The sequence below is a fragment of the Rana temporaria genome, chromosome 1 (assembly GCF_905171775.1).
Source record: "Rana temporaria chromosome 1, aRanTem1.1, whole genome shotgun sequence".
Lineage (NCBI taxonomy): Eukaryota > Metazoa > Chordata > Amphibia > Anura > Ranidae > Rana > Rana temporaria.
The window spans coordinates 114,557,282-114,629,370 of NC_053489.1; positions in this window are offsets into that span (position 1 = coordinate 114,557,282).

Here is a 72,089-nt window from a genome sequence, read left to right on the forward strand (position 1 = left end):
TGGAGGAGTTTTCCCTCGCGGGGCATGCTGGGAAGGGGTATTTCTGTGGCGTAGGCCCTTGTTCGGGGTTCTTCGCGGGTTCCTGGTTCCAGGTGCGGCACCCACCTTTAGGGTGTGCGCACATCACGGGCCCCACCACTATGGCCTATCAGGCCGGGGTCGTGTGCTACGCGGAGTTTCATGACTCTGGGCTCTCATAGCCTGGAGCGACTGATGCTGTCAGGGGACCCCAGTGACTTACTGGGATCCCATCCTTATTGAGAAGATCCCAAGCTGGGTGCTGTTCGGTGAGGGATCAGTCTGAGGAGAACCCGGAGGCAGGTGATCCAATAGGACTTGAATAAACCATCGGGGATCTGGGCACCGGACACTGACAGGTTGCATTCAGGCTGTCAGTCGGTGACCCCAAATGACATACTGGGAGGATTCGCTCTATCGTTCAAACTTTCAAGTACAAGGCCTGTGGCAGAGGTCTCATCTTTAAACCCAAAAGTAAATTAGAGCAAAGTCTGTGGCAGAGACTTGTTCCTTCCCAGAAGTTCTAAGTGGCGCTCTGGCTGCCAGGTTCGTGAGGGGGACCTGTCCAGGGGCACTTTACCCAATTCGGCTGAAGTGGCGACAAGGAAAGAGTTGTTGTAAAAGCAGGAGCTTTTATTTATCCATAGCCTGATTCTGCGAAGTTAATTCTTCTTTCACCAACCTGTCCTGTCTACCTCAAGTTGACATGTTGGTTGTGTTGACCGGAGAAATAAAGCATTTGAAAACGTCAACCAACGGTCTGGACATTCTATTACTGCTCTCATCACTACCATCACCCCTAGACACAACATAGAGGTAACTTAAATACGCCGATCCCAAATCTAACCAGCGGCTCCTCTGGGGGTAGCGCTACATAAAGAAACATTTTCAGTTTCTTTTTATTGTTAAATAGGTTATATTTATGGATTTAAACATTAAAATCAGTAGGAGCTATTATGTGTCAGTGCCCATCCCCACCATTTACAGCTATATGTTAAGTGGGAGGAGGGACGGGTCTAGGTTCTTTACATGTGCGTATTGGAACATAAAAGATCCATTTACCAGTTTTTCAAATAGATTTTTTTCAGAAATTACATTGGGATGTTTTGTATTACCAGGTTAGATGTAATTAATGCTTGTCCACAGTTCTTAAAGCTCTTATAGCTAAATATTATCCTGAAGCTGGATCTGTGCGAATGCTATAATTACAGGAGAAACCTAATATAAGTGTGTCGGAATATGCAGTTGTAGGTATTTAAGTGGCCTTCTGCCCTGTCATTATTCTAAACATAAATGAATGACTATTGCCCCTTTCAGAGAGTATGCAATATAAATGGAAGTTGGTATTCTGTATTGCTTGCTCAGATGTAGTTGTACCAATTAATCAACAGAAGATAATTGGATACCATGAGTCATATTTAAAGATGACATGCATAGTTAAAATAGGCCCATTATGTTCTTATTAGGAGCAGAAATCTAATACAAATTAAGGATAATATAATCACATCAGTCATCATAATTATAAATCAAACATCCATAATACCAAACGTATTCATTATTAAAAGTGATTTCTCTAAGAGCAAAAGTAGAAATATGTATACATATTTTTAATAATAATTCATTAAAGAAGTTAAAGTTCTTTACTATAAGCCTACTACTAGTTTATTTAAGTCCCCAGAAATAGGGGGTATTTGTCCTTCCTTTTATGAAATGAAGTGATTACAGCTACAAGAATTTTAATCTGAACTAACTGCAGATATACACTCACCGACCAATTTATTAGGTATTCCTTGCTAGTACCAGGTTGGACCCCATGCCTTCAGAAATGCCTTAATTCTTTGTGGCATAGATTCAACAAAGTGTTTGAAACATCCCTCAGAGATTTTGGTTCATATTGGCATGATAGCATCATGCAGATGCTGTAGATTTGTCCACCACATCCTAAAGGTGCTCTATTGTATTGTATTGAGATCTGGTGACTGTGGAGGCAATTGGAGTACAGGGAACACAACAGCACAGATATTGAGGCTGATGTACTAAAGGAGTCGAGACTTAATACTCTCTTCAATTATCGAATCATGTGAACATATAGGCCCGGATTCACAGACAGCGGTGCACATTTATGCCGCCGTAGCATATCTCCTGTACGCTACGCCCACACAGCGCAGAGAGGCAAGCATGGAATTCGCAGAGCACTTGCTCCCAAAACTGTGCTGAGTTCCCTAGGCGTAAGCCGGCGTAGGTGGAAGTGGGCGTGAGCCATGCAAATGAGGCGTGACCCCATGCAAATGATGGGCCGAGCGCCAGACAGATACGTATAACGAACGGCGCATGCGCCGTCCCGTGGACGCATCCCAGTGCGCATGCTCACAAACAACTGCCTAAGATACGCCGGATCACTGCCTACGGCGTTAACATAATCTATGCCTAGTCATATTCACGTCCAACGTAAACTACGTAAAATACGCCGGCTTGTATTCCTTGGTGCAGCCCTTTGCATGTCTGCTGCCGGGTTACACCTCCTTTATGGGGCTTAACTTTACACTGGAAGTACAACTTACGCGCACCACTCGTAGCCTGCGTCGGCCGCACGTACGATCGTGAATCGGCGTATCTCCCTAATTTGCATATTTGAAGAGAAAATCAATGGGAGCGCCACATGCGTCCAGCGTAAATATGCGCCCACTCTACGCCAGCGTAGGCAAGTTACGTCGGTGGAATGAAGCCTGTTTTTAGGCGTATCTTGGTTTGTGGGTACGGCGCACAGATATGACGGCGCATATTTGCACTTACGTGGCGTATCTGGAGATACGTCAGCGCAAGTGCTTTGTGAATCAGGGCCGAAATATGTAAACAGGATATTGTTTTTCACATGACTGGATATATTTGAAGTAAATATTCACACAATTAATTGTGTGAGGATTCTCAACTACTTTAGTAAATTAGCCACATATTATAGAGCCCTTTATTCTAATTGAATGCTGCTGCTTCAAGCAAAAAAAATGACTTGTTTATGGCTCCACCCAGCATCCCAAAACAATAAATAAATCCCTGATTCATTTGTTTGTTTTTTGTTGGAAAAGTGACATGAAGTTACCATCATTGTGACAATTTAAGTTAACTGTCTTTCTGGCAACTAACATGTGATTCTGCTTGCCAAACCCTCTGATCATCAAATTACTTTTCTTCTTTACTTGGGCGCCAAGTTCAGCCCTCTGTATAATTTTGTGTATACAGTAATTTCATGCATGCATAGCCAAGTCCAGCATGCTTGTGGCTTGTCTATGCTGCCATGATAGTGTGGTTTGTGTTGCAGGGGCTAGTACCGTTCCTGGAAGATTGGTTGATATCAACCAAACAATGAGAAGTTCTCATTTAGACATCTTAGTGAAGTCACCCCAGGATTATGCGCATATGAAATAGAGAAAATGTATTTTTGCATTTCAATATACCGATTGGTCAGCTGCTTTTTGTTGAAAACCAAGCAGAGTTTTGTATAATATCGAAGGTCATTTATTTTAAATATTTTAATTTTTTTCATTAAAATTAGAATTTTAAAATGGCTTTAAAACCTTGCTAAAATGCTAAAATGAAAATAATAAATTAATTGTAAATCTTGATGTCAGTGCATGATTCAATAGTCAATAAGTACTACTACTGTTTTTTTTTTTTTGCTTTTTAATTCAGTAAAACGTGTTTGAACTGGTTCTTTAATTAATACTGTAAAAGCCTGGGAAGAATCTCTGAAAAAATAACATATTTGTTTAATCAATATAAGGCCATTTTTACTGGCTTTACAGTACTTTAACTATATTTAATCAAAGATTCTGTAGTCTATCTTTTTAAAACATTATAAATTATATAATGAAGAAAAAAAAGTTTTACGAATTTCTCAATCCTTTCAGAATCCTTCTAGCCTTGAAAAATTGCTTTAATCTGGCTCTGTCCAACCACTTTCTCACTTCATCTTCTAAATTGCATTCCAGTGAATCCAAATGTGATTGTAAATCTTTAGAGCTCTCAGCACAAAGAATGTACACTGTTGGATCCGAGTCCAGAAATAAACGTGTACGTTTTGTAGTACCTGTGCTTTTCGGCCAAGATCTAATGGGAAAAAAAAAAGTTATTGTACCTGCCAGAGGTATCTTGCTTAAATTGTTATTCTTCCTGCTATCTCTATAAATCATTTGGTGACAGGATATGCCCAGATTTTAGAGAAAATTTGCGATTTTCCTGTACACTTGAAAGAAAGCCAAGGTGCCAGTTTTCAGCTTATGATTTGTCCTCACAGACTTTCTGTAATGTCTGTTGGAAAATAGAAGGTGAAATGTCAGAGGGAAGGTCAGAGAAACACCCTGCCAAATCAGTAAAATATAACATTTCATATTCATATGGCATGGAGTCTACAACATTTCTGTTAAACCATACAACTCCAGACAATCTTTTTTTTTTCTTAGTTTGTATACTGTTGTAAGAGTTAGCACAGTAAAACCTTCTTAAAACAGAAGGTACTGACATTTCATATTATATCACATATCAAAAAATAAGAGGATTATTTTTCATTACAAGACTGTGGAAAGAGCAATGCAAATTATTCCATCAGCCAATTGCACACCCAGAATAGCTGGTGCATATTGTAAATATGCCCTAATATTATGGAGTAATTTATTCCAAATGGCATACAGTTGTTTCAGGCGTTTTGGGCATCAATGGTGCAGTGTGTTGAAATCAAAGCCCTCAAGGCTTGGAACCCGTTGGAAGGCTTTTTTATTCCTTTAGTTCCTTCTGATCATAACATATATAGTTACACTGTAATGCCGCGTACACATGATCGGACATTCCGACAACAAAAAGGGGGATTTTTTTCCAAAGGATGTTGGCTCAAACTTGTCTTGCATACACACGGTCGCACGAATGTTGTCGGAAATTCCGATAGCCAAGAATGTGGTCGCGTACAATCCATACGACGGCACTATAAAAGGAAAGTTCAATACCAAGTGTGCCACCCTTTGGTCTCCTTCTGCTAATCTTGTGTTACTAGAAGTTTGGTGAGAGACACTTTTCAGCCTCATGCTTTTCAGTCCGTTACTGCTGTTCAGAAATAATAAAGAAATCAGTTTGTCAGAACTCTGTGTGAATATCAGCAGCAAAACAACTTCATTATTCTAGCATTATAAAGAAGAGAATGTGCTGCTCTAAAAGATTAAAAAATTAGCAGCGTGACGAATGTTCTATATCCATTACCAACGCTAGTTTTACCAGAGTGAGCGATTCTGTCTTGAACTTGATTCAGAGCATGCATGGAATTTTCTACACACGTTCAGAATTTAAGAATTTAACAGATTTAGTTGTCTGAAAATTTGAAATCCAGCTCTCAAATTTTTGTTGTCGGAAATTCCGACAGCAAATGTCCGATGGAGCCTACTTCACGGTCGGAATTTCCGACAACAAGCTCCCATCTAATATTTGTTGTCGGAAATTCCGAGCAAGTGTACGCGGCATACGAGTTGGAAATTTCTTCCAGATCTTATTGTTGTCTGAATACATGTTGATGGTATTTTACTAAACCTCCTGCATGGTCACTGAACATAAAATGAGGGGAAAAACAGGGACACATCAATAAAATCACATTTTTAGGAGATTGGGAAAGAGTTTGAAGGTCTGTTACTTTTGGACATAAAATGAGGGGGAAACAGGGACATTACAATAAAAGCAAATTTTTAATAGAATGGGAAAGAGTTTGAGGATCTGTTACTTTTGCATTGCTGCCTGAATTTCTGTTGGGAATATGTAACTGCACTGCTCTCTTTGGGACAGAAACCAAGGGGTACATATATATTCATCAGGGACACAGAGAGCAACAAAAGCACTTCTAGCAGTGCCGGAAAGAGTTTGAATTTCTGCCTGATTTTTATTTCTATTTGAAGATCTGTTGGGGATATTTTCCACATTTTCCCTTTGTGGTCACTGGAAGGGAAAGAGAGGTGAACAACTCTCTAATAGGGACACAGCAAAAAGTAAATTATAATTAGAAAGCAAAAGAGTTACAACCTCTTTTCATTGTACTACCTGAGTTGATCACTGGGACAAAATGGAAGGAGAAAATCTGCCAACAAGGGCATAAACAGCAAGAAAAAAATAAAAATAAACATTTCTCTTAGGAAGAGGAAGCTAGCTCTTTAGTTTTTACAGCTCCTCGTGTCCCCTCATTGTTGCTAAAACTAAGGGGAAATCTCCAAAAATATTTTTTGGACTTTAAAAAGTAAATAGCTATAACTGAGATTATAAAACAATCGGAATGGTCATCAACATTTACAATTATAATTGTTCAAAACTATATGAGTTATAATCATGTAAAATTGTAAAAAAATTGCCCAAAAAATATTAGTAAATAATAATAAATAGCTGCCAGCACTCCAATACCCTCCCTGTTTTAAATGTGCACTCCCGTACCCTCCCTGTTTCAAATTTTCTCAATGGTGCAGTGCTCCACCTATAAGTAAATATTTTACCTATCTGTGCATCACATGTGCATCAAAGAAGATGAAACATGTTGGGGTGGGACCTGAGGGGTGATGCTGTGTACAGACTGGAGATGATAATGAGTGGTGTATGTTTGTTTATGCTAACGGAGCCTGCAGGACTGGCGGCATTTTCACACTAAAGTAGACATGTAATACAAGGCTTTATTGTGATTGGGAAAATGTGAGTATTGTTACTAGCGTGTGATGAAATAAAATGTGTTTTTAAGGATAAAGCATGATTGTTTTCAATCTCTTTTTATTACATTTTATATACATTTTACATACATTTAAAAGCACAATTGCACTTTTTCAATTTCTTGCATGGGTCTGAGGGAATAAAGCTGAAAACTGGATGCTGCTAATCAGTGGGAGAAGTGATACATATGTGGAAGCATAGATTGGAGACTAAAGCCTATGGAGTAAAGGAATTATCAAAGGCTATGTATTCACATTGCTAAGGTGAGGGCACATCTGGTGAAGGTGGCACAGATTGTAAGAGATTAATGCCCTGTACACACGATCAGTCAATCCGTTGAAAACGGTCTGATGGATTTTTCCATCAGTTATCCGATAAAGCTGACTGATGATCAGTCGTGCCTACACATCATCGGTTAAAAAAACGATCATGTCAGAACTCGGTCACGTAAACCACGTACGACAGCACTATAAAGGGGATGTTCAAATCCAATGGCACCACCCTTGGGGCTGCTTTAGCTGATTTTGTGTTAGTAAAAGACGATTTGTGCATTTCTGTCTGTTACAGCGTGATGAATGTGCTATCTCCATAACGAAAGCTAGTTTTACCAGAACGAGCACTCCCTTCCCCTAATTTAGTCTGAGCATGCGTGGATTTTTAACCGATGGATGTGCCTACAGACAATTGTTTTTTATCTATCGGTTAGGTATCCATCAGATAATTTTAAAACAAGTTCTATTTTTTTTAACCGATGGATAACTAACCAATGGGGCCCACACACGATCGGTTTGGTCTGATGAAAACGGTCCATCAGACTGTTTTCATCAGACAAACCGATCGTGTGTACGCGGCATGGTGATAAGCAGTTGGAAACTGAAGAATTTTTCTGAAATGAAAAGATCATCGCACTTTACGGCAACAAAAAAACGTTTTGGTTATGTGATTTTACATTTGATAAATGTGTTTTTAAAGGGACTGCACAAATACTGCTGGACTTTTATTGCACATGCATGTATTGTTTAAAAAAAAAAAAATCGTTTGATGCACATGCGATCAACAGATAGGTAAAATATTTATTTATAGGAGGAGCGCTGCACCATTGAGAAAATAAATTGTTCAAAACTACTTGTGAAATATTTATATATTCCTCTTTTCCTCTTGTATTACTTTGCCTGAGCCTTTAGCAAGAGTGTCAAAGAATTAACGGTCCCCTGAAATCTGACAGATTCTGATTATCATCTCTGTGACTTTTCACCCCACCTCCTCTAAAAAAAGGGGAGGCACAGTTTACCCTCTATTTTCAGGGTAAAAAGTGAGTTTTATACGCCAATAAATACAGTAAATACAGTAATTTGACTTCTAGATGAAATTGGAGTCCATTTAGTAATTGCAATGTGTTTTGTAGGTCTCCACCTACCCCTGGAAGAAGGACAGGCTGAAAAAAAAGGAATATATATGTATATAAAACTGTTCGAAGTAGAGGTAAGCATCCAATTAAGAAATCTTAAGTGCAGCGATCCTCTTGACTTTATTTATATATATATATATATATATATATATATATATATATATATATATATATATATATATATATATATATATAAATATATATAAAATGTAACCGTTTCTGTAATATATCAAATGGGATAATAGCACAGGTCAGATATCACCTACCAGGTAAAAAATAATATGGGAGCTTGGCAATGTAATGGCCCACTTTCCTACTGGTGCCTCCAAAATAGCGGAGAGCCTTGCCACTTGCCCTTTCCCTACAATGTCAACAGAGAAGACACCTATGATGGTCCATAATACATACATCAGGTATCTTCTATAATACTGTTAACAAACATATTCAGTGAATTCATGTGGACTTGCCACTAGGGATCCCCAAAAAATAATGCAACATAATTGTAGTCTTAAACAGAGTATTTTACAGAGGCTAAATATGCTCTTTGCAACCAATAGAGTGTGACTAGATGTCCATATTCTCACAATGCTCAATCTAGGATCTTAGAGAACAAATTAATAGGCAAATCTTTCTTTACCCAGTCTTCTTTCCGGGTCTGCGGACTCCGGCTGTGTGACTGGCTGGAGCCATGATGACATCACTCCCACATCATTTACAGCACAGGATACTGAAGTCCCGGCTCGGGTTGCCGTTCCTTCAGAGTACATGCGCCAATGACGTCATCGGCTGCATATATAGTAAATATCTCCTAAACTGTGCATGTTTAGGAGGTATTTACAGTACCTACTGTATAGGTAAGCCTATAATAAGGCAATACAGTAATAAGGCCTACCTATAGGTACAAGTACAAGATGTAGGTTTTACAACCACTTTAACTGTAAATGCTTTTCTTTGGATGGATGGGCAGACAAAAGGATGCGTTATATTTTGATCAGTCTAAATGAGTGGTTCTCAACCTTTCTAGTGCCGTGACCCCTTGATAAAATTTCCCAAGTTGTGGGGACCCCTAACAGTAAAAATTTTCGTAGCGTGGGTTGTCAACACCCAAGGCAAAACAAGTAATTTGCGCCCCTAACCCTTACATTTGTGAAGTATTAAAACCCCTTATGGTACATTTTAGTATGTACCACTCTTTGTTCTCCTTTCTTTCCCTTTTATCTCTCTATCCTAATTTCTTTCCCCCCCCCCCCATCCCTCAATCTAGCCGTCTTTCTTGCTCTCTCTCAATCTTTCTCTCCCATTGTTGTTCCCACTCTTTTCCTTTCCATGTATTCTCTATTTTGGGTGGGAGAGTTGGGATGAGTGGCAGTGCTGGTGGGAGAGTTGGGATGAGTGGCAGTGCTGGTGGGAGAGTTGGGATGAGTGGCAGTGCTGGTGGGAGACTTGGGATGAGTGGCAGTGCTGGTGGGAGAGTTCTGATCAGCCAACATAGGTGCTCTTGATCAAGGTCATTTGCTGATCTGAGAACTGTGGTGGGGACTTTTAATGGGAACTATAACAGGTAGTGCTACTCACTATGTCTCCCACTTCACATTCCTCACCAGTCAGCTGACCTAAAGTCTCTGCCCCCCCCCCAGCCATTTTGTGAACTGAATGGGTGGCTGCAAAGAGGCCAAGTGGGCGGCTGTGGGCTCCAGGGACAGCCTTGCTGGGTGGCTGCAAAAGAGGTGTGGGCTTCAAGAACAGCCCAGGATTTGGTGACCCCTGGCAAATCATCATTTGACCCCCGAGGGGGTCCCCACCCCAGATTGGGAACCACTGGTCTAAATAATTATATTGATAAACACTTATACTGTATGTTCTTAATTTAGATACAGAGCAGAGATAAGTCCAGATGAAGCAGAGCCCCTGTAATATGCATAGGGAAAAAACAGCCAAAAACAGTTCCCTGTCATTTGTTTATGATTGTAAAAAATTATATAGTATAGTATAAATCATGTTTTAAGGCATCACACAACAATCAAGGAACAAATTAGTGTGTTTACCCGTTTTATATTCATATAGCAGTTTTGAAATATATATGACATAAAGCAACAATGTAATTTTTATGAACTGTTTGCATATATATTTTGGAGGTTTCCCTAAAGGTACTTTTTATGGCTTAATAACCATGTACAGTATGTATGTTCCAGATATAACACTCTTTAGGTCACCTCTCTGGGTAGTAGGAGATTTATTTTACAGTTTCTATTTAAACTCAGAATCTCAACCCAGAAATTATTTTATCCCTAAAAACTTTTTTTTTTAATAAAACTTTGCAGACCAGGATAGTATAAAACTTTGCAATCCAGAAAAGGCTTACCTAGAATTTTATGTCTTATTTTAGGTTTATTAAATTCATCATTTTCATGACGATGATATAAAATTGGTTATAAAAAAAACTGAATAACTCAGAGGATGGTGTTGCATAAAACCTGGAGTTTCAAGTCATGGCATTTGGTTTATAGCATTCAGTTGTAAAATACAGCCTCTTTTTAACAAGGTATTTTATGTTCTAGAGAAATACAGAGAGATTAAAAAGTGTAACTGACTGGTGCACAGCTACTATTGCATATACTATTTGCATAGGAAAAAAACTTCATGATATGTTTTACTGTTTGAAGGTCATTATCCTGCTTAGTGGATAAGCAAGTGCTTTACTAATGAGGCAAAAAATCCTAAAATATAGTATAAAAGCAGATTTATTGAAAATTAATTACTATAACAAATTAAAGCTATTTAGTGTTGATAATATCTGTTTTAATCAATCTTTGAAAGTTATTACAATTTTTGGTTATATCCTGTCATTTTATGCATTACTAAAGATACTACCATCCTCTGATATTCTTGAAACCCTTTGAGATTATTTTGAGAACATCTAGTGAAAGAAAACAGTTACAATGTGATCCCACAAAAGAAACAGCCAGCCTGACTGCTTCATTTTACTATTGCTTTATACACCAAAATATATTCCTTATACATCCAAGATGAGGAGGATGCACATGCCGATGCTGTCATTTTATTCAATGGACACGGTCTGGCTGTTTTTAGTTATCATATCTGGTTACATGGCTGGAAAAATTTATACCACCCTGGATGTGGTGGTGTCTGAATCTGGGAGATCCCCAAAGTGTTGTCTTCTGGTGTCAATATTTTTTTGCTCCTTATGGAGGGTGTCAATGATGGTTTTCTGCACAACTGTCAGGTCAGCAGTCTTTCCCATGATTGTGATTCCTACTGAACCAGACTGAGAGACCATTTAACGTCTCAGGGACCCTTTGCAGGTGTTATGACTTAATTAGCTGATTAGAGTGGGACACTTTGAGCCTAGAATATTGCACCTTTTCACAATATTCAAATTTTCTGAGATTGTGGATTTGTGGTTTTCATGAGCTGTAAGCCATAATCATAACAATTATGACAAATCACGGCTTGAACTATCTTGCTTTGCATGTAATGAGTCTATCTCATATTTTAGTTTCACCTTTTAAATTGCATTAGTGAAATAAATGAACTTTTGCACGATATTCAAATTTTTCGAGTTTCAGCTGTATATTGTAGAAGTGGATACTTCAGAAGTGCAGTTGAGGCCATTCTATCACAACGTCAAGGCCTCAAAGAAGTGACCCATCCAGTGGCATTCTTCTCAGGACAACTAACGGTAGCTGAAATAAACTATGATGTAAGGGATTGAGAACTTTTGGCGATCAAAGCCGCGTTGGCGGAATGAAGGTACTTGCTGGAGCGAGCGGCCCATCCAATTCTGATCTACATGGATCATAAGAATCTTGAATATCTGGATTCTGCAAAATGCCTCAAACCACGCCAAGCTCACTGGACACTCTTCTTCTCGAGATTTTCATTTCACATTACACCAAATCCAAAGGACATCCTCATTCCAGACACCATTTTACCAGATGGAAATTTCCTACTATTGCATACTGACCTTTTTTCTCAGTTACAGCAAGCTTCTGCAGAAATACCCATTCCTCCAGGGGTCACACTACAGGAAAAGAATGGACTATTATGGAGGGTAAGCAGATTTTTGTAGGTTTGAACAATAATCTTGAGGGTTTGTCATGACCACTCTTTGGCAGGCCATTTTGGAATTCATAAGACTGTCAAACTTGTACAATGCTCATTTTGGAAGCCGGGATTGGAGAAAGACTGCAGAGCCTATGTGAATGCATGCACCACCTGCATCCGGAGTAAAAGTACCCATAACAAAGCTTGGGGATTACTTAGACCTATACCTATGCCTAACAGACAGTGGAAGATGATTTCTATGGTTGAACGTCCACCATCTGATGAATGTACCGCTATTTTTGTGGTAGTGGATCGCTTATCAAAGATGACTCATTTCATTCCTCTAAATCAGGGGTCTCCAAACTGTGGCCCGGGGGCCGGATGCGGCCCTTTGCTTGCCTTTATGTGGCCCTTAGGGTACTTTTCCTTCCACTGATACGAGATACGCTTTCTTCCAACGACACCAACAATGGGGCACTCTTCCTCCCACCGACACCAAAAATGGGGCCCTCTTCCTCCCACCAACACCAACAATCGGGCACTCTTTCTCCCACCGACACCGAACATGGGGCACTGTTTCTCCCAATGACACCAGTGATAGGGCACTATTCCTCCCCCTAATACCAAAGATGCATGGTTTACTCCCGCTGAGGCCATGAAAATTTCTACTTCCAATGGCCACAGTCTGACCCCTATAAAGTCTGAAGGACAGTAAACTGGCCCTTTGCTTAGAAAATTTGGAGACCCCTGCTCTAAACAGTACACCATCGGCTGCAGAAATTGCTTGAGTTTTCATAAGATAAATTGTCAGACTCCATGGAGTTCCTGCAAACATTGTAGCTGATCACAGTGTCCAGTTCACGTCCAGATTTTGGAAAGCCTTGTGTGAGGCCTTATATATTGAACTCTCATTCCCTTCTGCTTACCATCCCCAAACTAATGGGCAGACAAAACAGATCAGACTCTAGAACAATACATCCGTTGTTTTACTTCTTTTCTCCAGGATGATTGGGTATCATTATTACCAATGGCAGAATTTTCTTACAACAATGCCAATCACTCTGCCACCAAGCAATCTTCGTTCTTTGCCAATTACAGGTTCCATCGCACCTTCTTACCTAACTTTGTCACAGAATCTTCCATTCCATTAGTCCAGGATACTCTGGACTTTTTCTCTCACAATAATATGTTGTTGCAGGAAACCATTGCAAAAGCGCAGGAAAACAGCAAGAAATCATTTGAAAAGAAGGGGAGAACTGATCTTGCAACCAGGAGATCAAGAATGGCTTTCACAAAAAATTTTTTGAAGATGACATGTCCTTCAAAGAAGCTGGCACCAAGGTTAGTAGGACCATTTCCAGTAAGGAGAAAAATTAATGATGTTTCTTTTGAATTAACCTCACCTGAGGTTAAAGGCAGAACTTGTGTGACTGTGAGAGCCGAGTAAACAGGAGATGACGGCTTAGTGATTTCGGCACTGATCAGGCTGCAGATGGGCATTGACTAGGCTGCATTGAGGCTGCGAATAGGCATTGATCAGGCTGCATTGATGGGAGATAGTAAGACTGCAGCCCTGATAAGGCTGCATTGACCCTTATTTTGCTTCAAAGTTTGTTTTTTTAAATATTTTTTTCCCTGAAACTTCCCTGAAGGTGCGTGTTATATGCCTGTGCATTTTATACGCTGATAAATGCGGTCATTTTATTTTATTTATATTATTATTTTTAATCTGAGGGTATGTGCTTTATTATTCGACCTGAAAAGTAAGCCATGTCCTTATAAATTCTGGAAAAATTTGATGTTGTAGACCCTTCATATAATGCTCTGTGTGTTCGAAGAACATAGTTGCTTTGTATGTGATATTTCATGTGACTATAGTACATTATACTTTTGATTTATTCTGGTTTATTTGCTAGGGAGTAAAGACTGTTTTCTTTGTAAAATGTAATTTCACTGAGGTTAGCAAATAAGGTGAAGCCGTATTTACTTCAAACAACCAATCAATTGATAGAAAAAAAAAATGTAAAAATAAATTCCTTGCATATGAACAAATACATTACAATTCAACACAGGTGTATTGTATTTACTAACATTTAGCTTGCAACGTTAATATTCAAATAATACAGCCTCTAGTCCTTGAATACATAAAACCAATAACATTGAATACATAAAACCAATAACAGAATAGGTAATCAGTCAAATGATCAAATAGGGAATAACTGTTACTTGTAGTTTACTAAACAGGTGCAAAGTAAATAGCAATCATGCAAAACAGGTTCAGGGTGGCAAACAACATACAGTACATATACTGCAGGATAATGCAAAACAGATTTTTAAAGCTGCACAAACATTGACTCTACACAATGATGTAGGGGAACATGTGGCTGAATATTATAGTCTCTATAAGATTCTATAACAACACATACAGCTATCAACTGGCCTTATTGTGTTATTCCAGGACTGGTGATTGCACTCTTACATGCCCCACCAAATCCAGCATAGATATCACATCTCCAACTATTCCCTTTGGAACCCTCACCCCTTCTCCCGTACTGTGTCTCCTCTAGATATGTGCATTCCCGTTTGTACGAATGTTATTTTCATACGAAAATGTTCATTTTCGTACCCGCAGAATAATGTGCACATACGAAAAAATTAAAGCACCAAAATACGAAAATGACCGGATTACGAATGAGCCGCATAACGAACAACCGCAAATACGAACGTACGATCTGACGAAAATACGACAAAACGAAAACGGCAAAAGAACGAAAATGACATCTATAACAAAAGATTTGCATTCTGTATCCTGTTTGAATCCCCTCTCTGCTCGTATCCTCAGCCGCATGTCCACATGACACCTACAACAAAATATTTGCATTCTGTATCCTGTTTGAATCCCCTCTCTGCTCGTATCCTCGGCCGTATGTTCACACGACATCCACAACAAAAAATTTGCACTCTGTATCCTGTTTGAATCCCCTCTCTGCTCGTATCTCAGTCCTATGTTCACACGACATCCACAACAAAAGACCCGCACCCTGTATTTTGAATTCCTTTTTTCTGTTCGTATTTTTCATTCAACAGAATGCAAATCTTTTGCCACAGATGTCACACGAACACACGACCGAAAACACCAAAAGAAAAAGGACCCAAAACACAGAATGCAAATCCCTTGCCACAGATGTAAATTCGTTTTTTTGAATGGGCAGTGAGTGTAGTTAGCAGCTTCTCTTTTGTGCTGAGTAGTAAAGTAAAGCCAAATAAACTTTTCTGTGGATTTTCATCTGAAGGGAGATCAGTTGGCCAGACTTTTGAACCCAAAAATGGTTTTCTGATGGAGTTTAAAAACGAACAAATTTTCTGAGAACGAACGGAAAACGATCGTTTTTATGTTTGTTGTTAAAAAAGTCTGACCAAGTGTATGGGGGCTTAACAATCGTTAATATGGATGAGCCGCGTGTTGAAAGTGCCGCGAATCCCGCGATATATTTACGAAAGTACAAAATGACGAAAATCCTTTTTCTGTTCGTATCTTCAGTCGCATGCCCACATGACATCCACAACAAATTGTCATAGATGTCACACGAACACACGACCGAAAACACGAACAGAAAAAGGAATCCAAAACACAGAATGCAAATCATTGACGAAAATTCACGAAAATCATTGTCTAACAAGTAACGAACATGAATTAAACAGAATAACGAACCATCCCGCATGTACGAAAATAAAACGGTAACGAAAATACGAAACGATCAGAATACGAAAAAATCTCGTCATACGAAAAACGAACGGGAACGAACAGGAAAACGGGCGTCTTACGAAAAACAAACTGAAACGAACCTACGGGAACGATACGAAACAGAACAAAAAAAAACGAAAAAAAATTCTGTGCACATGTCTAGTCTCCTCCTCCACTAAGGGCCTCCATGAAGAGGTTGTTTGTCAGATACTCCAGAGGCAATATATAAGGAAGGCATTGACAAATTAGTGAAGAATGTTGTCAAAATGTCCTGCAACATGTTGACTCCCCAGGGATGTACGCATGGATCCTGTTTGTGGATTTCAGCTGGACTTGGCTATCATTCCAGATACCTCCACTCCAAACATATTTAGCTCACTGTATCCAACTCTACCTGTCAGTAGATTACCAACTTTCTGACAGATAAAAACAGCAGCTGAGGCTGGGGAACATCAAATGCAGCACCCAGACAGTCAGTACAGGTGCTGCCGAGGATGTGTGCTCTCCCCACTCTTTTCCCACTATCTCAATGACTGCACCTCATCTGTCAAAGTGTAAAAATATGCAAATGACACAACCGTCATTGGTCTCATTGGCGATGGCAATGAGTCAGCATACAGGCATGAAGTAGAACTGCTAGTTTTAACAGCTCGCAGCTTAGCATACTTAAATCCATGGAGATAATAGTGGATTACAGGAGAAGGTCCCCCATACTTCTCAACTTGCTCAACAATACTGTGTATATAGCAGAGACTTTTAGATTTCTGGGATCTATAAATTCATTAATTTTCATTTATGAACATGTGGCGTAAGCATCTTGGTCAGTGCTGATGTCACGAGTCCCAGTATTCAATGCGACATGCTGCCTTGGAGTATGAGCACTCCTCTTTCAGGCTCATGTGATACCATGGGGGGGTCCTTCTGATGCTCTGCCAATGTGGAGCCTATTACATGGGTAAGACTATACAGCATTTCTGTCTACATATTAAAGCAGTTGTATACCCAAAATTCTCACTTTGCATCTAATTTGTATTGTATTAATAAAAGTGTATTGCCATTAGTCATTTTTACTCTACCTGCTTCCTGTCAGAGTTATCGATATATTGCAGAGTGATTACGTATAATGCTCATGCGCCGTATCCTCAATAATTCCGGCAAGCTGAGACCCTGCCGGAAAAATTCAGTGTCTATGTCGGGGCTGCGTAATTTCCTGTTGTAGACATCAGCCCAGACATCCCGCGATGCTTCCTCTGAATTCTTCCACAAGGGCATCATGGTTACCTTGTGACTTGTACATCACAGTGTGGAGAAGAGACATACGGCTCTGTGATTCGTTTTTCTTTGTTTCCGAAGTAAACGGAAACGAAGAAGAGGCTTTGTTACTAGTGCGCATGCGCAGCATTATTGAGGTGAGTATGTACTATGGGCAGAAATACTGATCTAATCAGACGCGGAAGACCACAGTGGAGATGGCACCAGCTAATAGACATGTGCATTCGTTTTCGGCCGAATGCATTTTCGGCCGAATTTCAGGTATTTTCGTTATCGTTTTAACAAACGGAAATGAAAGCACAGAAAACGAAAGATCCGACATAAACAAATGCTTTATTTTCATTTTCGTTGCGGTCAAATGTGCCTAACCTTTACTCTATTACTCCAATATTATTCTACATAAAGAGAAAAGATTCGACATAGAGAGAAAAGATTCGACATTATAGAGACATGAAGAAGAGTCGACATTGAAAGAAAAGATTCGACATAGAGAGAAAAGATTCGACATAGAGAGACATAAGGAGTCAAAAAATTTTTTTAAAGATTCTATCGAATCTTCTTTTTTTTTTTTTCTTAGAACATTCGACAGACACCATAAGCCTTCAATGACAGATTCGACATAGAGAGACATGAAGATTCGACATGAAGAGTTGAAATTTTTTTTTTTGTTTTTTAAAGATTCTGTCGATTCTTCTTTTTTTTTTTTTTTTCTTAGAACATTCGACAGACATAAAAAGCCTTCAATGACAGATTCGATCTTAATTTTGATTTTCGGACGAATGCATTTTTTTAACAAAAAAACGAAATAAAAAAAAAAACGAATTTCGGGAGTAACTAAATAAATGTATTTTTTGGACGAAAACAAAATTATGAAACAAAATATTTCAGCGTGCACATGTCTACCAGCTAATATGCAGAATAAACTTTCACAAGATAAAGAATATATGCAGTAAGATAAAAAAAATTATATATACAAAGTGATCAATCGAATCCTAATTACCATGTCTTTCATAATATTGTGAATATTGTATTGATGTGGGAGGGTTTACTACGGCTTTAATGACCTTGTTTACTATACCTCTAATGCCAAAATGTTAACACCCATTAGCTACCATATTGGCACAAAACATAATTTTGATCTGTTATATATGCAATTTGTTGGTCTGGAATGGATTAGAAAGAACCCCAGGGGAGGCGACTGGGACAGATTAGTTGTCTAGAAAAAAAAAACATATTGGATAGAAAGTCCCATCATACAAACCTTTTCTTTAAATAAAAATTTTGGTACATCTTCTGTTACAAGCATAATGGGAATATCCAATTTTTTCCTAAACAAACAATACTTTTAGGATATGCAGTGGTATTGATATTTATTTATCATTGTTCATGTTTATATATTTTTTTTCCCATGCAGTGTGATGATCTGGGGATCCCCAATTAGTTGGGCCATTTTTCCATAAATTTTTGGCCCATTGGCGACTCCTCCAGTTTAGAATAGGGACTGGGGTACCTCACGTTTCTTTCTTTATGGATGTTACGGGTCTTTTTGTGTGAGGACCCTTTTGCTCCTTTGCTTTCCAATGCTGTGCAGCCCCTCCTTGGCTTCCTTTCTGATGGAGGTGTGGGGTCGATGCTGCCTCCCTCCTTCAGGGGGTGGGAGGTGCTAGCTTCCATCCTCACCTTTGTGGATTGTTCTGCTGCCTGACGCATGCCAATCTTGGCCAGCCGTGCATGCGCATGCAAGGACATCAGTGCGTTAAAGCCGGCGCATGTGCGTGGCAGAAATTTTGGCCGGAAAAGCATGCGCCCTTTATGCAACACCCAGGTGCCAGTGATGGCACATGCTGGGTTTTTATGGCATGGACGTGTGCCGAGGGGGGGTATTTAGTGAGGACACCACTTCAGGCCCGGGTGCAGCAGTGCAGCCCATCCTATCGACAGAAGGGACTATGTACATTTTGGGTAATACTCACGCTCTTATTTATGTCTTGGTGGTATCTGCCCTGGTTGGGTTGAATACTTATATGCTCTTGTATATGTCATCTTTAGGCCCACTATGAGAATCTAGATTGGACTTTCCAGGGGAAGCAGAAGCAGCATGCTATATGCTAGTCCCCCGTTTGTCATCTTTTTGTTCCTCTACCAACAGCTATATTTTTGGGTATGTTTTTATATATATATATATAAGTCCAAATTCATTAATTTATTTATGTCAACGTGTTTAGCCAACACATTTTGGGGTCTCTCATCATTATGGGATTCATATTTTAAAATTTTTTATAGGGTTGACACACGTTCTCGGCCCTGGCTAGATCTCCCTATGCCCACTGCATCCGCACGTGGGGTATACCTGTCTTTGGCAGATCTGGTGACTCCCTGGAGTCCTCCCCATCTTCTTGCCTGGCCTTCACCTCATGGAAGTCCTTTTATCTTCCTCCCCCTTTCTTTTTGGAGTGATTTACATCTGCATATGTTTGAATGTATCAGGTTCCACTACAGTATGTACTTGTACAGTAGATGCTAAATTGTCTTATATTTTCATATCTATCTATGCATTTTTTTCTGTTTTATTTTCCTTTAGTAGTCATTAACCTCCTGAGAAAGCAGGCTGAGATCCATGCAAAACATGTTGAGTAGGGATGAGCCGAACCGCCCCCCCCCCCCCCCGCGTTCGGTTCGCACCAGAACCTTCGAACGGACCGAATGTTCGCGCGGACATTTAGAACCCCATTGATGTCAATGGGACTCGAACGTTCGAATTCAAAAGTGCTCTTTTTAAAGCCCCATATGCAAGTTATTGTCGGAAAACGTCTTTGAGAACCCGGGTCTTGTCACAGGGAACATGTATCAATGTAAAAAAAAAATTAAAACAATCGTTTTTTCTGGAGCAGTGATTTTAATGATGCAGCACCCGGGTTCTCAAAGACGTTTTCACAGGAATACTATAGACACCCAGCAGGTACAATATTTAAAGGAATTTAATTTGATTTTTTATTTAAAAATCATTAAAATCACTGCTTCTGAAAAATGTATTTACATATTGTACCTGCTGAGTGTCTATAGTATGCCTGTGTAGCTTTATGGTGCACACTGCAGAGGACACAGGCAATACAGCGCGTGAGAATACTGCAGCTAGCACAATCAACTACCTGCCAGTAAATTAGGAAGAACTGATCTAAGCTAAGCTATACAGTGTATAAATATATGTACAACACCTGGGATGTATAAATATCCTCTACACACTGTAAAATAACTGACTAACCTGCCTGCCTGCCTGCTCTATCTACCTAGAAAAAATTACACTCTTTCTCTCTCTCTCTGACAGATCTATTCTCTAAACAGCGCCGAAACACACTACACAAGGCCGACCTGCAGGCGGCCTTTTATAGTGTGGGGCGTGTACTAAACCCCCTGAGCCACCCTGGCTTTGGCCAATTACGGCTTTCTGTACTGACGGCGCTGTGATTGGCCAATCATCAGCGCTCAATGCCGCAATGATTTATGGGCCGTGGCGCGTCACTCGAATTTGGTGCAAACGACCCTTTTTGTTCGTATTTCGACGAACGATCGAACATACGATGTTCGAGTCAAATATATGTTCGACTCGAACATGAAGCTCATCACTAATGTTGAGGATTCAGAGCCCTATTTGAATTGGACTACGCACTTTGTCATTGCTCTTATGGATATTTTTTGTATTGATGTTTAATATATGCAGTTTGATATTGCATAGTGGACTTTGCTGTTTTGTGCTAAGTTTACTCTTCTTTTAGCATCATAGTTGGATTCTGTCTAGGTTTTATCATTAACATTAATAAAGTATGGGGAGAAATTCTCCCAGTTCATTTTAAAATATGTATTATAGTGTGTTACCTTTTGGGGGCACCTTAAAAGTCCATATTTTTGTTTTTGGAATGTTCATGACTAAATATAATCATTATGATTAACGCTGGATCTACATGTCTATGTGATTGATAATGCATTTGCATTGTGTCCACTTAAGGACTGCCCTCCGCAGTTGTATGTCGGCTGTTTGAAGTGGAATACCGTTGTTATGGCAGCAGATAGCACAAGAGCAGCCAAGCAAAGCCTCCCTCTCCCTTATCCCCATGCTGAGGGAACAAGAACTTAATCCCCCATATCTCCCCAAATAGGAATGTCAGGGTATGTGGGTGGGGGGGCATATTGCAATCTGGAAGACCTTTCTGTAACAAAGGGGACCCCAGAAGTCCGACCTTACTAAAGGGTATGTTAATACAAATTCAGTTTAAAAATGAAAACACGCTACCCATGCCCTTTTTTAACAAAAGCTTGCAAATTAGCCTTGAGAAAGGACATAAAACTAGCAAGATTCAGTTTCCACATACTAAAAACTAACAAAGGATTTTGAAGGTACCAATACTTTTTGTTGAAAAATGATTAACATGTATTGTATAACAACTTGTTAAAACCATAAAAGACAGTCCTTTGTTCGTTTATGTATTTTTTTGTGCAAATTTCTGGTAGGATGTGGTACCTTGTCTAAATATTAGAGGACCTCTTATGAAGCCCTCCTCCTGCAAAATAAAATATTTTATTTGCACATACCTCAGTAGGGTTTGTAGACTTCCCTATGTGTTTACCAAACCTCCAGTGAACCATTCTTTGTGTTTGTTCATCTAAATAACCCATCTCTTTCTGCTGCCCATTCCTGATGGAACAGAATAAACACAGATAACAGCACTACTCATGGTTGCTCCAAGACAAGACAAGAAATATACACTGTTATCCATACCCACCACAACCTGAAGCTGCTATCTTAGCTAGTCCCTGTCACCATTATTTTCTAGCTGCAAAAGTCAACAAACTGTCAAACTTTAATGGGCATTCCCCTACAGAAAAATCCCTTAATGTGCCTAATATCTGTTTTTGTAAAATTTTTGCTAAATTTAGTTTTTTTTTTATATTTTATTCTGTAGGGAACAGCGGGCTTCACACAACCTTATCTATGTGTGTCACTTATTGTTCTCTAAACATGGATGGTCTCACAGTCACTTGCTTTAGAAGAGTGTGAGATTGAGGTGACATTCTGTTCTGATTCTGGATGCACAGTAATACCGCTTCTTTACGTCTCCTACTTTCATTATCCCAAAAATGACACCTAACTTTAAGTTTCGAACCAACTTGGGCTCAAACCGAACTCAAGTCTGAACACTTGCTAATCACTGCTTTCTATTCTTCATGCACTAGTGCAATCAATCTGTTCAAGCTTTAACTCTAAAATAACTGCCACCCATTACTTCCTCCATCCTCAGAAAAGAAGCAACCCCTGACCTGGGATGTTATTGCGCTACAATAGATTTGCCAATGCTCGAGCCAGTGGTTCATCGACAAAGAAAACAAAGTCTTGCAATTTGGTCGAGTTGGTGAGCATACTGTATTTCATGACATGCTCTTATCTAGTGCTTGACTGAATTCTCAGAATCCTGAACAGCTTAAGTGGTTCCAGGGTACACAAATCTATAAAATATGCTAGTTGGCAAAATTTCATAAATACTATATCTAATATATAATGACTGAAAAATATTATTCTTGGAAAACCACATAATAAAAGATAACTCAAGTCTGCAGGCATGTTTGCTCTTTCTGAAAAGTCATTCTGTTTATCTTGAACTATATTTCAAATGCATAGAATGCTCTAGGTGTTGTTCAGACTTCTTTCTGAGTTTCAGAGCAAAGTAAAATTATTACAACAAGGAACACTAAGAAGAATTGGGAAGGCCAAGAGGGTAGCAGAATGACATAGACAGGAATTAAGTATAAGAAGAAACAATGTGGGTCATGAACAGGGTTAGGTTTCCATCACTGGAAACTAAAGGCACACAGGAAAACAACATTCTTTTGCTAGGATCATCTCTTTACACATACCATCTTTTTGTTTTTGCTGGTCCTAACCTGGCACATTAAACACATGTGAAAATGAACTTATGTGATGATGCACTTTTAATAATTATGGGAAAAATGTTTGGTCACTAACAATGCAGATAAATAATGACGCTTTTGCCCTTAGGTGCAGATCTGCTGAGCACACTGTCAAATGTGGCCCTGGTTAGGATGTGAGTAAAGACTGTAGCTAGAACATCCAGGACCTTCAACTTCATAGAAAACTGGAGCAGAAAAGGTTTTCCCAGAATACAGATTTGGGTAGCTTAGCAAAGGGCAGAATGAAATGAAAAGCAGACTCCCTTGGCTGGTAAGCTTTTTCTCTAGTATGCATTTTAGGGTTCCATTTTTTATTGTAATTGAACTGTATATTATACCAAAGTGTATATTTGAATTTGGAGATAAGTAGCAATCAAAGTAAAGCTCATTTTCTAGAGATCTATGCATGAGAATGACATTTTCCTGTAAACTAATTTTAAAAGAAAAACATGATATTATGGTAATTTTATTAAAAGTGGAAGAAGAAAAACTATATTAAAGAGGACCTACGGCCCATACTAGTATTTGAAAGTGAAAGAAAAAATCCTGTATTGATGTTTTGTGCCACAACTCCAGTTTTACTTGAAATCCTTCATTCCTTTTTTTAATAATACTACCCTGTGTTGTGATGTTACTATTCTCCAAACTTGACTTTACTTAGTGCTTATAAAAGAATATTGCAAGTCCATAATTCATGAGCTGCTGCTATTATAGTCCTCTAATCATGATAGTTGACAGGAAATATATTTGTATGTTTTCAAAATGAGAATGTAGATATAGTAATGAATATTAAGGCACTTGAAGTTTTACTGTCGGAAATTTTGTTATTGAGTTTGGAATGATCACTTAATAGATACCTGAAGCAGTAAGAAAAGTATTCAAACTGAACTATAAAAAGAACACAAAAGCAAAGGCAGACAAACATTACCAGACAAAAGCTTTTATATATAGGCATAAAAAGCCCTTCGTAAATGGTTTGTAGACCTGAATACAATTTGTTCTTCTGAAATAAAAAAAAAAAGAGAATAATAGATACAATTTTGAGGTGCTATTTCCTGGTTAATTTTTAGTATATGACATAACACTTTTTTCTCCTCAAGTTGTTATTATACGCTTTGGCTTTTCTCTTTTTGTGTTTTTGTCAGTTATATCAAAATATGTATTTGAAAAAAAAAACATTTTCTAAAAGTTTGTTTTACCCAAGGCACCTACAGTCAGTATAAAAAGGATAGGACGGAATTCCCGTTCAAGGCTATGTTAATATTTCTAGCTTATGTGTAGAGTGACACAAGAGCAGATTAAAATGTACCTTCAATATAACCTTTTCTCTTTCACATTGCCAGGATTTTATTTTCTTCCTAACAGTGTTGTGAAGTTTTTTATAATAAAAATGGCTTTAAGTGAGCAAATAGTCCATGTTATTCGATAAAACTAAGTGCAGTAACGCATACCAAGCAGTCAGCCAGATTAATATTTATTGTAGTCAGCTCACTAAAGTAAATAGATCTGAAAAAAAAATAGATCTGATCGGGTTGCTGTGCTTAATTCCTTGCTTTTTGGACTGCATTCTAAAATAAGGCCATACATATTACTGATACTCAATTGGTTACTTATGTTTGCTACCTATTTTGTATGCATTGCTTCGTGACATGGTTTTGTGGATATATGTGATATTACTGGCATGCCTTTTTATTATCAAACCCATGCAATGCATGTTGGAGTGGCAAGGGTAATCAAATTATTATTATTATTATTATTATTAAACAGGGTTTATATAGCACCAACAGTTTGTGCAGTGCTTTACAACATGGGGACAAACAGTACAGTTACAATACAATTCAATACAGGAGGGATCAGAGGGCCCTGCTCGTTACAGCTTACAGTCTAGAAGCTAACATTCTAGTGAAACATTCTAGGGACTACAGTGGAAGTGCCAGATGCTGAACACCCAAGCAGCACTTCTAGCTATGCAGGAGTGAAGACTAGATACACTGGTGGAAGTACTGCGAATTACATTACATATATTTTACGTTTTTTTTTTTAATAGTGATATCTAAGTCTTGTTTTTTATGTTTAAACATAACAAACGTCTTATACTTACCTGCTCTGTGCAGTGGTTCTGCACAGGGCAGCCCAGATCTTCCTCTTCTTGGGTCCCTCACCAGTGCTGCTGCCACCTTCCTACTGCCCAATGCCCCAAGCAAGCAGCTTCCTATGGGGGCACCCGAGCCGAGCTGCTGCTCTGTGTGTCCATTCATACACAGAGCTGTGGTTCAGCCTCCCCCCTCTCTCTCCTCATTGGCTCACTGACTTTTTTTTATAATAAACGTTATACTTTCAAAACATAATAATATAATGTATGAGGTGACAGGTGAGTAGGGTCAGGGTCTCTCACAACTCAATAAGTTCAACAAGACATCATAGGAAAACCTTGTTGTACAGAGAGAGAGAGGAAGGCAGTTTACCAATCTTTACACCCAAGTATGTAATGTGGTTCTTGGCAACCGTGAAGATTGAGGCGTTTGTCCATGAGAGGATCCTAGTGTGATAGAGGGGGATAATCTCACTTTTAGAGAAATACGTAGGCCTGAGCAAGCTTGAAAGGATGTGAAGATGTCTTGGATGTGGGGCATATCTGATCTGGGGTTGAAAGTGAAAATGAGGACATGATCCGCAAACAAAGCTAGACATAGTTCTTGGCAGCCTATGCATATACCATTTAGGTTGTATTAAAAAAGCAAGTACCTAGATAGGGGTTCCAAGACCAGATTGAACTGGAGCAGTGAAAGGGGGCAGCCTTGTCTGGTCCCTTTATGGAGCTTGACACTGTCTGATATGTGTCCTGCTGCCACAATGTTGGCTGCGGGGTCCGAATACATAGTGGCGACCAGATGCAAAAAGGGACCAGAAAAGCCAAACCGTTAAAGGACTAGAAACAGCCAGGTAAAGCTGGCATTGTCAAAAGCCTTCTCTGTGTCAAGTGAGATTATGCCAATGTCCCTGTCGGGGTTGGCCCTAGCATGTTCAAGGCCTGTGATGACCTTGCAAATGTTGGATGATGCTGAGCACCCTTGGATGAATCCTACCTGTGGAGGATGAATAAAGGCAGGCCTTATTTTGGCTAATCTGCTGGCTACGAGTTTCAAATAGATTTTGGAGTCTAGGTTAAGGAGGAATATAGCTTGGCTCAAGGGGATCTTTACCTTTTTGGCAATTAATTTGATGTAAGCCTGGTATCCAGATGGTAGGTATTCATCCCCCGCTAGAATTCCCTGATAGACCTTAACTAAAGCTGAGACTGCTACATCCACAAATATTTTATAAAATTCAGGGGTATAACTGTCTGGGCCTGGCACTTTCCCATTGGTCAGGGTGGATATAGCTTTGTACACCTACTGATCAGTGACCGGAGCGTTAAGCTGTTATAGAAGTGAGGCATCTATCTGAGGGAGGGTGACTCGATCTAGAAAGCCCTGAGCTGTGGACAAGTCTGTTGGGTCCTCTCTGTACATTTTGGGATAGTATTGCTTTAAGATTGCGTTGACCACTTTTGCAGCCGAGACAAGGGTACCTTGTGCGTCTTTGATGGCAGATATGTGTGTGGGGGTATGAGCGCCCTTGCACAGCTTGGAAAGCAATTTCCCCAGGCTTGTTACCAAATTTGTGGTATTTCAGTTCAAGGTGAGATTGGTGGATGCGTTCTTGTGTGTCAACCCACAGGTCAAATTTATGTTTGGCTTGCCGCCAGATTTTTCAGTGCATGGGGAAATTGTCATGCATCAACTGTGATTGAGCAGAGCGTAATCAATTGTTTTTTAGGATGTTATTTTTGTACTTAGCCATGAAGGTGATAATACTACCGTGCAGCACAGCTTTACCCACCTCCCAGAATAAGTTGGCATCATTGCTATGCATATAGTTTGTAGCTTCATATTCTGCCCAGGTCTCTCGGAGTCCCCAGCGGAGATCCTGGTTATGAGCAAGGGAAAGAGCCATGTCCTCAAAGCAGTAACTGGGGCAAACTTATGTATGTAGACGGTCTGAGATTGTGATCTTATGGATGTATGATTCAGATGTGTGTGGAAGGAGTGTAGTGTTACACAGTAAATAGTTAATTTTGACAGTGTGGTGGAGAATATAAGATGTAATTCCTGCCTTCTGGGTGAGCTAGTTTCCAGATATCAATAGGCAGGAGAGCTTCTGCAAAGGTTGAAAGACGGGGAATGGGAAGGAGGGGGATGTGTGTTTACCCAGTGACTTGTCTTCCATAGCGTCCATGACTACATTAAAATCTCCCCCCACTATGAGAGGGAGAGTTAGGTAGGAGAACAGAAGTAAGGATGCTGTTTGAAAGAAGGATTTGGTGGGAAAGTTGGGGGCATACACGTTGGTAATGGCCAAATCCCTGTTGGAAATGCATACATGTAAGGTTAGGAGGTGACCTTCGTCATCCTGATTAACTGAGACTATCTCGCAGGTAAGATTTTTGTCCATGAGGATCAGTACGCCTGCCTTAAGGGGAAGAGGTGGGTGGAAAATAGGATGGGACGATCTCTAACAAGGGTAAAGGAAGAGGGGAAAAGATGGGAAAGGCATTAGATTGGAAGGAAAATAAGCCTCTCTGAGGCAGAAAAACACAAAAGAAAGGGAAGTCAATTTAACTCACAACAGTAGAAACCTGGACTTCACACATAGATTTCCATCTGTATAGCAGCACAACCAGAGGGGGGGATGGTTATCATTGACCAAAGGTCGCAGCTGACAGAAAACAGAAATGTAGGTGTTCTAAGAGACAAGAGGTAACCCTCAAATCTGCTTCTCTGGTAAAGCTGAAAGAGATAGAGATCCCACAAATTACAAAAACTGGGTCTGGGGGAGTGAGTACAGAGGAGGCCACTGTGGGACAGGGCAGCTGGAGAGGTAGAGTCGAATTCCTAGAGCCAAGTTTCGGTAATAGCAAATAGAATAATGGAGTTGGGGGGAAAATGTCATTGACAGAGATTAGTTTGTTGAAGACTGAGGGCATTCTAGAGGACACACAAAAGTGGGGATGACATGTGGAATCAAGGGAATTGGGATGAGAAGGTGGGAGTTAGAGCTACTGTTGGAGGAGGTAGATGGCCAATTTTGGGGAGGGTGGTAAGGCAGGAGTGGGATTTATAGGAGGGCAGATGCTGTGGTAGAGTGGAAGTGGTGACACTGTGTGGGCTTAGAACGAGCAAGAGTTGATAAGTGCAGTAATATTGAGTGCACAGAGAGGGAGATATGTACAGGTTAATGTACTGGAGAGGGGAGATAAAAAAATTAGAGAGGACATTATAGCAAAGAAGATTGGTGTGAGCATGTTGGAGGGTGGAGGGAGGTGAATAGAAAGAAGACTGAGGAAAGGATAAAGGGGAACTTCCTTGCAAATTGGTGTGTAACACCAATGTCTGTACTTGCTTTTTGTAGCAGTGCCTTAGTCAAAGTGCCCGTGTACAAGTTACAAACACGGGCATACATATTTTTTTACTTTTTTATTATTATTAATGCAATTACAGTATTGATAGAGTTTACAATATTTAAAAACTGTTACACAAACATATAATAAAATAAAACCACAATCAAGGAACAAAGCATGAAGGAAGATGCCAAAATGGCAACTAAGCACTTCAGCAATCTGTCAAAAAGTGCAACAGTGTGGAGCACTAAATTCACCCAGAGGCTGGTGTACACAAACAATTTTCAATAAAAATAAAAAAGCATGATGTCACAAATGTTGGATAACAAACAGTGTTTGAGATGGAAGAGGGAATCAACTTTCCATTGTCTGTCTTTCTTAGCGATAGCCCTCAACTTAATAAGAACTCCCCTTATTACACATTTATGAGCTTCCCATACGATGCAGGGAGAGGTCACAGAAGATTCATTGGCAGCAAAATATGCCTTAATCTCCTCTTCCACAAGTTTTTCATGTTGTGGCTGCTGAATCAAACTTTCGTTCAGCCTCCAGGACCCAGGCTGGTGAGAACTGCCCCCCCAACATCAGAGACACCAAGATCGGAGCATGGTCTGAAAATGTCTGCACACCTATGTTGCTGGAGGGCTGATTGGTGCACCAGAAAAGAATCCAATCTCAAGTAAGAGTTGTGAGTTGTGAAAAAATGTTTAGTCCCGAGTGTCACTGTGCAATAACTGCCAGTCATCAACCAAGCATGCAGTCATCAAGGCTTTCTTTTTCCAACGAATGGCCACGTATGACAGGTAAAAGAATCCCGTGGATACGTTCTGGTCCTCCCCAGAATCCACTGTCCTGCCACAAAGTCAGTTAATTTGTCCAGGCAGCACTCGATAAAACCCACTTGACCAACATTGGGGGCATAGATATTGGTAAAGGGGACAGACTGACCAAAAATAGTGCCCTTCACAAAAATGAATTGGCCCAAATCATCCCTGAGCACTTCAAAAAGTGACCATGCCACATTTTTGGAAATGAGAATACTGGGAGATTTAGAGTCTGGGGAGCAGCTGTGATAAACGAAAGGGTACCTGGAATTCCTGAGCTTCCGAAGTTTTGTAGCCTTAAAATGTGTCTCCTGGAGAAAAAGCTACATGGGCACGATTCCTCCAAATTTCGCTCAACACCTGCAAACTCTTCTATGGAATGTTCAGACAGCATTCAAGGAGAGCAAAGTCAATGCTGTCATGGCAATTGAAGGTGTACCCACTGGGGAGTCAACTGGAAATAAATAAAAAGGGAGTGAGGGCAAACAGGAAGGATTCAGTATTTGGAATGCAAATTTTTTAAAACTACTTAAATAGTGTGCATAGTCTTATATAAATGGGCTAACAAACCCTTTAAAGTGTTACTAAACCCACAACAGTAAAATCAGTCTGTATATGCAGTTAAGCATTCTTGTTATACCGACTGTGGAACTTAAGGGGTTAATCCTCTGCATTGTGTGAAAAGGCTGTTTGATCCTGTCTTCTCTGATTCTCCCCTTCCTTTACTGCTCCCAATCCACCTGCTGAAGGCACTCTGCACACATGAAATACGAAAATAACGGCTAATGCGGAAACGGAACGAAACAAAATGAATTTATTGACGGCGCAAATGTCTAGTATATTTATATATATATATATATATATATATATATATATATATATATATATATATATATATAATCTTGTTTCTGTGCAGATATATCTACATAACAAATGATTTAGTATATTTACTGGTTCCTGGAGGGAGGAGGGGAGGAGAGTTTTGCATAGACAAGGGGCAGCAAGTTCCTCCCGTTGCTATGGAAACCTGATCTGACACTATTACATTGCTTGTGCAGCACTGAGCATGTGCGAGATTGGCTGAAATCCAGGAAGTCATACAATCTGGCTTCATGATGCCCACACTTAAGATGGCCCCAGTCAATTTCTATTTTATAAAGTGTCTAAATGCTGTAACAACCTAACAAAACGGACCTTAGTTTACAGACTAACTTTACTAGAATACATTAAGCTTGTGTATTACAGGGGTATTTATATTTAAAAATTGAAATTGTGGCCGGAACTCCGCTTTAAATGTCCTTAGACAGATGTCCTGGAGAAAGCCTCTTGAGGGGGGAGGGGGCGAGCAGGCAAGTCAGGACACTCTCTACTTTGCAGATAGAGAAGGGTGCTGTGTGTTAGTGGACGTCCGGACACTCCTGCTTGCCCCCTTCCCCCTCAAGAGGCTTTCTCCACACCAGGGAGAAAGCCTTGCATTACAGTGTGGAGTTACAGACAGAAGAACAGGAAGTGAGGATTTCTCAGAAGAAATAAGGACATTTAAAAGCAAAATCGATGGATGAGGTAAGTGAAGGAGGACTGCACTAAAATAAAGGAAGCTATTTAGGGAAGAAATGTTTTACCTTTACAACCCCTTTAAGAACATTTCTTGACTTAACCATCAAGAAATTATATTTTTCTTTCTTCAATTTACTGTGTTTGGTGAAAAGATTTATTTTCGACAAGCAACATAAATATTTTTGCTTCAGCCAAATAAGAGAGGATGTTTGATGTTGTAAAGGTTTTAACATCTGTTCATTTCATGATATATTCTTTTAAAATATTTTTTGGACAGAAAATAAACTTTTAGAAGGCAATTGTATTAAAAATATTGCTGATTGGATCTTTACAAACAAAACTTATATACTTTGGAAAAATAAAAAAGAATAAATAAGGTGCTTAGCTGATACCACCTCAGCACAGGGTATATTTTATGATGGTAATAAAATAACACAAATTATGACTCAGTAAGATTGAGTAAAGGTTCCATAATGCACGCAGTAATGGTAGGCAAATCTGGGAAAAATAGGACCACAAGGGTTGCTCCCAACAAGTCAAGAGGGCAACATGGTATTGTCTGTATTTATATGAAAGCGGAGTTCCACCCAGAATATATATGTAAACCGTCCTCTTAAACTAGGTAAACACTATTAACCAATGTTATGAATGCAATCGCAGCTCAATTTCCGTTTTTAGATCTTACTTACTTTAGATTTCTGCTATGTAGAGCGCTTCCATCTCTGCTGTGGGCATGTGAATCCCACTAGCAGTCTCTTCCGGGATATGTTGATTAGTGTTGAGCAGAATACGCCATATTCGATTTCGCGATATATCACGAATATATAGCCGAATATTCGAGAAATATTCGCTAAATTCGAATATTCGTGATATTTTATCGAAATGAAATGTTTGCGAAATTTCGCTATTGCGAAAATAATTGCGAAATTTCGACAACTGCGGTAGGAGCACTCTGATTGGCTCAGAATATTCGTGATATTTTATCGAAATTTCGCAAAATGCGAATGCGATATTTATTGCGGAATTTCGACAACTGCGGTAGGAGCCCTCTGATTGGCTCAGAATATTCGTGATATTTTATCGAAATTTCGCAAAATGCGAATGCGATATTTATTGCGGAATTTCGACAACTGCGGTAGGAGCCCTCTGATTGGCTCAGAATATTTGTGATATTTTATCGAAATTTCGCAAAATGCGAATGCAAAATTGATTGCGGAATTTCGACAACTGCGGTAGGAGCACTCTGATTGGCTCATTATGAAATCGAATATTCCTGATATTTTATCGAAATTTCGCAAAATGCGAATGCGATATTTATTGCGGAATTTCGACAACTGCGGTAGGAGCACTCTGATTGGCTCTGATGCAAAAGAAGGGCGGAGAAAATAATCGCGCGATATTCCGATTGCCGAATAATCGCATTGCGATTTTTCGGCAAGATAAAATGATCGCTTCAGCTACTCGGCCCAAGGTCTCTAATCATACCAGCAATGCTTTTAGACGTCGATGGAGATCTCTAGGATGTGATCTGTTCTAAAAATAAAATTGAAAAAAATTCGAATATTCGGAATAGCGAATATTCACCGCGAAATTCGTAATATATCGCGAATACTCGAATATGCCATATTCGAGCCGAATATTCGCAATACGAATATTCGTGAGCAACACTAATGGTGATGTTGTATAACCAGCATGCCCCTCTCGTTCTTGCACGTGCGCCCTATACATAGGGTGAAGGGAAAGCAATCTTATCTTGTTGCCATAACAACGGTCGGCGAAGGAGGAAGTGACCACCCCATATTTATGGTTTTATAGATAAGCTATCTACAGAACACACAAAAAGCCTCAGCGTAGCATGCAATGGAATCATTTGCAGCACTGGTTTGAGGTGAATATGCTTTGCTTTTGATCTTGTGTACGATTTTGTAATTTATATTGTAATGGCAACAAAGGGCTTTGTTCTCTTTTTAAAAATGGTGCTTAAATCTGCATTTGCCCGCATCACTTCTGGTTTTGAAATACTGCAATTCTAGTTTTTTTTTTATCTAGAACTTTGTGCATTCCAATATCCAACTTTGTAGTTATAGGTATTTGTATTTGCATATATATATATATATGCTAGTGGGTTCATTTTATACATTGGCTCATGAGTAGGGTTGAGCGAACCTGAACTGTAAAGTTCGGGTTCGGTACGGACTTTGGGTTTTTCCCGAACCCGGACCCGAACCCGAATAATTGGAAAAAGTTTGGGTCCGGGATCGGAGTTTGGGAAAAAAAATGCGCGGAGGTCCCCGCAAATTCAATAGACCCTTTAGGTCTGGTATGGATATTAACCACTTCCATACAGGGCACTTACGCACCTTCCCGCCCAAGCCAATTTTCAGCTTTCAGCACTGTCGCACTTTGAATGGCAATTGCGCTGTCATGCTACACTGTACCCAAACAAAATTGGCGTCCTTTTTTCCCCACAAATAGAGCTTTCTTTTGGTGGTATTTGATCACCTCTGCGATTTTGTTTTGCACAACAACTAAAAAAAGACTGACAATTTTGAAAAAAATTACGTTTTTATTTTTTTCTGTAATTTCTTTTGTAAATAAGTAAGTTTTGTCTTTCAATTACGGGCACTGATATGGCGGCACTGATGGGCACAGATGAGATGGCACTGATGGACATCGATGAGGTACTACTGATGGGCACAGATGAGGTGGCACTGATTGGCGGCGCTGGTATGCGGCACTGATGGGCACTCATAGGCAGCACTGATGGGCACACATAGGCGGCACTGATGGGCACCCATGGGCAGCACTGATGGGCACTCATGGGCGGCACTGATGGGCACTCATGGGTGGCAAAGATGGGCACTGTGGGGTGGCACAGATGGGCACTGTGGGGTGGCACTGATGGACATTGTGGGGTGGCACTGATGGACACTGTGGGGCGGCACTGATGGACACTGTGGGGCGGCACTGATTTACTTATGTTGCCAGTCAGTGCCCATTTGTGGGCACTGATTGGCATCTTTTTTTTTTTCCAGACTTTTTTTTTCAGACTTTTTTTTTTTCCATACTTTTTTTTAGCCCCCCTTTTTTTTCCTGCCCTTCCCTGGTGGTCCAGGGTGGGCTTCCCTGGTGGTCCATGTGGCGATCCGAGGGGGGGCTGCGCTGATAAACAATCAGCGCGACCCCCCCTGTCAGGAGAGCCGCCGATCGGCTCTCCTCTACTCGCGTCTGTCAGACGCGAGTGAGGAAGAGCCATCAACGGCTCTTCCTGTTTACATCGTGATCAGCCGTGGTTGGACACGGCTGATCACATGGTAAAGAGTCTCCGTGAGAGACTCTTTACCGAGATCGGTGTTGCGGGGTGTCAGACTGACACCCTGCAACAACGATCGCCGCGATGCGCGCCCCCGGGGCCGGGCAGCGGCTCAGAATCCTGAGGACATCATATGACGTCCAGTCAGGATTCTACAACCACTTTGCCGACGTCAATTTGTCATTGGCGGGCAGCAAGTGGTTAAGGGGAACCCCGCCGTCAATTTAAAAAAAATACGTGCGGTTCCCCCTAAATATCCATAACCAGACCCGTTATCCGAGCACGTTGACCTGGCCGGCCGCAGAAAAGAGGGGGGACAGAGTGCGGCCCCCCCTCTCCTGAACCGCACCAGGCCACATGCCCTCAACATGGAGAGGATGTCCCCATGTTGATGGGGACAAGGGTCTCATCCCCACAACCCTTGCCCGGTGGTTGTGGGGGTATGCGGGCGGGAGGCTTATCAGAATCTGGAAGACCCCTTTAACAAAGGGGACCCCCAGATCCTGACCCCTCCCCTGTGTGAAATGATAATGGGGTACACTGTACCCCTACCATTTCACGAAGGAAGTGTAAAGTCTTGTAAAAAAAAACACACACACACACACCGTAGAATAAAGTCCTTTATTAATTCAAAAAAAAAAACTCCAGCGGTGATAATCCACTCGTTCCCGGCTTCCTGCTTCAACGTTGTCCTGATCCTGTGAGGGCTGCGGGTGATCTCCAGCGATGAGAAGATCCAGCGACGGGTGATCTTCGCTCCAGCGATGAGAAGATCCATTCATCCGGAGCGCAGCATCCCCGACCTCCTCTCACCGCTGAACACAGCCCAGCGAATGACGCGCTGAAGCTGTGACATTACTTATATAGAGGAGGCAGGGCCACCCGTCACGTGACCCGCACCCTCTGACGTACCCTCTGCTACGTCACTGGGTAAGCCCCGGCTTCCCTCTTCCTGGGCTTCCACAGTGACGTAGCGGAGGGTACGTCAGAGGGTGCGGGGTCACGTGACGGGTGGCCCTGCCTCCTCTATATAAGTAATGTCACAGCTTCAGCGCGTCATTCGCTGGGCTGTGTCCAGCGGTGAGAGGAGGTCGGGGATGCTGCGCTCCGGATGAATGGATCTTCTCATCGCTGGAGCGGAGATCACCCGTCACTGGATCTTCTCATCGCTGGAGATCACCCGCAGCCGTTGCAGGATCAGGACAACGTTGAAGCAGGAAGCCGGGAACGAGTGGATTATCACCGCTGGAGTTTTTTTTTTTTTATTAATAAAGGACTTTATTCTACGGTGTGTGTGTGTGTTTTTTTTACAAGACTTTACACTTCCTTCGTGAAATGGTAGGGGTACAGTGTACCCCATTACCATTTCACACAAGGGGGGTCAGGATCTGGGGGTCCCCTTTGTTAAAGGGGTCTTCCAGATTCTGATAAGCCTCCCGCCCGCATACCCCCACAACCACCGGGCAAGGGTTGTGGGGATGAGACCCTTGTCCCCATCAACATGGGGACATCCTCCCCATGTTGAGGGCATGTGGCCTGGTGCGGTTCAGGAGAGGGGGAGCCACACTCTGTCCCCCCCTCTTTTCTGCGGCCGGCCAGGTCAACGTGCTCGGATAATGCGTCTGGTTATGGATATTTAGGGGGAACCGCACGTCATTTTTGTTTTAAATTGACGGCGGGGTTCCCCTTAATATCCATACCAGACCTGAAGGGTCTGGTTATGGATATTTAGGGGGAACCTAAAGGGTCTGGTTATTGAATTTGGACCCGAACATTTGGACCCGAACATCCAGGTGTCCGCTCAACTCTACTGAGATTACCTTTTTTATCCTTTCTGTTTTATCTTTTCTGTTTTATATTTAGATTTGTTTGGATCTGTCCTCTGTGACCTTTCCCGCACCCTTTGTGGGAGGCAATTCTGAGACACAGGAGTGCTCCATATGGACATGATTAACCTCCACCTTGCTTTGGCCTGTTAAATGGCATTTGGGTTTTTCTACTTTCCTTTTTTATTCCTAAAGTGGAGTTCCATCCGTGTTTTAGTTTATTAAAAGTCAGCAGCTACAAAAAGCATAGCTGCTGACTTTTAATAAACCGACATTTACCTGCCCCACGGTCCAGCGATGCCCCCCCCCCCCCCGGAGGCTCGCTCCTCTCCCCCTCCTCTCCTCGGCGCCGTCATCATAACTGTGGGCACCCAGCCGTGACAGCTTATGGCTTCACGGCCGGGCACGCACTGCGCATGCAGGAGTCGCACTGCGCTCTCCTATTGGCCAGCCGATCTTCCCCCAGTAAGGGGGAAGACTGGGCTTCCCCAGTGACGTAGCAGAGGGTGCGGGGTCACGTGACGGGTGGCCCCACCTCCCCTATATAAGAAATGTCACAGCTTCAGCCGCTCATTCGCTGGACTGTGTCCAGCGGTGAGAGGAGGTCGGCGATGCTGCGCTCTGGATGGATGGATCTTCTCATCGCTGGACTGGAGATCACCCGCACCCGTCGCTGGATACAGACAACGTTGGAGCAGGAAGCCAGGAACAAGTGTCACCGCTGAATTTTTTTTATTTTTTTATTAATAAAGGACTTTTTTCTACGGTGTGTGTGTGTTTTTTTTTTAACTATGTACATGTGCTTCGTGAAATGGTAGGGGTACAATGTACCCCATTACCAATTCACATAGGGGGGCAGGATCTGGGGGTCCCCTTTGTTAAAGGGTTCTTTCAGATTCTGATAAGCCCCCCGCCCGCAGACCCCCACAACCACCGGGCAAGGGTTGTGGGGATGAGGCTCTTGTCCCCATCAACATGGGGACATCCTCCCCATGTTGAGGGCATGTGGCCTGGTTATGGTTCAGGAGAGGGGGGGCCGCACTCTGTCCCCCCCTCTTTTCTGCGGCTGGCCAGGTTAACGTGCTCGGATAAGGGGTCTGGTGTGAATTTTGGGGGGAACTCCGCTACATTTTTTTAAAAAATTTGGGGTGGAGTTCCCTTTAAAATCCACACCAGACCTGAAGGGTCTGGAATGGATATTTGGGGGGAACCCCACGTAATTTTTTTTTTAAATTGATGGCGGGGTTCCCCTTAATATCCATTCCAGACCTGAAGGGCCTGGTAATGGAATTTGGGGGGACCCCCACGCTATTTATTTATTTTTTTTATGAATAAATTCGCTCTGAATTGCCAGAGCCGACAATTCATTAAAGCCGCAAAGCCGGTTTTAAAATACTTTTTTTCCTTTCAGAAATGACACTTTGTGCAGGGACAGTTCTAAGTACTGGAAACATGCGCTATTTCACATGCTAACTTTACACCCCCCCCCCAGGTACGAAATTTAAAGTAATATTTCACTTTTATTGTTTCACTTTTAGCATTATTAAATTCACTGCTCCCGAAAAAACTTCAGTTTTTAAAACTATTTTTGCATTGATACATGTCACCTGGGGCAGGACCCAGGTCCCCAAACACTTTTTAGGACAATAAATTGCATATTAGCCTTTAAAAATAGCACTTTAGATTTCAAATGTTCGAGTCCCATAGATTTTAATAGGGTTCTAAAGTTCACACGAACATTTGGTGTGTTCGTAAGTTCTGGTGCGAACCGAACAGGGGGGTGTTCGGCTCATCCCTAATCTTGAGATACGTCGGCGTAAGTGCTTTGTGAATCCGGGCCAATATCTTTTACCTTTTGCTATAATAAATATCCCACATTTTTTTGTTCAAAATGTTTTTATTTTTTTTCCCTCAGTTTAGGCTGATATGTAATCTTATAGATATTTTTGGTAAAAAAAAAATCGCAATGAGCGTATACTGATTGGTTTGTGCAAAAGTTATAGGCCCAGATTCACAGAGAGCAAGGCGCACATTATGCCGCCGTAGAGCAAACACTGTACGCTACGCAGCGCGGATAGGCAAGCATTGCATTCAACAAGCCAGCATAGGCGCACGCCGGCGTAGGTGGAAGTGGGCGTGAATCCATGCAAATGAGGCATGACCCCATGCAAATGATGGGCCGAGTGCCAGACAGGTACGTATCATGAACTGCGCAAGTGCCGTGACGTGGACGCATGCACAGCACCCCCCTGCGCCTGCTCACAACCACGCCGCCACAACTGCCTAAGCTACACCGGATCACTGCGTATGCCATGAACATAATGTACGCCCAGCCAGACACACGTTCAACACACAATATGCCGGCTTGTGTTCCCTGGTGCAGACCTGTGCATGTCTGTTGCCGGGTTGCACCTCATTTATGGGAAATAACTTTACGCTGGACGTACAACTTACACGCATCTCGCGTAGCATGCGCCGAGCGCACGCACGTTCGTGAATGGGAGTGATTCTTACTGTGGGAGCAGTAGATCGCTGTCCTGTCACTAGGCAGAACAGGGAAATGCTTTGTTTACATCACCCCGTTCTGTCTCTCCGTGAGACGATCGCGGGCACCAGGAAAGTTGCTTTGAGCAGCTGTTCCATTCTGCCAATGTATATGTACAGGCGGCGGTCGGCAAGTGGTTAAGCTGTAATACATTAGCTTACATTTTTTTAAATTAAGTGCTTATAGAAGACTTATATAGAGTTCATGGAGTTGATTCTGATGCAAACAACCTTTTACAAATGTTCAATAGTTTCATTTCTCTACCTAGATTATACAGTATATACAGATTCTACAGTCCTGCTATTGCCTTTGGACTGGAATATATAAGGACCATCAGTAACTAAAGCAATAGTAACTGTAGAGCTGAAAATGAAATATTGTCCGAAGCAGCGCTGATAATTTATGCTAAATCATCACCAAAAATTTGGACTTGAATACATTTAGCTATTTCCCGGTAGTATAAGTTATCCCATATGGGGCTGTATTTAGTAAACCCTGTCACCCCCTGCAGCATCCTAACCTTATTCCAGATCTTCTGCATGAGTACATATGTGGGAAAACGTTTGTTAGATTTTGCGTACTGCAAGGCCTCCAATCCCTCCATCACCTCCCCCCCAGTCATGAATCTGAGCAACCAAAACGAGGAATCCCTCAGATTCAGCTGCAGATCCCGTTGAGGGCCTACCACCCTCGCAATGTGCTGCACCTGAGAGGCCAAATAATAGAGCCAGGGATTGGGCAATGCCAATCCACCGGCCTCCTTTGGACACTGAAGTTGCTCAAGTTTAACCCTAGGGGGCTTCGTGAGCCAAATCAGAGAACGGAAAATAGAATTATTGACTCTAAACTTTTTCAGAGGAATGAACATTGGGGAGTTGTGTAATATGTAGAGTAATTGTGGCATAAGGATCATCTTTATCAGGTTCACCCTCCCAACCGGTGACAGTTTTAACTTACTCCATACCTTGACCCGATCCCGACAGCGATTAATCAAGGGGGTGAGATTGAGACTAACATAGTCTAGTGGGCATGCAGTAACCTGGATGCCGAGGTAACAAAAAGATTCAGAGACGGGGATGTCCAGTATTGTGCCTGTAGGCGGAGGGGGCCGTCGATCAAGCAGAAAGAGAGAGGACTTAGTCCAATTAATGGTCAGACCCGAGTATTCACTGAACCGTCGCACCACAGTCATGGCCTCTGTTAGCGACTGGGAAGTATCTCCCAGAAGCAACATGGTATCGTCCGCGTATAGCATGATCTTCTCGTGCAGGTCTCCATAGTGGAATCCCTGAACCAAAGGATCGGTCCGAATCATGGCTGCCAGAGGCTCAATGGCCAGGGCAAAGAGGAGGGGAGACAGGGGGCAACCCTGCCGCGTTCCCCTGTGTAGATTAAAAGTGCGTGAGACCCTCCCTCCCTTATCGCCGCCACCCGGGATGAGTATAGGAGCTGGACCCAAGTAATGAATCCATCCCCAAACCCAAATTTCCACATCACCGCCCATTGATACTCCCATTCGACGCTGTCAAACGCCTTATGGGCGTCGAGAGGCAGCAAGGCTCTGTCCCCCATGTTATCCGCCCGGGATTTCATATTGAGAAAGAGTCTCCTCAAGTTTATTGCCGTAGATTTCTGCGGCATTAAACCCTGATTGGCCAGAGTGTATGATAGCGGAAATGGCCCCATTCAGTCTGACCGCTAGGACCTTGGCGAGAATCTTTACATCATTTTGTAAAAGGGAAATTGGTCTGTAGGACCCCGGGTCGAGCGGGTCTTTGTTAGGCTTCAGAATTAGGACAATGTTCGCCCTGGTCATAGACAGGGGAAGAGTGCCCTCCTCCCTCGCAGCATTAAACACCTTCAACAGGTGTGGAAGTATCAATTCCCCATATTGCTTGTATATTTCCACAGGAAGACCGTCATCTCCGGGGGCCTTTGAGTTAGGGAACAGGCTGGTCGGCCATCTGTAATTCACCAAGGGTCAATGGGGCATCGAGCATCTCCCTATTGGAGGCTGACAGCATTGGTAACTGAGCGGAGTCTAAATATTCCCCCAGTGAGTCCAGCGAGTATGTGCTCCTGGAGTCATACAGAGAGGAGTAGAACCCGACTAGTTCGGCAAGGACTTGGTCAGGGGAGTTCGTCACCTCCCCTCCAGAAGTGCGCAGCGCCCCTATAGAGGGAGACATCTGCTGGGCGTGAGCAATAGTTGCTAACATGCGACCATGCGAGCATTTGTCCGTCCCTTGATGGTATGAATCTCTGTGATAAATAAGCCCCTCAGGACGGCCTTAAAGGCCTCCCAAGTGACCGCTATGTTGTCGGTGTCAGTATGTATACGCCAATATTCCTCAATGCGGGCCTCTATATGTTCGTGGGACGGGAAAAGGCTCAACCAGAAGGCGTTCGTCTTCCACGGGGCCTTGGCCACCGCGGAAGAGGGACGCACCTCCAAGGATACAATCAGTGGAGAATGATCCGAAACATTTCTCAGACCATACGCCACATCTAAAACATATCTCTCAGCAGCATGTGAACACAGGCATAGATCTATCCTAGATAGGGATGAGTAGCTTTTAGAGAAGCATGAAAATGTTTTTCCCCTGGGTGCCTAGCCCTCCAAGGGTCCCTCCACCCCACTTCCTCCACCAGCTTTCTCAGGGCCGTCCGGCATGTCCCCCTCCCTCCCCCTCCCGGTGGATGTTTATCCATGAGAGGGTCCATGTAGCAGTTGAAGTCCCCGAAGGCAAACAAAGGCACCTCCGGGAACCGCACCTGGAACTCAACCAAGGCCCTCAACACCTGATTGTTGTACGGTGGGGGTACATACACAAAAGCAAGGATACATTTAAAGGCAAACAACTTGCATAAAAGAAAAACATATCTCCCATCAGCATCTATATCAGCGTTCAGCTCCTCGTAATCCAGTGAACTATGTACCATCACACTCACCCCCCTTGAATACGAGGTGTGAGTGGAATGATACGCCTTACCCACCCACCGATATCCCAAGCAAGACACAGAGTCATTGGTTAAATTAGTTTCCTGAAGGGCACAAATAGCTGGCAACTGCTTCCTCATCAAGGACGACACCATAGTCTTCTTCAGCGGGTCCTGTAGTCCCCGACCATTCCATGATAACACAGTGACCGCCGCCATCAGGGGAGTTGAGGCATATCTCTGAACAGGGAAAAAACCCCTCCACCCCATCCACCCGCCTCCCACCCAGTTGAAGGAGCTGGGACGGCCGCCTGGACTGGTGATAGGGTCAGGGCAGTCAACCAAGTGCTGGTAAAAGAACGTGATCTCCCATAGTGAGAAAAAGAAAAAAAAAGTGGTAGAAGGCTCTGGAGTGAACTGGAATTATGTAGCAAACCGAGATGCACAGCCGTGCATAAATTAAACCTGCGGATCTCTCTCGTTGCAGGCCATTCGCCTGTAAGGGGTGTGCACCCATATGCCCGTAGGCCCTTTGTAAACTCACACTTTGGGGCGCCAACAGGCAACCCCAGCAACCGTGGGACAACAGGTCCCTGAAATCTTCAAGGTGACCAACACCTATGGCAACAACTTCAGCAGTCATCTTTGCTGGGTGCGGTAATAACAGCATTTCCGAACTCGCATTGCAGAGCAAAAAGAAAGGGTATTGTGTGTTTCTAGCAGTTCCTTCATCCGAGGGATCAACTTATGCAGGGCAAGTGATATTCAGTCAGAATGTCAGTCATCTTCCACAGAAGGTCTCCGAACCTGCCGGAGTGCACCTTCGTTAGCATCCAGCCAGTCCGAGGCATCAGCAGGGTGTTCAAAAAAGTGAGCCTGGCCATTCAAAATGACTCAAAGTCTCGCAGGGTACAGCATAGCATATGGGGCCTGCACCTTCTGCAGGCGTTTCTTAATCTCTGTGAATCGAGCTTGGCTCTTCTGTACTGCGGCAGAGAAGTCCGGATAAAATGAGACCCGCGTGCCATTAAACTGGACATTCCTCTTTTCCCTGGCTAGTCTCAATATTATTTCTCTGTCCCTTTAATTCAAGAGACGGGCCAGAAGCGGGAGAGGCCTAGTTGGCACTCTGTGAGCCCTCTCAACCGCATATAAATGTGTAAAAGCGTCTTTGCCAAACACATTAATCATCCACTGCTCCACAAACTGTGTGGGGTCCCGGCCCTCCACCTTCTCTGGTAGTCCCACTATGCGCACATTATTGCGCCTAAGGCGGTTCTCAAAATCTTCTGCGCGCATATCAATGGCCCTGGCAAGCCTCGAGGTGGTCTGGGCCTCCCTGATCAGTGGGGGCAGCTTGTCTTCTAGGTCACTAATCCTCCCCTCCGCGGCTGTGGTCCTCTCCCTCATTTTCTGTATATCATGCCTGTTCAGGCTCACCTCCTCCTCCAAACTTCCAAATCTGAGCTGTAGGCTATTCACAGAGGCTGTGCATTTATTCACTGCCTTCAGTATGGCAGCAAGTGTGGGTTGATCTCCCCCCTCTGCCTGGGCATCATTAGTATCCCACTGCAGGCAGGAGCTGCTCCCAGCTTGTTCCAAGATGGCCCCCACCCCCTCCACATTCTCCCCCTCCTCCATTTCAGTGTCACTGAGGGGAGCGCAATCATCCATGGGCTGTGCGTCCGCTATACTGGGCTTCCCTGCCAGCTTCTGGGCATAATACCTCATGTCCTTGGGGTGGTCTCCGGGGACCTCTTTAGCCTTTTTCAGGGTTTTACTCACCCCCTCCTTCACTTTGTTCCTTCTGCTCGCCTTCTGAGCTGATGGTGGGGCGGCCCCATCTTGGAAATCCTGCCTCGGGCCGTCTTGCTTCTGTCCCCGGGTCATCATGCCCTCCCGCAGCGGTTAGATCGCAGCCGAGTGATGGGGAAGTGTTCCCCTGCCTGCAGAGTAAAAAAAAAAAAACGGGTGTTCTAGGTGCCGGAAACCGGATTGTGTCAGGATCAGTGCGGAGCTCTGTGAACCTGCGTCCGTTCACATGCCGTGCTGGCCACGCCCCCCCGACTTGAATACATTTAATTAGATTATCATAAAGGAATAAAATACAAATTATTATTTCCTTGTAATAAAATTGCCATAATGGACAGCAGATACTTGGAAGCAGCAAAGAAGACTGGGCCCCGATACAGACCTATTTGCTAAAGATTAGTTCCATCAGGCTCCATGCACACTGGACTGGATTTTCTACTCATCTACTTGCATTTTGCGAGTGGAAAATGAGGGCTGGCGAGGATGAACTATCTGGGAGCAGGAGGGCCAGCACCACCGACAGGCGGGATTGAATTGGAGTCCTTCTCCCAGCGATCGCGGAGAAGAAGAGAGAGCCAGCCGGATGATCAGATAGCGGGGAACATCACTGGAACAGCTTTCCTTTCAATTCCTGTGTGTTCCTCACACTCACTAACACATACAGCCCCACCTCCTAGTCCCAGGACTTTGATAGACATATCACTCGTCCAAGCCCGGTGTGTAACGTGTATCAAAGTAACCTGGGCAGGAGGCAGGGCTGTATGTGATAGCGAGTGGTGGGAACACACAGAGATTGAAATTAAAGCTCTTCCCCTGCGCAAGTAGGCTGCATGGTGGGCACAGGAATTCTGCATTGGTGGGCACAGGTAGGCCGCATTGGTGGACAGAGATTGAAATGAAAGCTCTTCCTCTGCATAAGTAGGCTGCATGGTGGGCACAGGAATGCTGCATTGGTGGGCACAGGTAGGACGCATTGGTGGGCACAGGCATGCTGCATTGGTGGGCACGGGCATGTTGCATTGATGGACACAGGCAGGCTGCATTGGTGGACACGGGTGAAGCAGCATTGATGGACACAGGTATGCTGCATTGATGGGCACAGGTGAGGCTGCATTTTTGGGTACAGGTGAGGCTACCTTAATAGACACAGGTAAGCTACATTGATGGACACGGATAAAGTTGTTGTTAACCACTTTAGCCCCGGGCCTGTTTTTCAGAGTCGGTGTTTACGAGACAAAACCATTTTTTTTTGCTAGAAAATTACTTAAAACCCCCAAACATTATATATATTTTTTCTAACACCCTAGAGAATAAAATGGCAGTCATTGCAATACTTTTTGTCACACCGTATTTGCGCAGCGGTCTTACAAGCGCACTTTTTTTGGAAAAAATTCACTTTTTTAAATGAAAAAATAAGACAACAATAAATTTGGCCCAATTTTTTTATATATTGTGAAAGATAACGTTACACCGAGTAAAATGATACCCAACATGTCACGCTTAAAAATTGCGTCCGCTCGTGGCATGGCGTCAAACTTTTACCCTTAAAAATCTTGATAGGCGACGTTTAAAAATTCTACAGGTTGCATTTTTTGAGTTACAGAGTAGGCCTAAGGCTAAAATTATTGCTCTCGCTCTAAAGATTGCGGCGATACCTCACTTGTGTGGTTTGAATACCGTTTTCATATGCGGGCGCTACTCGCGTATACGTTCGCTTCTACGCGCAAGATCGTCGGGACGGGGCGCTTTAAAAAAATTTTTTTTGGTTTTCGCATTTATTTTTATTTATTTTACAATTTTTAACACTGAAAAAAAAAATGATCACTTTTATTCCTATTACAAGGAATGTAAACATCCCTAGAAAAAAGCATGACAGGTCCTCTTAAATATGAGATCTGGGGTCAAAAAGACCTCAGATCTCATATTTAGGCTTAAATGCAAAAAAAAAGAAAAAATTTGGAAATGTCATTTTTTCAAATGACAAAAAAATAAAAATGTTTCTTTAAGAGGCTGGGCGGGACTGACGTTTTGACGTCACTTCCGCCCAGCAGAGCTATGGGGACGGGCGAAGGAGATTTTTCCTCAGCTAGCGAACGGTCGCGATCCCCTCCGCCGCTACCGACGGCTACGGTAAGCGGGGGAGGGCGCGGGAGAGCGGCGGGAGGGGGGGCCCTCTCCCGCCACCGATAACGGCGATCTCGCGGCGAATCCGCCGCGGAGACCGCCATTATCGTTTACACGGCCGCCCACAGAAGAGAAGAATATCTCGATTGTGGCAGCAGCTGCTGCCGTTACCGAGATATTCATCTTTAAAGTGAGGACGTATAACGACGGTGGGCGGTCGGCAAGTAGTTAATATGTATTTTATAACTTAATTCTGCATAAAACATTTAAGTGTAATTTCATGAGATAATTTATGAGGGCAAGTTTAGGGCGGGGCAGGTTGGGGGTTGGGTGGGGCAACTGGTGGCGAGTAACCCTTGAGTCCTGGCTAGTAGCTCAGGACTTGAAATCTTGAGCCCTGATATAGCGACTCAAGTCATATTGTATTTGAATGTTATTAAGAATTATGGGCCAGATTCATGTACTTTTACGGCGGCGTAACGTATCCCGTTTACGTTACACCGCCGCAAGTTTTCAGCGTAAGTGCTTGATTCACAAAGCACTTGCCTGTAAAATTGCGGCGGCGTAGCGTCAAGCCGTCCGGCGCAAGCCCGCCTAATTTAAATGGGGCGTGTACCATTTAAATTAGGCGCGTTCCCGTGCCGAACGTACTGCGCATGCTCCGTTTTGACGTGCTTTGCGCGAAATGACGTTGCACCGATGTAATGTTTTGAACTGCGACGTGTGTTACGTACTTTCGTATTCCCGGACGACTTACGCAAAAAAAAATTAGAAATTCGACGCGGGAAAGACGGCCATACTTTAACATGGGCTGTGTAATTTTACACCACCTAAATAGCAATCGCAACTTTATGACGGGAAAAGCCGACTAGCGACGACGTAAGAGAAAGCGACGAACGCGCGTACCTTCGTGGATCGCCGTAAACAGCTAATTAGCATACCCGATGCGGAAAACAACGCAAACTCCACCCAGCGGGCGCCAAAGTATTGCATCCTAAGATCCGAAGGCGTACGAAGCCGTACGCCTGTCGGATCTTAGCCAAATGCCGTCGTATCTTTGTTTGTGAATTCAAAATAAAGATACGACGCGACAAATTTGAAAGTACGCCGGAGTATCAGCAGATACTCCGGCGTACTTTTTCTTTGAATCTGGCCCTATCTTCTTTTCAATCTGCAGCTCTGTAATTTTCTGTAAAAAGCAATGCAATATGGCTGCCTGGAGGTGTTCTGTACACAGAATGAGAATATATATGTTGTAATATCTTTCCATGATTAATTATATTTTGTCCTAGTAAACAAAAACAAGATACCTGCAGAAATCCAACTACCTTTGTTGTTACAGTAATAGGGCACATATAGGTGTAACTGAAAGGCAGAAATCTACCCAGATACCAGTTGTGTTGTCTGAACTTAAGTTTAGTAACTCAAGTGTGGTACAATGTCTGGAAGATTTATTCTAATGCCCCATACACACATTCGGAAATTACGACAGCAAGAGTCCGATGTGAGCTTTTGAACGGAAATTCCGACCGTGTATATGCTCCATCAGACTTTTGCAGTCAAAATTTCCGCCAACAAAAGATTGGAAGCTAGTTCTCAAATTTTCAGACTGAAAAATTTCCGATCGTCTGTAGCAATTGCGAAGCTCAAAATTCCGACACATGCTCGGAAACAATCTGACGCATGCTCGGAAGCATTGAACTTAATTTTCTCGGCTCGACGTAGTGCTGTACATCACCGCATTCTTGATGGACGGAAGTTCCGAGAACTTTTGTGTGACCGTGTGTATGCAAGCCAAGCTTGAGCGGAATTCCGTCGGAAAAACCATCCAAGGTTTTTCCAAAGGCTAATCTGATCGTGTGTACGCGGCATAAGATGTATGTCAGCATCCAAAATGTAATAAATGTACTTACCATAAGGACTTATTTAACCAACTGGTGTTTTTCTGCAACGAATGAACGCCTTTCACCACTTTGGCATTTAGAAAACAATTGCTTTCTATGTGCCCCATTCACACTGCAACACATCCTAGAGGTGGGGTGCAGTGAGATGTGGAAAAATGTAGATATACTGCATTTTATCGCAGGGAACAGGTAGGCCCCACATGTGATAAACCGAATTGGCTTGCGAGCAAACCAAACAAATGACTCAGAACCTTCTTAATTGATACAGCTGCTGGCACCGATCACAATTCACAAGTGCATAAATATATAAAAACAAATAAAATGCTGCGTTATATTAAGATTACCAATGTGATATGACACATATAAAATACATGAATATCTTAGTGCAAACCGTGCATGATATTAAACATAATAACATATAATATATAAAATGTCCATGACAGCTGCCTGTAAGAGCACTTGGCGTGGCAGTGTGAATGCGCCCTTAGAGATTGTATTGTTATGGAAATGTAGAAAAAAAAATCGCACTGACCCCCTAACCATTTGGTGTAAAATAAAGAAATTGGCAAAATAAATCACCAACTAAATATATGCCCAAATCAGTATAGTGATACATGTGATAAATAACAATAATTATAAGGTGAGTCAATTAACTTATATAACCCAAACATAAACAAATGCTGTGAGGGATCGAATAAAATTATAACATCAAATTAATAGTGAACCAATATGTGAAATTATATAGCTCAAAATTATTAATCTAAAACCCCAAAAGAAATGGCGTCCATAAATGATTGATACATATGAGCCCCAAATAGTATAATGAACACCAGCATTCTGTGCAAAAAGTCCATATATTTGTAAGGTATCATGTCCAAAAAACGTGTTGAATCCACCACCAATCAGCAGAAATTACTGCTTACCAGCTTGCTATAATCCCCCGTGACAGAGGATCAATATATGCGTGTAATCAAGAGGCTCTCTCCAGAAACAAGCAAACAAAAATCCGATTCTTAGGCAGTAACTCCCATCCAATAGCAGGCATGAACCATCAGCAAATGCACACGATATATATAAAACAAAATGCTCCAAATTAAATGTATAAAAGATTTATTAAAAAGATTTGGTATTGCACTTACAATGTTGAAGATCAAAATAGGCCTACTGGGGAATCGTATGAAGCTCGAGGTGACGTCAGTGCGCCGATCCACCCTACATCCGTTTCGTAACAACTTACTTCGTCCAGGGGCACCATTGTTATGGAAATGTAATTTTGAAAGGATATTTTTTACAGTATAGTATGTGGTTTTCCATACTGATGTATTCTTAGGCCCTATTTACACAGGGTGATGGTAAGTGTGCTACATGCAAGGCTGCCTTGTCCTGGTATGGGGATGCACATGTGTTTTGGGCATTCCTGTGCCAGCACCCCTATTGTTCTCTGTGCAGATGCATTTCCAGCGCTGGTCCCCCAATGCACAAAGGGTTAGTTTGAGGACCCACACCCACATGCACCTGCATGTCATATTGGGACACAGAAGCTGTGTCCATGCAATAGACAACAACAGGGAAACACACAACAACACCTATGCATCCCCATTCATGGAAAAGACAGCCCTGCCCATCAAATTATTGAAAAAAAAATGTAAATAAAAAAATAATTATAATTACTTAATCTAATTTGACAATGCCTTACATTCATTGAGAATCAATGAGAATCTGTGAGTTATGCTCATGCCAAGTGAGCAATCCCATGTGTTTAGTATGCAGCAGGGCAGCTGCTCAGCATAGGACGGGACATGGAAGACAGTGGCAATCACTGTAGTAACAACATTTACTACAGTGGTCCCGCAGGTATGTAAAATGCATACTTACATTGGTCCAAGCTGCAATATTATGCAACTGCAATAAAATCCATACCTGGAGTTCAGCTGTGAAATTTCAGTATAAACATCTTCAAGTTCTGAACATTACAGCTATGCTGCCTGTATGTGCTGGAAAAACAGCTCCATGGGTAGAAGATGAAAAGTAGAATAGAATAGTACTCATAACATGACATAGTATAAGAAATCACAGTCACAATAAAACATATACTTAATCTGATATTATGCTCCACAGTAAAAAGATTTGTTTTTTTTTCAACCTAGCGAGCAGTTTACACAGATTTACAGCCGATCTACGAAGAAGCAGCTGTCGAGAAAATGAACGCTATTTATATCATGCTGAATCTCAAGCTTAGTTTGAAATTATTCAGCTGAAAATGTTGCAAGCATCCCACAGAGCCCCATATCTGCTGCAAATGTGATTGACTTTCTAACTGCCACGGTCATTTCAGCGAGATGATCATGTAATAGGTGTAGTTTCATTTTTGTTGCAAATTTAATAGCAACCCATATCAAAAATGTTTTGTACTTATCGCAAAGCTTTAAGGTTAATCTACTTTTTATTGTGGAGAGATCCTATAATGTACAATATAATGACATTTTCCTCAAAAATAATATTTGCATGATACTTTCTTTTGTAAAACCAAAGCAATAAGGGTATTTTTACGAGTAAACGACACAAATTAAATTTGTTTCACATTGCAAAAATTAATGAAAAAAAAAAACTAAAATGAATGACAGAAGAGAAATGATTTTCATAAGTCAACCTGCTCCAGCTTTTAAAATTGTGTTTTTTTTTATTTCTAACCTAAAGAATCTGAAATAAATCATAATAAATATAAATTATATGGTGACAGCATAGATTTAGGAAATACAATTAGAAAATAAAGGACTGAAGATGTTGGTGCTAAATCTTTTAGGTGTCCTTCAATAAAAGCTATGTGTTCCACTAAAAGGCATTGGGGTTGATTTACTAAAACTGGAGAGTGCAAAATCTGGTGCCTTCTCTGTATAGAAACCAATCAGCTTCCAGGTTTCTTTGGTCAAAGCTTAGTTTGGCAAGTCTCTAGCAAGATTAAAGTTGCAGTGGTGAGTTTACAATAGGGATGAGCTGCAGCGTGTTCACACACTCCACGCGCAGAGCCCGCCAGGAAGTCTGCACGGCGCTGCGCTAATCACAGGCAGGGAGACATTGTCCCGATGCTCGGCTGCAGAGAACGCAAATGTCTCCCTGCCTGTGGTTAGCGCAGCGCCGTGCAGACTTCCTGGCGGGCTCTGCACGTGGAGTGTGCGAACACGCCGGAGCTCATCCCTACTGTAAACTCACCACTGCAACTTTGGTCTTGCTAGAGATTTGCCACGAAAATTTGCTACAAATTGGAAATGTGAACTTGTACTTTTTTTTTCACAAGAAAGTGAACTTGTGCTTTAACTGCTCTGCAAGTGTACAACTTGCCAGTGAAAATGTGCAGCAAGTTAACAGCTCAATTTTGGTCTCATCTCACCATAGCACTTCACTGAATCATTTAGATGTTCATTGGCGTGACTGTATGTGCCTTCTTGAGGAGGGGGGACTCACCCACATACTTTCCTTAATCCAATGTTCCCAGCTACCAGTGTTTGTGTACATTCTGACCATGCCTGCACATTACAGCTTCATAGATATACAGTATATGGGTAATTTCCCTGACACCTGAGGCTGTGGCTTTCTGATCTTGCCCCAAAAGAGGAAAAATAAACTTTGTTTAAAGTGTAATTAGCCTTTAAAATGTGATTTTAAATCAGTAACATCTTTATATTCTATTTCTTTGCTTATCCTAAAGTATACTAAAGTTCTTTGTGGTGACATCTCTGACCTAGCATATTGTGTTTTTTACTTGCATATGTAGTGCAAGAGCTCTTAAGCATGTCAATTATATTGCCAATTGGCATGTTTCTAATCTCCATAAACACATGTACATGGGTGGGCAGGAGGTGCGGTTGCCCTGGACGCAATGGTTTACTATAGGGATGGGGGTGCCTTCCTTCTTTTGCGAGACTAACAGGAATAGTGACAGTGGCATTGATTTTAACAAAAAAAAGTGAGTGCCTGTAGGGTGTAGGATTCCCTAAGCTTGCATATCATGAATGAGGCATGGGGACACAGTTTGGCATCTTTGCCCTGGGTGCTGGGTGACCTTGTCCCGGCACTGATAGTTCCAGATAGCAAGCAATCGTGCTGCAAGGTTGAAAATGACTTGCTAAGCTATTGCTAGACTTGCCAGGCTTCATAAGTTTGTTGCACAATTGCAGCAAGTCCACATTTCATGACTTCAGATCAACTTTGTTTGCAAACATTCTGCAAGTCTGCAGAAAGTACTGGTTTATTTATGTTGTGCAATAGTCATCTCTCGATAGGGGTCCCTGTGACTTGCTGATCTCTTACTGTAAACTCACCACTGCAACTTTGCTCTTGCTAGAGACTTGCCATGCAGATTTGGTACAAATTTAAAAAGTGCCAACTAGAACTTGTGCTTCGAGTGCTCTACAATAGGAATGGGCTCAAGCATGTTTGGCATCCCACCCAATTAGGCCAGGAAGCCGACACTGCACACTGCTAATCACAGGCAGTGAGATATTTCTGGGTCCGCAGCTGCACAGATCGGGAAATTTCTCACTGCCTGTGTTTAGCCGTGTGCAGTGTTGGCTTCCTGGCAGGATTGGGCAAGTGGGATCCCGAACACGCCCGAGCCCATCTCTACTCTGCAAGTGTACAACTTGCCAGTGAAAATGTGCAGCAAGTAAACAGACTTAAAATTCAACACTGCCACACATTTGTGGCAAGTTATCCTTGCTATCTGAGGCAATATAAGAATTTAGGTTTAGATTTTGGTTATTAACCCCTTAACGCACGCCGCACAACTATTTACGTCTGCAGAATGGCACGAATAGGCAGAAGGACGTATATATATGTCCTTGCCTTCTAGCGGGTGGGGGGTCCGATCGGGACCCCTCTCCGCTGCGTGCGGCGGGCGGGTTCCCTCGGGGAGCGATCCGGGACGACGGCACGGCTATTCGTTTATAGCCGCTTCGTCGCGATCGCTCCCCGGAGCTGAAGCACGGGGAGAGCCGTATGTAAACACGGCTTCCCCGTGCTTCACTGTGGCGGCGTATCGATCGAGTGATCCCTTTTATAAGGGAGACTCGATCGATGAAGTCAGTCCTACAGCCACACCCCCCTACAGTTGTAAACACACACTAAGTGAACACTTAGGCTGCATTCACATCTAGACGGACGAAATCGCGGCGTTTTGTCGCCGCAAATCGCGGTAAAAATAGCGGCGTTTTGTACCGCGATTTGCGGCGACAAAACGCTGGTATTGTCCGCCTAGATGTGCCCCAAGATGACCCCCTCTATGGAGATGATTGCCATCTCCTAGCCGAACGCTCGAAGACGCCTGAAAAAAAGGTCCGGGATCTTTTTTCACGCCGCAGGCGACAGGCGTCCGGCGTTCGGCGTGGAGATGTGAACCATCTCCATAGAGGGACATCTGTTTTCAGCCCTCTGGCGGCAGCGGCGTAGCGCTACAGGCGTAAAAACGCCTAGATGTGAATGGGGTCTAACCCCTACAGCGCCCCCTGTGGTTAACTCCCAAACTGCAACTGTCATTTTCACAATAAACAATGCAATTTAAATGCATTTTTTGCTGTGAAAATGACAATGGTCCCAAAAATGTGTCAAAATTGTCCGAAGTGTCCGCCATAATGTCGCAGTCACGAAAAAAATCGTTGATCGCCGCCAATAGTAGTAAAAAATAAATAATTAATAAAAATGCAATAAAACTATCCCCTATTTTGTAAACGCTATAAATTTTGCGCAAACCAATCGATAAACGCTTATTGCGATTTTTTTTTACCAAAAATAGGTAGAAGAATACGTATCGGCCTAAACTGAGGAAAAATACATTTTTTATATATGTTTTTGGGGGATATTTATTATAGAAAAAAGTAAAAAATATTGCATTTTTTTCAAAATTGTCGCTCTATTTTTGTTTATAGCGCAAAAAATAAAAACCGCAGAGGTGATCAAATACCACCAAAAGAAAGCTCTATTTGTGGGGAAAAAAGGACGCCAATTTTGTTTGGGAGCCACGTCGCACGACCGCGCAATTGTCTGTTAAAGCGACGCAGTGCCGAATCGCAAAACCTGGCCTGGGCATTTAGCTGCAAAATGGTCCGGGGCTTAAGTGGTTAAGAATATGAAAAATGTATATTGGATTTTTTGTGAAAAAATATATTTATCTATCTGGTACATATGTAATTATAAATTCCCAAAAATATATTTCCATTTATATAATGTAATGTGTGTTCTGCACTAGTAGTGGGGTAACTGTCCTGGGTGCACCAAAAATGGAACTAATTATATATTATATTGAGAGACTTTTAGGTCTTTTATGTATCAGTGTTGAGTCAAAAAATTACATATACTGGATATGATTATCAGTTTTGGTGAGGCGCAACATTATTCTGTTAAAATGTGTGTCATATAATGTTTACTAAAATGCAAAACTGTTTGATAGTTATAAATAACAGCTACCATTTTCTATTGGACTCTGTTACATTGTTGAACTGTCTTTTTTTATTTCCGAATCCTTATTTCCAGGCCACATAATTAGATGTGTATATTTATTGAACATTTAAACTATATTGCCTTGGTTAAAATGGCAGATATATTCTACTTAGTGTAATGGGACAATATTCAAGGGTTCCTTTTGGTCCAATGTGGGAATTTTGTGCTAGTGTGGTTACAACTTTGAAAACAAATACGGTAGGTTTCCAGATGCTTTTATTCCATCCTAAAATAACCAAAGTGAAGACACTAGTGCAGATTGTAGACTGATATTTTAGTTCTCACTCCTCTATGTTTAAAGGGTGTGAGGTATTTGTTATATTTAGTGTTTTCGGAGTTGTGACGGTGGCAGTGATAGGATGAGGCTCAGACCATATATATGTGTTTGGACACATACTCCTGCTTAAGACCTATGAGTACCTCTACAATTTTCTATCTACAATATATACATCCTAGGTTGCTAGGTAAGTTTAGTTTGGCTCCACTGTAATCAGTGGACCATGGGTTGATTATTTGGGGCTGCTCAAAGTTTCACATCCTGCTGCTTTAAAGAGGACATAAACTCTCCCACTCTGATGCTTCTTTTCATTTAGTCCATTATAGTAAGCAATTATCAAACTATTGCCACTGTAATTCACCCCAAATCACATATACTTTTTAAAGAAACTTAAAAAAATCTTGTTTCCAGGGGTAAGGCAGCGATATCTTAGATATTGTTTTCTGAGTCCACAGTAGAGTGGATTTCCACCCTTGCATGGAGCCCTTCCTGTACTGTTAACCAAGCCTCCTTCTCGATCTAATGTTTCTATGGCAACCCTGCTTTCCTGCTCATAGCCAACTGGTTTTGTTCCACAGTATTTACTTGTTTTGATTATCTAGTGTTGTTATGTGTCAGTGTTATCAGCTTCAGCTGATAAGACTGCAGTATGCAGTCTGATGCCCAGGTTTACACTCCATGTGATGTCACACGGTCACATGGGGTGTAGAAGGAAGCTCTGATTGATTCTGCAGTCTCATGGGATTTGAGTGTTGTGCCACAGGGAGTCCTGTTAATGGACAGACAAGCAGACAGAGTGTGCCGTGAATCAAGAGAGATATGAGCATGCACCAGTGACACGATTCTAAAGAACAAAATGGATTACAACACTACTAAGCAAGTAAGGAGATATCTACAAGCAGTGTTTATTAGGGTTTTTTATGCTGATTTACATGGGATAAAGTTGTGAGGGAGAGTTTACAACCACTTTATTACTTCCCCCGATCTTACAAAGGATTTTAAACATATAGTGGGAGGAAGAACAGAGCAAATATTTATGGGATTCCGTTATTTTCTCCTGAGAAGGCATGCCCAGAAGGTGGGGAGATAGCCTTTAAGTAGCCTGGGGCCTGAGCAGCAAGGTATGGTGTTCCTGGGTCCAATCCTGACCCAGGATCCTAGAGGAAGACATGATTAAGTCACAGAGGCCCCAGCTAGGCTCAGCTGGGAGGCCTATTTGCAGACCTGTGTCCAGGGATCAAATTGAGTCTGGAGGAGCTCACTGGAGAGAGCCATGAGGAAGTTGGTGGGAAAGAATAGAGCTGTCCTACGGTGGCGTGAATCTACATATCCCTCACTAGGAAGAGACTGATGGATATCTGCAGAAGGCAACCGATGATCATATGAGTAAAAGACCCCCAGTGCTGAAGTAAACTGACTGTGTGTAGCAGAGATGTATCTTGGCCTAGGACAACAAGGCCTAGGCCTAGGGTGGCACTTTGCGGGGGCGCCAAAAAAGCTGCCCCCACCACGGAAAAAAGCTCCCCCCCGAGTCCCCGGCTACCTCCCGCAAATACAGCCCCCGGCAGTGGCCAGCTTGGTGTGCGGCACTTGCTTACATTATCGGTGCTTGCAGACAGTGTTAGCGGCCGCCGCAGACTTTTTTTTTTTTTTTGTTGATGATGACCACTGCTCTACTCCTAGGCTGAGCCGTACAGGTCTGTGTAAATCCATCCGGCCGGGGAGCAGCGCGCCCACTCCACCTGACTCCTGCTGCGGAGTGATCTCTGAGGGAGGGCATGGGCTCCTGTACTGTCAACAGCGCGGGTTGCTGCCTCGAGGCGGGGGAGGAAGGAACTGGAAGCCATCACAAGCTGCCCAAGGAGCCGACTGAGAGTAAGTGATGAAGGGGAGGATTGTTGTTCTTCTGACTGAGGGAGCACGGCAGTCACACGACTCAGGGAGGGACTGGTCTGGGACTGCGGGTCAGTGCAGTGGCCGTTGCAGCACAGGAGAAAAAGCACAGAGCCAAGGAGGAGGAGGAAAGAAGGTACTGCTGCAGATCTGGGTACCTACCTACCTAGGTGTTTTAGTATGTGTAATGATAATGATTGTATCTGCATTCTGCAATCATCAGTGCAGGCCAGGGCCCTGCTAATTGAAGGGGTGATGATGAACTCATTCAGGAAAACATGGGCTGCTGCATCACTAGTGCAGATGTGCATAAGCTGCAAGTCTGTTTTATGCAGTGCCAAGCAAAGCAAATGCTTCCCTGTAAAGTTTGGAAGTTTGCAGGGAAGCATTTGCTTTGGCACTGCATAAAACAGACTTGCAGCTTATGCAAATCTGCACTAGTGATGCAGCAGCCCATGTTTTCCTGAATGAGTTCATCATCACCTCTTGAATTAGCAGAGCCCTGGCCTGCACTGATGATTGCAGAATGCAGATACAATCATTATCATTGCACATGCTAAAACACCTAGGTAGGTAGGTACCCAGATCTGCAGCAGTACCTTCTTTCCTCCTCCTTGGCTCTGTGCTTTTTCTCCTGTGCTGCAACGGCCACTGCACTGACCCGCAGTCCCAGACCAGTCCCTCCCTGAGTCCTTCACTAATTTTTGAAAATGTTCCCCCCCAGCCTTGATTCGTGTCTATTCCTGAGTATGGGCCCGGGGGTTGGGAGCGACTTACACCCCCATAAACCCATAAAATGGCAGGTGACTGGCCAGACCGGGCACACGTAATTGAACTGGTGGAGGCGGGGCCTAATGCTCCACCTACCCTCCTCCGCGTGGCACCCTTACAGTACATATTTTGCCCGGTCCTGGTCTCTCTGTGACGATAGGAGGAGGAGAGAGAGGAGGATAACTGTAACCCCCCAGGCCGTGGCGGCCAGGACAGCAGGTACAACAATTACTATTACTTTTGTGCGTGTGCCAAGCAGAATACAAAGTGCTCAACGTGGATAATATATAAAAATCATATTGCAATTAAGTGCTCCGTGCATGCTACAAACTCATAAAAAATTATTTTGCATTTATTTCAGCATGTGCAAAGTGCTCCATGCTATACCTAACTCATATACACTAATAAGCTGTTATATTATGAAACTGATGAGGCGGCACTCTTAGGCTGCACTAGTGGGCCCCAATTAGGCTGGACTCATAAGTTACACTGATAGGGCAGGTCTTAATCAGGAAGGGGTGTGGCCTTGACAGGAAGGAGTGGGTCGTATTTAAATTAAGGGGTGCATTCGTTTAGTCAGGCCTAGGGCAGCACAAAACATAAATACACCCCTGGTGTGTAGCTTTTAACTCTGGAAAGAATACAGGTCACCAATAGCATATGTGATCATGTGGGACATTCAGCAGTTCAGGCAGAAATTGAGGAGTCCTCAAGTTATCCAATTCTACAGTTTTGGGGTACTCTATGCTCCCTCTCCCTATCCCAGTTCATCATTCCCAATAAAAAAAAAGAACCCCTAGACCAGAGGCAGTGAAAGAATAAACAAAATGATGCGTGCCTGGCTGTGAGTGCTCTAAGTGGATGAAATAGGACTGTATTATCCAGTGACTTCTATAGGAGTTTGCTACACACATACCTATATCTATATATCTATCTATCTCTCTCTCTCTCTATATATATATATATATATATATATATATATATATATATATATATATATATATATATATATATATATATATATATAATTTTTCTTTCTTTCTTTGTTGGCATTGCTTTATTAATTATTTTTATTTTTATTTTTTTTAGTAATGTAATGTAAGTCATTTTTATTTAATATAATTTAATTTGATATTTACAGTGGAAAGGTTTTGAAAAAATTTTTTTTATAGAAAGTCACAAGGAAAATATTTTTTTTTTATAAAATAGAATAAAAAGATTAGCATGGCCGTGTAGGTGCTGCATTGCTGACTGAGCCAAAACCTAGCATTTTAACAGAAACACAGGCTTTTTAAGACACCAAGTAAGACCTCCCTAAAACACCAACCCATTAAGAATTTGTACAAGCTGCACATAAACCATTATAAGAAACATCATTTTCTGGTATTAAGGAACACCTTATCAGCCTAATGGTTACGCATAGAATGAAATGTTCCACTGTACAATACTAGGAGAACAATTGTCTGTCCAAGACTGCAACACTAAAAACCCTCCAAGGACATTCAAACACTATATTTCATAGACTGTTCCATAACATCTCTCAGTGAGACATTCTAGCAAAAGATCCTGTTATATAAAAAATCTTAACATTTGCATAAAGCACAGAGGGGTCGCAGAGAAACTAAGGCCACAGCCTTGGCCGTCTTTACAAGATGTCTAAAGTGCTCTGATTGCAAATACATGTAAGAATACGATACACTGTACATCATAAAACAAGTGTAGAACAAGAATAGTGACAGTGGAACAAGAATATCAATAGCTGGGTTTTAAAAAAATGAACGAAACAATGAACCACTTTATTTTAGTTGACAAAATCAGAATTATAAGGAATTTAGACACAACAGTCATTACGAATGAAAGCACACACACCTACTAATGCTAAAAAAAAAATTACTACTTTATGGGTCTGTGCAGACTATAAAACTATATTTGTAAGTGCATCAGATCAGAGGTTACATATATCACTTGATTCTTTAAAGCAGTATTAAACTCTGTCCAAAACTTAAAAAATAAATATGGGCCCCTTGCAGTGTTATTTGACAGAGCCCTCCAGAGCCCTCCAGCACTGCTGTGTCACTGATCCTGCTGGTTCTCGGCATTTCCACCTTCACTCAGGCTTCCTTCTGGGCTTTGTCTTATTGCGTGAGTCACTTCACCACAGAACAAAGGTTAGTCTGGCTGGATTAAGGTGCTTTTTGTTTGTATTTAATAGTACTGTATGCACAGAGTGGACCATCAAATCGTTTCCCAGGACAATTAGAGCCACTTTTCAATTTAATGTTTTATTTTATTGAAGAAGAAATAAAAAAAAGGATGTACAACATGAAGCTCTCAGTACATTCCATGACAAAAAGTCAGAGACAAACAAATAATAAAGATACAATCAAAACTTCACTTTTCATCTTGGGTAAATCTGGCCCCATAGGGGGTGAGCAGCCGGGAGAGAATAAAAAAATAATAAAAAAAAAAAAAAGATCACCTACCCAACTATGTGTAGGATAAGCTAAAGAAGGACGAGAAACCAAATCAAAGCACTCCATCAGGAGTCATATCCGACACCCCGTAAAGGGAGCATACTGTGTCGGATAAAAGCAGAACACAAATTGATATTAATAAGAGACTTCTGTGACCCTAGATAACCCAGGACCCCACCAATAGTGCAGAAAAGAACGCTAGACATCCCATCCTTTCCCATGGAACGTGTGAGGAGAAAGACCTCCCACTCCCCACCATACTAACCCCCTCCCCCCCTCCCCCAGGGCGGTCCCATGAAAGTAATGCCTATTAACAGACTGGTATAATAGATAATCAAAAATAACGAAGAGGAGATTGTACCGGAGATAGAAGAAAAGAAGGAGGAAAAGATAGGAAAAAAGAAAGGTAGAACAGTTGATTGCCAGTTGGCCAGTTAAGTACCCGAAGGAGGCGATGCATAACCCGGCGAAAGAGAGACGCCAACGTGTCTGGCCCAGGGCTCCCATATGGCCTCAAATATATCACTTGTATTAGAGATAGAGCTGACCATTTTTTCCTGGGTCATGATCCATGAAATCTTCCCCTTGGCTGCCAAGAAAGAGACCCTAGGTTGCTTCCAGGCCGCCACCAAAGTGGTTTTAGCTCCTATGAGCATGAAAGCGATCAGTTTTTGTATGGATTTGGAGACCCGAGGGATATCGGACCCTAGCAGAGCGATATGCGGAGATTTCACCACCGGTACCCCCGTGACTTTTCTGATAAGGCAAAAGATTCTGTTCCAATACCCCCTGATTCTGGGACACTCCCACCAGACATGAAGCATCGTGCCTTGGGCTTGGCAGTTGCGAAAGCATAACGGGGAAGACGTAGGGAACATAGCCGCCAACCTACTGGGAACCAGGTACCACCTCATCAAAACCTTCGTGTTAGCTTCAACTAAAGATGTATTCACTAAACCTTTAAAAGTTCTCAATCCTACCTTGTGCCACCTATTCAGGTCCCAGGTCATCCGCAGGTCTCTCTCCCATGCCTCCATATATGAAAATTTTGTGGACACCTCAGATAAAGCTGTATATATTATAGATATACCCCCTTTGTGTTCCATCATTTGTTTACACCATCTTTCGTAGCTAGTAAGAGTTGCATACCTGAAATTGTCAGTCCAAAAGGATGACACAAAGTTAAAAATTTGGGAGTACCGGGGTCTTTCCGATAGAGGCAAGTCAAGTGTCCTCACACAATGTTCCAGTGAAAGTGGGCCCGTGGCTGACAGAAAGTCGCCTATTCTGTAGATCCCTTTGTCAAGCCACCATTGGAAAGCTGTAGTGTCCATCCCTATGGCAAACTGAGGGTTGAGGAAGATCCGTGTCAAAGGCTTAGTCTCCGAAACCAAGGAAGGAAGGTGTCTCAGACCATCCCAGAGTCTGAAAGATTGCGACAATGTGGGGGACAGTATTGAGGGTCTAGATTTTTGGGGTGACCAGAAAAGGCTCTCTATCGAAAGATTAGGGATCGCCAAACTCTCTATATCTATCCACTCTGCCTTTTCACATTCCGCAAAAATGGAAGAAAATTGGGCTAGTCTAGCAGCTTGGTAGTATTTAAACAGGTTCGGTAGTCCAAGACCTCCTTGTGTTCTGAGCCCGTATAGGACATTTTGTGCCACTCTATAACCTTTACCCTCCCAAACGAATTTCAGGATTTTACTCTGTAGCGATCTAAGTTGGTCTTTTTTAACAGCTATTGGTAGAGATATGAACAAGTAGAGTAACCTTGGTAGGAGGGTCATTTTGACTGCATTAACCCTACCCGTCCAAGAGAGTTTGTGTCGAGCCCACGTCTGTAGATCCGATTCTAGTTTACGAAATATAGGGGGATAATTAGCCTGGTAGAGATGTTCAATTTTGGCTGTGAGGTTTATGCCTAAGTAACGAATGGATGATTCGGCCCATTGAAATTCAAAATAGGATTTCAAATGATCGATCACTGAGGGGGAGGTGGAGATGTTTAAGGCTTGGGATTTATTCCAGTTAACCCGCAAACCCGAGATCTTCCCGAAAGACTCCAGTAAATTGCAAAGAATTGGGAGAGAGGTGATCGGGGAGGAAATATACAGAAGAAGATCGTCTGCAAAAAGGGCGCATGCATGGATTTGGGAGCCACAGGATACCCCCTTAATATCCGGATCAGACCTAATCGCAATAGCCAGTGTCTCAATCGCTATTGCAAAAATCAAAGGGGATAAGGGGCAGCCCTGTCTAGTACCCCTGGCAATTCTAATGGAGCCCGAAAAAAATCCCTGTAGTTTGACCCGTGCACTGGGTTCAGAGTAGAGGGATTTCAACAGACCTCGGAATTGTTCACCAAAGCCCCAACGCCGCAAAATCTCGAAGAGATAATACCACGATACGGAGTCGAACGCCTTTCGTAGGTCTAAAGAAAGGAGGAGTCCTTCCTGCCGCGGGTTCCCATCCCAGCCAGACTGAAGCAGAGAGACAATATCGATTGCTCGCCTCACCTGGTCAGGGCCCTGCCTACCAGGGATGAAACCAACCTGGTCCCTATGGATATAAATTTTTATAAAATAATTTAACCTGTTGGCTAGAATCTTGGTCAATATTTTTAAATCGTTATTGATTAGAGAGATAGGTCTGTAATTTTCAACGAGCTCCGAATCCTTATCTGGTTTGGGGATGACTGATATAAACGCCTCATTCAAATTCGGGTGCATGGATCCGCCCTCCCTCCCCCGTTTTGAATTAAAGAATTTAGTGAGGTGAGGGGCCAGGGTTTCACAAAAAGTCTTGTAATATGAGACTGAGAAACCATCCGGTCCAGGGGCCGAACCATCCTTAAGTTTCTTGATTACCTCTATAGTTTCTTCTGTGGAGATCGGAGCCTCCATCAAGTCTACATGACTCTCCTGTAGGTTCGGAATCACTAGCCGGTCCAAAAAGGAATTGACCTCAGAGTGTTTGGCCATCCCCGATCCCTGATATAGGGAGGTATAAAAGGTTTCAAATTCTTGCAGTATGCGTTTAGGGTTAAGGGTTGTTGTCCCGTCCCTGGTCTTAATCTTAGGCAGAGCAAACGTTCAGAATCTCGGCGAGAGCTTAGTGGCTAGCATCGTGTTCATTTTGTTCCTATGTAAATAAAATCTAGCGTTAGACCAATTTAACGACCGTTCCGCCCTAACTGTCAAAGCTAAATTTAAAGCTAGTTGAGCGGCATCAAGCTGCGGGGCCTGAACCGTCGTCTGGTCTTTCTTATGTTGTCTGCGCAGGGCTACGAAATCTTTCTCAAGCCTCATCACCTCCGCAGACTTTTCCTTCTTTCTTTTAGAGGCTATCTGGATGATCTTGCCACGAATGGTAGCTTTATGGGCTGCCCATAATATCTCAGCCGAGATCCTTTCTACGTCATTCAACCTAAAATATTCCTTGATGGCCCCTTCAATCTCTAAAACCACATTAGGGTCGTGTAATAAAGTTTCGTTCAATTTCCAGTGGGATTTGTGGGAATCTGAGTTTTGAGTTTGTAGCGAGCAAACCACCATAGAATGGTCCGACAGGGCTGTGTCCGTTATGTTAGCTTTCGTAATCAGGGGAATATGTCTGGCAGATATAAATATATGGTCAATCCTAGAGTATGATTGATGCGGATGGGAATAGTGGGAGTAATCCTTTTTATTTGGGTTAAGTTTCCTCCAAATGTCTACCAGGTTATGCTGATATATCAATTTTGCTATGTGCGAGCTGGCTCTAGTTGGGCGTGTCAATGCAGTAGCTAAAGGTTTGGATTTGTCCAGGCTTTGGTCGAATGCAATATTGGAGTCTCCTCCACACACTATCATTCCCTCTAAGAAAGGTTCCAAGGTATCAAACATAGTTTTAAAAAATTCGGTCTGTCCTCTGTTGGGAGCATAGTATGAAATAAATGACACTAGGAGGTCATCCAGTTCACCCTTGACCATCAGGAACCTACCATTAGGATCCCTATGTATCAGCAGAGGGTTAAATTTGCAAGTTTTCGCGAAAAGGATAGCCACCCCTCTCGTTTTATCCTCGGCGTTAGCCAGAAAAAATTGTGGGTACTGCACGTGCAGAAAGGATGGCGTGTAAGTGGCCGGAAAATGTGTCTCTTGTAATAGGACAACTGACATCCTCCGGGAATGGTAAGAATGAAACACCTTCCTTCTCTTAACGGGTGAATTCAAACCCTGAACATTGTGTGAGGCAACTCTAACCAAGTTCGGCAAAGCCGAGTTATGTGGTGAAGTCATTGTAAGAGCAAAATGAGTGCAATTTGGAACTTACCCCATCGACAGGGAGGCATGGGAGACAGCGAAATGAACTAGGAACGGAACCAAGGCCTGGAGTACTGTAGGCGGGATGACATAAGCACAGACTGGCAATCAAGAAAAAAAGGTTAGTGAGAGGAAGGACAAGAGAGCAAACAAAAGGAGAGATAATGCATTTCAAAGTATAAAATATGTCCACACAACGAACGTGGAAGGGATAAAGATCCGTTCCACCTTCGTCAGTCGAACCAATAACGTAGCCCTTAACTCGGGCTACAGGACCAAACCTCGACAGCGATATAGTCACCGTCCAGGGATGGTCTGAGGCGCAAGGCAACTGCCTCAGCCCCTATCAACCCTTAGAGTAAACAAGGAAATGATAGCGTATCAAACAACACTCTAAATGTATACTATCGCAGTTCATGTAAAAACTATACGGATCACGGTCAGTGCGAGGAACATGAAACTAGGAAACAAAACAGGATCAAGAATCTGTGGGGGGGTTTCATGAGTCCCCAGCCACGGATAGGAGACCCAGAACCATTATACCTAACAGGTATAATATCCCCCGTGAAAAACACCAAAAGGAGGGAGGCACGAAACATTGAGCGAGTCCGATATAATGACTAGTTCAAGTCTTTGTGGTATCTTTGGTGCGTCTGCTTTTGCTCGTGTGCCAAGTGGGGGATAAGGGACTAGCCGGGGTGGGCCGCTTGGATGAACCTGGTGGTAAGTTTGACGTGTCCATTGCTGAGTCCAGCGAGATCAGATTCAAGGCTAGCAGAATTTTTTCTCCCTCAGATAGCGTGGTAAAGGCGTGAGTTTTGCCTTTGAAGGCGAATTTTAAGGCGAACGGAAATCCCCACCAATATTTGATGTCCTTCTGGGACAAAATCAGCAATAGAGGTTTCAGCGATCTGCGTCTTTGTATGGTAGCGGCAGAGATGTCAGCAAAAATTTGAATGTCCTGACCCAGGAATGATATGCGGGGTTGCTGACGAGATGCCCTCATGACCTCCTCCTTCACTGAGTAGTAATGGGGTTTTACTATGATATCCCTGGGAGATCCATCCTTTCTCAGGGGACCCAGGGACCTATGAGCCCTGTCCAGCTCCAGCTTGTGAGATGCAATAGAGGGAATCATGCTTTTGATGAGGTCCTGGATAGCTTTAGGGATATCTGTAACGGACTCAGGGAGACCCCTCACCCTAAAATTGTCCCTTCTGGAATGATTCTCGAGGTCGTCAATTCTAATAAGGGCCACGTCCAGTTGCTCCTGAAGTGATTGTATTTGGTCAGTGTTCTGGTTAGTTCTGGATATAGTGATGTCCAATTTATTTTCTATAATCTCCATCCTGGAGCCCAGATTCTGGAAGTCAGCATGTATTTCCTTAGTAATATTAACTGCTGTTTGGGCTAGTCCTCGTTCAAGTAGTTCAGAGAACTTCAAAAAGAGCTCCCCCGCATTCTGAGGTATCTCAGATTCTGAGTGACCAGCAGCCATAGAGACTGGTGAGGCCTGTGTTGCCCCCTGTGCAGGGCCAGTGTAGTGGACCAGTGGGGAGTCTGACTGGGGACCTGAGGTGGCTGTTAAAGGTGCCAGGGAGCCTGGTGAGCCTTGGACCAGCATAGGAGGAAAGTTTAAGGTGGCAGGGGCGATCACTTGCCTCAAGTCAGCGCTTCCACCTGTGTGAGGTAACTGTGGCTGAGGCGCGGCCGCCATCTTGGAATCGGCCTGAGTTTCCAACGCCATGTAGCTCGCCCCCAGGCCCCTCCGGACCGCTCCGCTGTACATGGGGGGCTCGACCGAGCGTTCCCCTATCGAATCTGACCCACGGGGATCTTGGCACCGCCGTGAATCCGGTGCTGGGGCTGACGTGGAGCTGAGGCAGAGCGGAGCTCCTAGCTTACGCGGCCATCTTGGACGCCTCCGCGCATGCGCCCTAGAGCCACTTTTCAGTCATAGTAGTACTGTAGCTGCCACTGCAGCTACTTCTCTGATTGACTGCTGACTGTTGAGTCAAAACAGCTGAGGCATGCCCACTTGCTTCATAGCAATACTATGAAAAAGGCTTAGGGATTGATTACTAAAACTGCAGTGTGCAAAATCTGGTACAGCTGTGCATAGAAACCAATCAGCTTCCATTTTTTTTGTCAAAGCTTAATTGAACAAGCTGAAGTTAGAAGATGATTGGCTACGATGCACAACTGCACCAGATATTGCACTCTCCAGTTTTAGAAAATCAACCCCTTAATGTAGCTTGGGAGGGTTGTAGCTGGAGTAGAGGTGATAGCTTCTTTAACCACTTGCCTCCCGCCATATAGCAATATGACGTCGACAAAGTGGTTCTGTTATCCTGACCAGACATCAAATGACGTGATCAGGATAATGTCATATGACGTGATCAGGTGCCTCAGGGTGTGCAGTGTGGCAATTGGAGGTGCTGCGTAATGCCCCGTACACGCAACCTTTTTTTACGTTGGCATAAACTCTGACATTCCAACCTTCCAAAACGCGGTGACGTACAACACTATGACAAGCCTAGAAAAATTAAGTTCAATGCTTCCGAGTATGCGTAGACTTGTTTTCGAGCATGCACAGTTTTTTCTCCATCGGAGTTCCATACAGATGAACGGAATTTCCGATAGAAATTGTTTCCATCAGAAAAAAAGAGAACATGTTCTCTTTCTAATTCCATTGGAATTTCTGACGGAAAAAGTCAGATGGGGCATACACAGGGTCGGAATATCTGATGAAAAAATTCCATCTTACTTTTTTCATCAGAAATTCCAAGGCATACAAGGCATTACAGTCTTACTTCATATTCCCATCGCACACATTCCTGGATGAGCTCTCAAATTTGGGTGCTGCAGCAACAACCAGCTGGATACTGGTTCAAGTCACAATGAAGATATCTGCCAGCACAAAATGGAATGAAATATGTCATTCCATGGTGTGCTGGCAAATATCTTCACTGCGTAACAGTCTGACACACTGCATCTCCGATTTAGTAAGGAGCCTCTGACATCACATGAACCAGGAAGTGCAGGTAAACAGCTCTCCTCAGTTTGCGCTGACAGGGAGAGCCGATCGGCGGCTCTCCCTGTCAGAGGGGGGGTCTGTGCTGATAATCAGCACATTTATTATCAGTGCAGCCCCCATCAGAGGTGCTCATTAGCTGTCACTTACTGTCCATCAGCTGCCAGCCTGTGCCCCATAAATATTAAAGTGTATTCGTATAGTTTGTACTCCTGCGCTGACCTTAAAATATAAATGAATATGTATATGTCCGTGACATTCATACACCAGCTCTTGTAAATCGTTATCTCTAAATCTGTGATACATTCACATATATAGAAACAAAATGTAAAAATTATATAAAACACAAAATATATGAACCCCTTCTCCCCTGCAAACTCTTAGGCCGAGTACTCACGAGCAGACATGTCCGATGAAACCGGTCCGCGGACCGTTTTCATCGGACATGTCTGCCCGGGGACTGCCCGGGGACTTCTGTTCGATGGCCGTACACACCATCGAACAGAGGTCCGCGCGTAAACAATACGCGGGGCGTGTCCGCGGTGTCGCCGCGACAATGACGCGGCGACGTGGGCGGCCTGCCTTTAAAAGGCTTCCACGCATGCGTCAAAGTCATTCGACGCATGCGAGGGATGGCGGGCGGCAGGACATGTACGGTAGGTCTGTACAGACGACCGTACATGTCCGGGCGGACAGGTTTCCAGCGGACTGTTTTAAAGCAAGTCCAGGAAACAGTTGTCCGCTGGAAACCTGTCCGATCCGCCCGAAAATGGTCCGCTCGGGCCTACACACGGCCATACATGTCTGCTGAAACTGGTCCGCGGACCAGTTTCAGCAGACATGTTTGGTCATGAGTACGGGGCCTTAAGCGCGTCTGCGCTATTAATCAAAATACGGAAATATAAATACACTAAATAGTCCAGTGCAATCGTGCATTAATACAATGTCCTCAAAAAGCGTGCCTCCAGTAAGTGCAGGAATTTGTGCCTTGCTGCAAAAAAAAATTTGTGACTTTGCCACCTTATACTGTAGTGCCACCACCACCTCCTATTGCGCTATGCTCTCACCAGATTCAAAAAGGTAAACTGCATATAATTATGGTGTACGGTTTCCTCTTCTGGTTCCCGAATCTCTGCGCTCCAACTCCTTATGGGTTCTCTTATACTCCCAAGAAGAAAAAAGGCCCATATGGTGTAGTACGTTTTAACAAGTTTTATTCATGAAACATTAAAAACGAATTTTACACTCACATGTTCCTGTGCCCAAGCCGGCACTAGCCTGTCCAGCGTCACTGCTACCTTCCCGGCGTGCGTTCCAAGCCTTAACCGTGGTGCATTCCAGCGGACGAAAATGCCTGTGCGGTATCGTTCCAGGGGTCAAGGATCGTGTGGCGTGAAAAAGATTTGTGGTACCCCCGCGCCTCGGCGTGTTTCAAATACTTAGATTCGTCCTCAGGAAGCTGCCGGTGTACCCCTTGAATGGCTATTTATGCCCTAAATCTTACTGTGTCCAATTGCTTGATTACTCGCGACCAGAAGTGATGTCGTCGAAACCAGAAGTGGTCGAAACCGGAACCGGAAGTGATGTCGTCGAAACCGGAAGTGGCGCTAGCGCCATTTTGCAAATGGTAAACAACAGCTATAGTCTATGCCTCACTACTCGCGACCGGAAGTGATGTCGTCAAAACCGGAAGTGCCGCTATCGCCATTTTACAAATAGTAAACAAGAGCTGTAGTCCAAGCCTGATTACTCACGGCCGGAAATGGCGTCGTCGGCACCGGAAATGCCGCCGGCGCCATTTTGGAATTGGTAAACTACAGCTCTAGTCCATCCAATACAGGAAGTGTCGCCAGCGCCATTTTTGTTGTGGTATGGCAAGTGACTGTGGACAAACCTTACATTCATATGTACCTTTGCTTGACTTAAAAATACTTAGTGTGGTGTGTGACCACCATAACTAAAATTAAATAATTTTAGTTATGCCCCATAAAGTTGTGCCCCATAAAGAACGCCTGTCAGTGCCCATCAAAGTGCCAATCAGTGCCCATAAATTTGCCAATCAGTGCCCATAAACATGCCAATGAGTGCCCCATCAGTAATGCCTATCAGTGCCCTTCAGATGCCACTCAGTAATGCCTGTCAGTAGAGCCTCATCAGTGCTGCCTATCTAGTGCCCATCAGTGCCACCTGTCAGTACCCATCAGTTTTTTTTTTTTTTTCAAAAATGTTGTTCTTTTTTAGTTTATGTAGCAAAAAAAAACCCTAGTGGTGATCAACTACCACCAAAAGAAAGCTTTATTTGTGGGAAGAAAATTATAAAAATTAAAAATGTAGTTTGGGTATAGTGTTGTATGCCCGCGCAATTGTCATTCAAAGTGCGACAATGATGAAAGCTGAAAATGATTCTGGGCAGGAAGGGGGGGAGTGTCTGGTATTGAAGTGGTTAAGACGCCTCCCTGATTTATCCCCTTCTATTGTCCAATCACACAGCTGTGGCTTAGCAGGGATTTATCGTCTTATATATAGGGAGGGGGCGAGCATGACACTCCACACCAGGGAGAAAGCCTTGCATTACTGTGTGTAGTTACAGACAGAAGAACATGAAGTGAGGATTTCTCAGAAGAAATAAGGACATTTAAAAGCAAAATCGAAGTATGAGGTAAGTGAAGGAGGACTGCACTAAGGTAAAGGAAGCTATTTAGGGGGGGGGGAAATGTGCCTTTACAACTCCTTTAAGTCTTCACAATTGCATGTTTGTACTTTCTGTGACTATATCCTATCCAGCCAGTTACCTGGGCTTCTATTCAAAGGTTTGGCTTGGTTTGTTGAGGGACCCATTTTTTTTGGTTTGTTTTATTTATTTATTTGTTTTGTTTTTTACCATCTAGTACATTGTTTGCCAACACTAAAGTCTAAAGGCATCAATGCTTTTCTTGTCTTCTCGATTGTCAATCTTTCACATCCATAGAGAGTGATAAATACGATGGCCTTAACCAACAACAGCCATTATTTCCACTCATCATGATTTCATATCATTATTCACTGTAATGCTGGAAAGTGCATATATAAAATTGAGGCAGTGCACTACAACACTACATCCAAGCATCATTTCCTTTTCTTCAATGCACTTTGTAGAAGTAAGAAGTAAGCAATAGATTGTATGTACAGTTTGGGATACTGTTATGTTTGACATTTTACTGTATCTCCTGATTGTATGTATGCATAGTGTTTAATAACTCATTTGTAAACCTTACATATGTGAAATGTAATAAAAACTTAGTCTATGGGTAGCCTGTTAACTCCTCCCATAACACAATGCTCCAGGCTAGCAGCCAGTCGGGGTGACATCATCACTCTCTAGAATTTATAGCACCAGTTGACACATTTTGTTGCAGCTGCAGTAGAGCCAGAAGTTAATGGGGAGCTGGGGGTGGGGTTACAGCTGTAAAGATTTTAACTGGGGCTAGGAGTGTTGGAATTAAAATTACTCTCTTGACCTGAATGGGCAAGGCAACAGGATTATGTCTTTAAAAAGTCTTTAAAGTGGAGCTCCACCCAAAAGGAAAAGCTCCGCTTGTTCGCACCCTCCCTCCCTCCCTCCACTGCCACATTTGGTACTCTTTGGGGGGAGAGGGTACCTGGTTTTGACAGGTACCTGCTCCCACTTTGGGGTAAAATCGCCGAATGGTGATTGATTTAATTTCCGGCGCCTACTCCTTATCTCCACTGCCTTCTGGGACATACACAGGTCCCAGAAGATGGCAGGACCATTCAGAAAGCACAGCGCGACTGGCACATGTGCAGTAGGAAACCGGCTGTAAAGCCTGGAGGCTTCACTGCTGGTTTCCCTTACTTTCAATGCTGACGCCTGCACCTGAAGCTGATTGACAAATTGGGTTGGGGGGGGGGGGGCTGGGGGAACATTGTGTGATCCCTGGACAGGAAAGGGTCATTATATTAAAAGTCAGCAGTTACAGTATTTGTAGCTGCTGACTTAAAAAAAAATATGAACTGGAGCTCTTCTGTGGCCTTTGTGGTAAAATCACTGAATCCGCCTCATAAAACAATAATATGGTGTTTGTAAAGCACATGAGAGAATTTCCACACATGGCATGTGCACACTTAAATAGAGTAGACATGTGCACACTTAAATATTTTGTTTCGAAATTTCGTTTTCGTCCGAAAAATGTATTTATTTAGTTACTCCCAAAATTCAATTTTATTTATTTTGTTTCGTTAAAAAATGCATTTGTCCGAAAATCAAAATTAATTAAGGTTGAATCTGTCATTGAAGGCTCATGGTGTCTGTCGAATGTTGTACGAAGATTCGACGAATAAGCTAAACTATACGACGCAGCAATCGTACATTACAGTCGAATGTTTCGCCTACAAGCTATACAAGAATTCAAATGTTGTATGACACTAGCAATAATTATATTTATAAATTATTATTACTAGTCAACCAAAATTCTAATTCTTCTATAGCCTATGGGCCGAGCATTTTACCGGAAATGTACAATTTTGCGTCGTACAGTTTAGCTGCTTGTCGAATCTTCTTAGAACCTTTGACAGACACCATAAGCCTTTAATGACAGATTTGATGTTTGTATGTTTTTCACTGCTTCGTCATATCTTCGTCGTTCATGTCGAATAGTTTACCCCAACACTGACTCTATAATGTCGAATCTTTTCTCTCTATGTTGAATCTTTTCTCTCTATGTAGAATAATCTTGGACTAATAGAGTTAATGGGGTTGTAAAGGTTCGTCTTTTATTTTCTAAATTGGTTCCTTTAAGCTAGTGCAACTGCATGATTAATGCTCATGGTGCATTCTTCCCCAGCAAAGTTCACATCCCTCGCTCCAAGTGTGTAGAAGAATGCAAGCCTTTTCCTTCGATTTCCCTTCTAAATGTTTTTTTTCTTTGTTTGAATTTCTCACTTCCTGTTTCTCCTCAGTAAGCTTTCCACCATCATCCGAGCGGGGGTTAGTCAGCCAGAACAGCTTACTGAACACCTTAATGAGGAGAAACAGGAAGTGAGAAATTCAAACAAAGAAAAAAAATATTTAGAAGAAAAATGGAAGGAAAAGGTAAGTGAACCAACAATGCAAGAAAGAAAGTCACCGCTCCAGGTGGGTCTACTATATGGTCATACACTGGTACAGGATTCCAAGGGTGCTGGCGGTGCACTAGGCAAGCATGAAGGTTGAATGAAGGATGGATGGCCGCACTCCAAAAAACGTACAGGTTGTCTTTTATTAAATGAACAGCAAAAGCATTACCAGATCACAGCAACAGAAACAGGGGACAGCCGATGTTTCGCAAAAAATCAGTGCTTATTCATGGCTAACATGCAATAAAACTGTTT